General features: G+C 43.3%; 2 protein-coding genes across 2 annotated transcripts in view; one reads left to right on the top strand and one right to left on the bottom strand.

Annotated features, from left to right (window-relative positions):
* The window catches only part of Il6st (interleukin 6 signal transducer), a 39,286-nt gene extending 36,582 nt beyond the window's left edge, over positions 1-2,704 (top strand). Inside the window, exon 17 of the mRNA XM_028783172.1 lies at positions 1-2,704. This exon is cut by the window's left edge and continues 390 nt beyond it. Coding sequence (XP_028639005.1) covers positions 1-351 — 351 coding nt within the window. The 3' untranslated portion in view covers positions 352-2,704.
* A 15,706-nt stretch (positions 2,705-18,410) lies between these two features.
* On the bottom strand, positions 18,411-58,888 carry Il31ra (interleukin 31 receptor A). The gene is made up of 14 exons (XM_028783824.1): positions 58,801-58,888; positions 52,823-52,940; positions 49,708-49,877; positions 46,432-46,574; positions 45,255-45,408; positions 42,895-42,974; positions 39,741-39,957; positions 32,562-32,747; positions 31,071-31,172; positions 28,297-28,443; positions 26,772-26,912; positions 24,590-24,683; positions 23,041-23,122; positions 18,411-21,787 (listed from the first exon to the last, which is right to left on the bottom strand). Exons 1-14 carry the CDS (start codon positions 58,853-58,855, stop codon positions 21,320-21,322), a joined length of 2,157 nt encoding a protein of 718 aa, XP_028639657.1. The 5' UTR covers positions 58,856-58,888; the 3' UTR covers positions 18,411-21,319.
* Between the last annotated feature and the right edge of the window lie 13,201 nt (positions 58,889-72,089).

Genomic DNA, 72,089 nt, shown 5'->3' with positions numbered 1-72,089 from the left:
AGCGGGGATGAGATCTTGCCCAGGCAACAGTATTTCAAACAGAACTGCAGTCAGCCTGAAGCCAGTCCAGATATTTCACATTTTGAAAGGTCAAACCAGGTTTCATCGGGCAGCGAGGAGGATTTTGTCAGACTGAAACAGCAGCAGGTTTCAGATCACACTTTGCAGCCCTATGGGTCTGAGCAGCGGAGGCTGTTTCAGGAAGGCTCTGCGGCAGATGCTCTTGGCACAGGGACTGATGGACAGATGGAGAGGTTTGAGTCTGTCGGAATGGAGACAGCGATCGATGAAGAAATTCCCAAGAGTTACTTGCCGCAGACTGTAAGACAAGGCGGCTACATGCCGCAGTGAAGGACGGGCTCCTGTACGGCTTCCGCAGGACCGGCAAAGTAAAGCTAAAACACATGTGACTTCAGATGAGAACTAGTCTTCACTCCCTGAAGATAATCATTGCCTTTAAGGACAGAGTCACAACTGGGCCATCTCTGTTTCCAGAGTGACCGGGATTCTCCTTCAAGCACTACATGAACTGACTTTTTCCTCTGAGTAGCTGGAGGACTCGGCTGTTTCAGGATGTATGCACTGCCGAAAACAAAGTGTGTCTGAGTTTATAAAACTTCTGTTTTGCTACACAGAAAACAGGGGATTTCAATGAGCCATGGCGTCGGTCAGCTGTGCTGGTTTCGGTGAGACTGGTCAGCCAGATGCCAGGAGCAAAGGTCTAAACCCTCCTCAGCCCACAGCATCATTTAAAAGGGCCACGGGGCAGACTCCAGATTGTGTCATCTAGCAAAAGAAAGGGTGGAGTGTGGTCCATTTCTGGTTCCATCAGTTAGAGAATATTGGCCTGCTCCTTGCTGTTGGTATCGATGCTGCCAGTTTTTACTGAAGAAAAGGATGAACTTTAAAGATAAGTAACATAGAAGTACCCATTTTCTTATATTCACCTAAAACCTCACCAAAATCTGCTTATTAGTGACAATGTCTTTCAGAGTCAATTTCATCAACCTTATAGTGGACCGGGCTGGCCTCAAACTCATGGAGGTCTGTCTGCCTCTGCCTCCGGAGTACTGGGATTAAAGGCAATCCACAACTGCTCAACTTAAAAAATTTCTGTTTTTAAAGACTTAAGTTGTTGACATGTTTCTGAACACATATAAACACACTAGGGACAGATGATTCCAGATGTTGGTTGAGGAAGCACTTTATTCAGAATGTCTTCAACTTTAAATTACTTTAATTGACTCCACCTTGTTTTTATTTACAAGAATAGCAAGGTGTTTGCTGAAGGGTGGCATTCCCCAGAGCCTCAGGCAGAGTCCCAGAACATACACACCGATGTCAGCAACCACCACAGTGACAGAAGTCCTCCTACAGGGCTGGCAAAGCCATAAGGGTTTTGTTAGTTTGCTGGGCGGGGATTGAACCCACAGCCTTGTACATGCTAGACACTTACTCTACCACTGAGCTGATCATTTACACATCTCATTATGTTGTCTAGGCTCAAGTGATCCTCCTGTCCCAGCTTCCTGAGTGTCTGGGATTTCGGGTGTGTGCTGCCACACACCCAACCAGGTATTTTTAATATCTGCCATTTATGAGGTAGAGTTTTACACACGATTTAGGACTATCTTAAACCTGTTCCATCCAGTTGCTTTATTAAGGAGTAGTCCAGGCATCCAGTGTTTAACACTAAAGCCATTAATGTATTTGTGCCTAACTTTCCAGTGTGACATGGAGGCAAGGACTAAAGGTAGACACTGGGTGGACAGGAATTGGCTGAGTGCCATTAGTGGCTGATTACCTCCAAGTGTGCCCACAGGAAAAGGATTAAAGTTTCAGAACATGGGCACTTAAATCATTTATAACGGTTTCCACACAGTGGCTGAGGAGGAGTTGCTATGCACTTCGTTGGATGCAGTTTTACCTTTTACTCTCAGAAGGCTGTTTATGTTCTACTTGCTGATGTGTTATCATTTATATTTTTATACTGGGTAATCCTTTCTGAGTTCTGTCACGTGTATGCCCCCCCCCCCCCCCATGAGACAGTACATGCTTCGCTCTGGTATATTCAGTTGCCTTCTTGGCAAAGCCAGCCTGGAATTGCTAAAATGGCGGAAGTGAAGGTAGATTGAAGGACAGGTCCGGGTCAGAGAGACCAGAATTCACACTACAGGGCTGGCACCGTCACCATTCAAGTTGGACGTCAAAGCCTGGTCCCAGTCAGGACTGAGTTTCCTATGTATATGTCTGCCAGGAAATTAACCCTCGCTAAATTTCTCATTTTCTCACAGTAAGCAGTCTAGTTATGTGACTGTATTCATGTTTAGCTGTAACTTTCCTTATATCAAATAGTGGTGCTGTGAACATTGTAGTGTGAAGTCTGTACTGGGCTGGGATAGTAACCCAGTGTGAGTTCAGGAGTGAACATCAAGATCACTGAAGGAAGAACCCCATGGGGGCAAGTCTGCATGTTCAATCCCATACAGGAAGTGTTCCAGTGAGCCAGGACCTCTGCCAGCAGAGAGCGTGTGTGCTCACAGCATGAACACTCATTCAGGAGATGTATAATGGAGCACCTTTCTTTGCTCTGAGAGAGAAAAGCAGTTGTTTTGTTTTTGTTTTTTGTTTTTTGTTCTTCGAGACAGGGTTTCTCTGTGTAGCCCTGGCTGTCCTGGAACTCACTCTGTAGACCAGGCTGGCCTCGAACTCAGAAATCCGCCTGCCTCTGCCTCCCAAGTGCTGGGATTAAAGGCATGCACCACCACTGCCCGGCCTGAAAAACAATTTTAAAATCCATCTTGAATACAGACTTTGCTACAGCATGTTTGAGAATAATCTGGATGCATGTAACTTGTATTTTAGGTAGGCAGAGGAACTAATCCAGCTTCTTTATGTAAAACCAGTCTAATAAAGCTAGTTCTGTACTTGTGCTTTTAGTCTTTCATGTGTAAAAATGTAGTTTAAGGCACATCAGAAAACAGCCTGGCTTGTGGCCAAAACCAGTTCACTGCTTCTAATGCAGTTGCCTCTTTAGGATTCAAAGAAAAAGGAAGGCTTCATGCTGAGTCGCTGTTACAAAGCAAGAGTTTGGATCTTTTACTCACTCAGACATAAAATCTTAGTCCTTTGAAAAGCATGAGTACTCGGGGACACAGAGAAGCAGAAGTAGGAAAAGTGCAACTCCCACCCCCAACCCCCTGCCCCCCCCCCCCCCCTCCCCCCCGGTTCTCCTGTCTTCAGCTCTTTCTGTTTCTGCACAGTTCCTGAGCTGTGTTCATCAGCTCATCCAAGATGTAAGGGTTTTGCTTTTTGTTTTTTTGGTGTTTTGATTTTTCAAGACAGTGTTTCCTCTGTGTGGCCTTTTCTGTCCTGGATCTGCCTGCCTAGTGTGCCATCACTTGTCTGCTGAGACCATAGTTCTTATTGGGAACTTAAAGGGATAAAAAGGTAGAAGGGCTTGTGGGACTGTAGCTTTTGATTTTTTTTTTCTCAACCCTAATTTTAATAATAGTTCTTAAATGCTTTAACCTCCCTTCTAGCCCATCACCCACCAGAGGTAGTAGAAAGGAAAGGTTATTAGGATACAGGGACATGGACCTGTTTAGAAATTGTTCTTTGGAGCAAATCCTGTCTGCATTGTCAGGAAATCAGCAGTTCAGTTCTCAGGTCAGTAATGGCAGCTCTATCCACCCGCAAACACTTCAAGGATACACCAGCAGTCTGGTTCGGTAGTGTTGGGGCAACAGTAGCATGGCCTAGCAGGAATGGCCAGGCCTCAGCCTCAGCACAAGTCAGCAGGAAGAACCAGGAGAAGTTCTCAGCTGAGCCTCTCTCAGCAAAAACGAAGATATGCAAGCAGGCCAAGCTGTCCATTGAATCCTAGAGATACTCCCTCCAAATATCACGAGTCCACAGGTCAGGTCTGGTCTCACCACGTGTCTTGCCTCAGTATGTGAGTCTGTATCAGCTGACATCACTCTGCCAATCAGCCCAAGTGCAAGAAGCAGCCAAAACACCACCACAAGTTTTTTGGTGTGTTTCTCTCTATGGAGTCCCAACAAATGGAGCTCAACGACACATGTGAGGCAAACCAATACAGGTGTGTCAGTAACAAAGAAACTATCACGTGTCCTTTCACATACTTGCTTTAGCAAAACAGCCTTTCACCCGAGTCCACTTCAGCAAAACGTTCCTTCAAGTGTCTGGTTTAACAAAACACTGTCCGACACAAACTGACTTTCCAAAGAACCCTTAAGCTTCCACTTCTTGGGACACTATCAAAGCTGTTAAAAGCAGGACTGCTAACGTACCATTAGACATCACATACTATTTTTAAAGCTGTCTTTTTTTTCTACCCACATAATTAGTTAACTATGGCATAAATTTAGACCTAATAATCAGGCTTCCTCAGTGTTATAGACCTATATTAACCAAGTAGAAAAGCCAGGAGACTATAGCCTATTAAGTTGGTTCTACTGTTTCATGTTACTGAGTTTCTTGTAAAAGCAAGTTCTGAACACAACTTCTGTCTAGTAAAGTTTTTAATGAAATGAGTAGAATCAATAAGCTGCAAAAACAAGTGCAAAGGTCAGTTATTAAAAATAACCTTGGGCTAGCTTTCAGCTCTAGATACTACTGCTAGGTTACTATCCTAGGTAAGATTACATTTTTAAAACGTGCCTTTCTCTGAGTTAGAAAACACACAGCCATCAAACGACAAACTGTATAAATAATTTATAGACAAAACTTTCTCAAGCCAGATGTACTATCTCTCAGGTTCACGGTTTGCTTTCCTGTCACATGCAGATTAGCACATACTCACTCCGTTAAAGATAAAAAGGTGACAGCTAGCTCCAGGTGTTACTCATTCTATACTTTTCTAGGGCTTTTTTGCCGCCTGTAAACTCCCACAAACTGGTCAGTTGGTGTTTTGTTTTGTTTTGTTTTGTTTTGTTTTGTTTTGTTTTAATTAACCAGTTGCCAACACTGGTGAGGGGTTGGGATGAAAATGCACCAGGCTGGTTGGGTAGAGATTCTTAGTCCTGTGTTCACCAGCTTAGCCTGGTAACTACAGTCTGCAAATGCTGTTATATAAATAGAACAATGTGATGTGTCAGAAGTAAAGGGATGTTACAGAGGGGTTTGGAAACTCTGTAGCCTTAATGTTTCTGTGTGATATACTCTAAAACAAGTGCACTTTGCTAGCCTGGTGTGGCAGTAGGCATTAGCTATGGCTCCTTCTTAGGTCTTTGCTCTTAGCTGTGCTCCACGTGAGCACAGCTCTCTCTACGTAGCCTACTGTTTTTGCGCCCCCACCGCCGCCACCCTTGCAGCTTCACATGGGAAGCTTGTGTGTGCGTTACCTCTGTAGTAAGTTGCATGTGCTGGGTATATTAACCACAGCTATCGATCATTTTTATGTTGACCCTGCCGTAAATGTCTTACTGTTATCAACTCTAATCTTTTCAATAAATTTGAGAAAGAAACTGTTGTCTTTTCTGTCTGCAGTCACCGCCATCTGAGTGTCACTGTGTGTGGTGTTTTGTCATTTATCAGTCCTGGTGTTGGTTAACAAGGATCTTAGTCTAGATGATATTTTGTGAGGGTTTTATGACTTGTTAAATGCTCTTTTAGCATAATGCAATAGGAGTTAGAATAAATTGTGACACAGTGTTGGCCTCAATAACAGAAGACATGACAGTAGTTTATAGTTTGCAGATTTACCTCATAAATTCTGGAATTCCAGCTTCTTCTCTCCTAGTGGATTGTCCTCTATGTATTTGCTCAGGGACCAAATATAGAGGCGCTGCACCACCTTGTGGCTGGTCTGTGCCTGTGCTGCTGTAGAATCCATGTTTGCCTCGCCATGAAGCTAAGTCTGCTGGGGTAAGTAAAGGTCTCAGCTACTAAGGGCTTATCTAAACATGGTGGGTCATACCTACAAACTGGTCAAGGAGTGAATCTCACCCCTTCAAATCCATAGTGAGGTTTATACAAAACCTTCACTTTGGAATATTTGGTTAAGTCTCATGTCCACTACAGGCTGTAGAAGCCCAGCTTGCCTTCTAGTGTACAGTCCCCAGCTGATTGCACTGTGTCCCCAGCTGATCGCACTGTGTACATGGATAAAAGTCCTTCCTGCTTTCAGAAGGATTATCATCCTGTTTCCCTAGAGGGAAATGGTTATCCTACTGAGAATTGTACAGCTTCCTACTGCTTGTTTTTTTCTTAAAGGAATATATAAAAATTCTTCCACAAACTACATATGTGCTGTCATACACACACACACACACACGCTATATATATGTTCAGTGTGGGTGTTTGGGTGAGGCTACCACCACAGGAGAATGGGAGGTGTTCTCGGTTCTCCAACATTTTGACTCTGAGAAGGATATTCCAGCATTTGAGGGATGAGTAGACCAAAGGAAATGAGGGACCATTTGGGAATGTTTCTTTGGTCTGGAAAAAGTCTGAAGGGGCTGAGAGCAACAGAAAAATGGACAGCCATGAGGCATGACTGGCCAGTCAGACCAAGACTCCCAAGAAACAAAAGGCAGCCAGCTTGGGGTGAGGGGGCAAACGAGTTGTGAGGCTGTGGATACCTCTAAACAGCTTTCACCACTGGCCCTGTCTCCCGGTCCAGGAAACCCAGCCTCCTCCTCCCTAGGGCAGCACCCAGGAAGGTCTTGGTGTCAGGACCCATGCCGAAGCCAACAAGGCCATCTATAAGAGCTCAAGAGGGTAGAGCTAGCTGTAGGGACCACAGCATGCACCTTAGCCAGAGTGTCTTCACTCACCACTGATGGCAAGGAACTGAGAAATAATAGTCTGCTTCCTCTTTCAGGGAAATTATAATCATGTAGACACACATCTCTCAATTACAGCCATATGGTACACTACACACACACACACACGCACACACGCACACACACACACACACACACCTCCCAAAACTGTAGGCCCCCTCCAAGGTCCTTAGTCCCTTTATCCTGAACAGCCCTATCTCCACTTACAGATGCTGTCAGGGAAAGTGGCATCGCCAGGGTCTGGGATCAAGTAAAATGTGTTCTCAGTGACAACTGGTCCACACCTTCCTGCGTTCAACCCTTTTTAGTCGAAGTCCCACCCCGAAGCTAAAAACAGTGCAAAGCCATACTTAGAGTTGGGGCGTTTGGAAGGTCAGCCAACTTGGTACAACCTTTCAGACACTCACCCGACTTGAGATGGCAAAAACAGAAAACTGCTATTGTTGTTCACAGAGCACTTGCTGTATGTTGAACCCAGCCCAGCACCATCAACACCGGCTTTCATCTCTCAGTCACAGGGGCTCGATTTCCCCACTTTACAGATTCAAAGAAACAAAGTTTGGGGAACAATTACGCCATAGGTGAGGAGGCAGCAAGTCTGAGGCTCATAGATGGGTTAAATCTCAACGCTCCTGCATCAAGCAACTATGGTCTGCCTTAAAACCTGTAGAATGGGCCATTCCGGAACCCAGGGCAAGCATTAGTAAACTAATCTGAAAAAGCTCTGCGTGAACGAACGCGCTCAGTTGAATCTGGCGGCCCGCCCAGGTGTTCTTGTTCCCTACAGCAGAGTTGAAGAGCTGACTGGAGCTTACATACCCTGTGGGCGTGGTCTCAGCAATCGCTGGGCAATCTGCCCCTTGCCTAGGGTGGACATGCTCCAAGGAGCAGTTTCAGAGTCTTCTTTCATGAATCAAGCAGGAGCTGCCCTGCTCAGGACTCTTCCCATCCTACCTTGCTTCTCCCTTTTCCCGTTCCCTAACCCGTTCCATCTGGAGCAGGCCCTTCAGTCACTGAACCTGTATTTGTCTCCTGATTTGTTTCTAGGGAAATTAAGAGACCATCCCCGACATCACTTCTAAAAAAAAAAAAAGCAGCCTTCCAAATTGTGACAGTAGGTAGAGTCTCTACTTTCGATGACAGTGGCCAGATGAACAAAGGAGGGGCCCAGGTGATGATTGTTTGTTTGATGTCACTTGGAATCATCCAAAGTGAAACTCACTGAACCTCAGTTCACCAAACTTCCAGGGCTCATGGAATGCCTGTCCAGGTGCCACATTTAACACCCAGTGGGCCACCGGCTCCATTTGGAAAACTGTCCAGATCCTGTCAGTCTAGCAGCTAACTTCCTGCTTCTATACCTGATACAGCTGAACCCTGACCCATGCCTTCCACCTAAAACCACCTGCCCCTAACAGAATAATAGACACACACACACACACACACACACACACACACACACCCCACTTTGCTTCATAGACTGTGTCTAAGTGATGCTCGCCCCAGAAGGGACTTCTGACTAACCGTTAGTTGGGTGTGTCTGTTTTTAACACTCAGCTCTCATCTGTACATCTGGCACGAGAGGCCATTTCCAAAGCTGTCATGTTTTTCAGGGACCTTTAAAAATATACTTAATGTGAATCAAACAGCTACTGCCTGCAAGCCAAGAAAAAAAAATTACGAAATTGAATGTGTAATAAAACGTAATGTCAGCATCATTCTCTTGGAATTTATAGAAATGCTATTCATTTATGAAGCATTTACAGATGTAATTAGAATTGGTGGCTATTTTGTTCAATTAATAGGAGTCCTAAGCCAGTTTGGTGGTACATACCTGTAATCACAGCATGTTGGACACAAATGTCAGAGGCTAGCAAGTTCACGGTAAGTTCAACACATGAACTGTCTCCAGAAAAAATGTTTTAACACTGATTCCTAAGAACTCATAAACAGTTTCAACTTTCCCTAGTTAGAGTCTCACCCAATACTTAAAAAAAAAAGTAAAACCTTTTAAAAATCTGCCTGTATTTCTTAATTAGAACTTGGGTGGTCCTTGTTATGACATTGGGAGATGTAATACATTTCTAAATTTTTTTCCAACACACACTAAAGTGCTTCTGAAAATGTTACAAGTCAGAATGATTTCTTACAAGTAGTTCAGTCATCACCATCACTTTTGATCAATTTTATTTACATTAAAAATCATAGCTCATAAGAAAACTAGGGTATGGTAAATAATGTGGAGTATTTGCTCAGATATGAAGGAAGAAATTACACAGTATCTCACAGAAACCAAAAGCAAAGTGGAAAATTTATCTCAGTATCTCTTTTATGAGAAGATCCTGATTTTAAAATATGATATATGTATATATTTTCTCTTTTTAATAGTAAATCTTGTTCTTGTTCATTGACAAGTTAAAAATAAGAGTTGTAGCCAAAAGATACATCGTTTAGAGGCTCTACAGAGACCTGGCTGTCCTGTAACTCTGTGTAGATCAGGCGGGCCTCAAACTCACAGAGATCCACCTGCCTCTGTCTGCTAAGTGCTAATATCAAAGTTCTGCACCATCAAGCTCAGTAAACTCTGTTTTTGATAATATGTGGGCTCCCGAGGCACAGGACAGCTCTCAGAGAAACCACCTTTAAAACATGCTACACCAACCTCCACAATGAAAGGAGAGAAAAGTAGCTGGCCATGGAAGTAGGAGTAGGGGCTACAAAGGAAGTCTTTGTTACTTGTGTTACATAGAGCGTTGCAGGCAGAGTATGCATCTTGGTTTGTCATTGAGACCATAATTTAATAATGATGTAGCCTGGGATCGTGATGACCAAGGTATGTAAATGTCCCCAAACCTTTAGTATCCCTTACTTCCTCCCCTCTGTCCCTTTCCTTGTCTGGTCCCAAACTTACATAATTACTATGAATAAGCATGCGAGACCCACTGGACTCCACAAACCTGCCTTTTTTCCCATTCATCAAATTAGCCAAGTGTTGGGAATTGGTTCTGATGCTTTGAATTAATTTGGAATCAGCATGTCCAAACCCTAAGGGTCATTATCCCCAATTGGTTTTTGATCGATCAATAAAGAACCACTGGAGAGGGGTGGAACCTTTAGATTTGCACGGGAAAGGAACTGGGAGAAAGGATGACAGGATCACCATGACTCCGGGGAGAAGGATCACACGTAAGAGCTGCAGGAGAGAAAGCCAACCAGTCATGTGAGAATTCAGGTAAGGAGCCACTGGCTACTTCCCCATTGGGCATGAGGTGGCAGGGGAAGGTTTAGGAGTCTCAGAAGTACCGGAGGGGAGCGTTTGCTAGCAGGGGAAGGTGTAGGAGTCCCAGCTTTTGAGCTAGTCATGGCATGTCAAAAATTAACCAGCACGTGTGCGTGCGTGCTTGCGTGCGTCTTTCATACTTGAATCCAGATTGCTCCTGGGTAGATGTGCGCGCGCAACCCACCGGGAGCCGGAGAGGCTTAGCCCATTACCACTACAGCCAAATCTTGCCTCTGACATACTGTTCGGCTTTTATGGGGACAGTGGTCATCTGTAACCTTAAGTATCCATACTGCTCTGTAGCAGTGAGCCTCAGGTACCAGAGAGCTTGCTCAAGGGACTGTCCTAGGTTCATCCTCTTGGCTTTCCCAGCCATGGACTTCAGGGAGGTTTCAAAGAGCACTCAGGAGGCAAGAATCCTTTGTTCCTCTAGTTTATATAGCCGTTTTTTGTATTAGGTTTTGTTGTTCTTGCTTTTAGTTTTAATTTGGGGTTGGGGAGGACTAATGAGGCACTCTCTTCTAGAAAATGAGAAGGAAATACTGTTCTAAGTATGAGGGCAATTGCCTTTGGGTGGAGCATGCCCATCCCTCCCTCCCTCCTCCCCTCCCCCATGAAGAGATAAAAGGATGTCCCGTGGAGCTAGTCCAGGAGATGTCCCTACTTGTCAGTTAGGAGGCTGTTGCCAAGCTTGTGTAGAAATCAACAGTCAGCCAGTCTGTCATTTTTCCTGGAACTCCTTTTAATTTCCTGGAGGACAAGGCAGCCTGGTGGATAAACATATCTGGGAAGGGGCTGGATACATAGAGATACATGCTGATGCATACAGAAATGTGCAGCCTCGTGGCTAAGTAAACTGTTGGTTTTGAAAGGCCAGCTATATTACTGTGGGTGTGCTCCTTTGAGCTGTTTCCTACAAAAGCAGTTTTGAAGCACAGAAACTAGAGAGGTCCATGTGTCCAGCCATGGTTGTGTGGTTGGTTGGTTGGATGGATGGATGGATGGATGGATGGATGGATGGATGGATGGATGTGTGGGTGGGTGGATGGAATAATTATCGGTTAGTTGATTTTTCTTGTTTCCAGACAGGGACCACTGCATACCCTAGGTTGGCTTCAAACTGTCTGACTGTTGATTTCTACACAAGCTTGGCAACAGCCTCCTAACTGACGAGTAGGGACATCTCCTGGACTAGCTCTACGGGACATCCTTTTATCTTCCTGTCTCCCATGTGCTTTGCTGGGATTACCAGTGTACACCACCACATCTAGCCCATTTCTGGCTTCAGCTCTCCTAGTGCTCTGAATATTTCATTAACTGGGATGTGAGACTGTGTGTCCTATGGGTCATTTGGAATTTTGAATTGAAATCAAAGTACTTAGCCCTGCCCTTGGAGCCGGCATCTCTAGCTCCCTCCCTCATTCCTTTGGTCTTGGAGCCTGCCTAGTAGATGATGTGCAGTCATGCACCCCAGATAAGATTGAAGGCCTATCTCTGCAAAACAAAACTACAGACGTCCTGCTGGGCCTCTGACCTGGTGTGAGCTAAGGAATTTTAGTGGCCTTATTCTAGGTGTGGGTTTTCCAGGTAGGGTGCCAACGATAAGATGAACTCTAGGCTTCAAGCTACATTTAGGCCCAACAGGCTGAGCAAGATGCAACTTTGGGAAAGCAGAGGGACATAGCCCTGATGACATGGTAGAGAGAGGAAGAGGCCACAGCCATGGAAGGAGGACACACTCTAGGAGCTAGGAAAGGCCAGGATGCTTCTCCAGAATGGAACACAGCTTGAACTTTGGCCCAGAGAGACCCAGCTGGGCTTCCAACCTGCACAACTCTAAAAGAGTTAGTTTATGTTGTTTAATTAAATTTATGAAAATGCACTGCAGTAATGAAATAGCTCAGCAGATAAAGGGTTTGCCCTGCAAGCCTGCCATCCTGAGTTCAATCCTTTGAGCCCCCGTGAAGATGAAAGAACAGAAAAGATTCCACAAAGCTGCCTGCTGAAGTCCACACATGTGCTGCAACCCCCACACCCACTACACAGATACATAATAACAGTAGGCTTTGTTCCCTCAAAGGATACTCTCGGACTTAATTATCTGGAGGCACATTGCTTGAGTCAGTAAGTTAGAAGACACTTCACTCCCTTCTACGTTCAGTCATTCATTCTTCATCAGTAAATCTAAAGGGAGTGAGAGGCTGCAGCATGCGGACCCAGAGCTCACAGGAAAGCACCCCTCCTTCGGGAGCCATTTGGGAAGGAAGCAGTTCTGAACTCAGGAAAAGCAATGAGGAGGCTCTGTGAAGTCTCTGCAGGCTGTCCCTGTCACAGGATCAGTAAGGGGGAACCTAAGTACCGCTGAGACAGGTTTGTTCAGAAAAAAATTTTTTTCCAAAAAATGGCAAACATTAGGCATTGTGGAGGGGAAGAGAATAAGAGGTTCCAAGACTCCAAAAATCCAAGTCAGGCGAAAGGAAAAACAGGGAGAGAAAACTCAAGAGAAGAGTTGAGGGGTGTACACATTAAGAGTTTGTACTGGACATATTCATTCTTAGGACAGAAGTCTAGGGAGCAGCTACAAATGTGGGTGCTGGGCTCAGTGGGGAAGAGAGTGAATCTGGAGATTGGGGTGGGGGTGGGGGGCTAGGGACACAGCTACTGCCAAAGCCCAGATGTGGAAGATGGAGAGCCTGGTCCCTGAGCTGTCCATCAGGGCTGAGATCACAGGAGAGCAAGGACAGGTTAGCCAAGGAAGACAGAAATAGAGAGCTGAAGAGTGATTAGGAACACTGGAGAAACTTAAGGAGAGGTGAAGGGGGTGGGGGTTGGGAAGGAGTAGAAAGTGGAACAGAAGAGGAATGGAAGTTGTGTGTGGAACTTGGTTCAACCTTGATGCAAAAGGTCCGTCCTTCTACCAGACTTCCTCTGTCTTACCCAAGTCAGATGCTCATAAAATTGACCTTGCCACAGGACTTCTTGCTGCAGCCATCCTGAGCCCTTCTTAAAGCCTGGATCTTCTCTCACCATCCTTGTGCTGTGAACACCGATGTGGTCCTTCTGCTTCATCGCCTGTCCTGAGGAAGCGTTGCTCTGAGTCAGCTGCCTATGAAAACAGCTCCAGCATCCTGGGAGGCACCGAGGGGAGGGAGGTCTACATCCCCATCAAAAGGAGACCTTCTAGAGCAGTTGTTCTCAACCTGCGGGTCACGACCTTTCACAAACGACCCTTTCACAGGGGTCACATATCAGACATCCTGCATATTAGATATTTACACTATGATTCATTAGAGGTTGCAAAATTACAGTTATGAGGTAGCAACGAATATAATTTAATGGTTGGGGTCACCACAACCTGAGGAGCTGTATTAAAGGGCCGTAGCATTAGGAAGGTTGAGAATCATTGGTTTAAAGGACCCACCCCATCAGTCTCTTCCTCCCCCCCATCAAGCTGTTTCTTCTTCTTTCCCTCCTTCCTCTTTCTTTCTAATAGACTTTCTTAGAAATTGTACAGAAGCACATTTCTATGGATACAATCTGAGATGATCAGACAGTATAACCAGCCTTATCATCACCCCAGACATTTAATGCTTTTGTATTTTAGGAACACCTAAAACTCCTCCTACTATACAAAAGCAGTCAGTCAGAGGCCTGTAGTCAACTCACCACTTCCAAGTCACACAACCCAGGCCACACCCCTTAACCTCTCAGGGCTGCTTGGCATCTCTAACAATGATGCTTTGTTTTCTCACAACAAGGGGTTGAGCAGATTCCCAGAGAGGTGCACAAAACCCCAGCACAGAGTCTGGCAAAAGTAATAGCTGTAACATTAGCCTTTATCACAAAGCAATGAAAGAATGTAGCCAGAGTTTACAGTGGGATTGCTGTGTGTGGTATATGAGGTATTACACCTTGGAAAATGGCTGGCTATTTACCCGATATTTGAGTTTTGCTTTCTATCCCTCTAGAAAGTTCCAGCAAAGTGATTCTTTCTCTACAAAAAACAGCTACCGTGAAAACTGGCCAGACACCCGAAGAACCTGTTATATGGGACAGGGTGTGTGTTAAGCCTCAGCCTGGCCTCTGAGGAGGGTGGTCAGGTGGCTGGATGGGACAGGGTGTGTGTTAAGCCTCAGCCTGGCCTCTGAGGAGGGTGGTAAGGTGGCTGGAAGCCATGAAGACCCAAGAGCTAGATCTTCTCTTTAAGTTGTCATAGGCCTGAGCAAGCCTGTTTAGAGGCAGAGGGAAGGAGTTGACAAGAGACTGGAGGAGGGTCCTGAGCCTGAGGACGATGCAGACTGAATTGTCACCCAGAGACTTCCCCAGGAACCTGATCTAAACATAAAGAGACTGGCTGTTGGCTCAAAGTCAGCGATATGGGTGCAGTGTCATCAGCTAGGACCAGAAAAAGTGAGAACTACAGGGGAACCAGGGAGCTAGAAGTTTAAAGATTTCGGTGGGATCAGAGTGGACAGGAGAGGCAGGAGCGAGGGAGGGAAGGAGGGGGAGGGAAGGGGGAGGGAGGGAGGGAGGGAGGGAGGGAGGGAGGGAGGGAGGGAGGAAGGGAAATAAGGAGAGGGGAGGATGGAGGGAGGAGGGAAGGAAAGAAGGAGGGAGGAGAGAGAGCAGAAGAAAAAGAAAAGGAAAAGAAAAAAGAAAAAGAGACTCTGGAGTAGATGGATTTTGGGCAGGAGGAACAAAGAAAATGGTGACCTAGAGAGTCCTGGTCATCAAGCATTCTTTCCCTTGACCACCACAGGCCCCAATCACTATTCATTCTGTGTGTCCACGCTCGGGAATCATAGCTGTCTTTCTGTGTAGACCAGGCTGGCTTCAGACTTGCAACCCTCCTGCCTCTGCCTCCCAGTACTGGAATTAATGACATGCACCATCATACCTGGCCAGATTTACAGATTAAAGAATAAAAAAGTAGGTGGAGAAAACCCAGGTGGCTGCAGCCGCGCTCCAAGGAGACTGAGAGACCCATGGGGGCTCTGAAGGGTGACGCAGCTGCGGTTAAGGGGTCTACTGAACCCACAACAGTGTCAGGACAACTGATGTAGAGTGAAAAATTATAGATACTGGGTATATAGAATCCTTTTTAGACATATAAAATATTCTTTAGGCTTTCTTTATAAGGACATGGAAAATTTTCTGAGAAACCGAGCCATGAAGCAAGTTAGGAATGTGGAAAGACCAGTCACCATTACTGGAACTGGCCAACCGCAAAGAGAAAGGAAAGAATACAGGTGAGCTAGGTGGAACCAAGCTGAGAACCAAGCTGGTAACCGCAGTGACAGGGCAAGGCCACAGTGACAGGGCAGGACCACATTCTTGAGAAAGATTAGCATACAGAGAGTTTTCACATGACCCTGACTCACGAAGGTTGGGTTCCTTTGGAATGTTCCTCTATTTTTATGTTATGCCACCTTAGCAACCCCTCATCCCCCTCCCCATTCCTTGGTTTGTGGTTTTTCCCTTTAAAAACCCCTCTCAAACTGGCTGTCAGGGTCAATTCAGCTCCTGCATGGGCATACGAATTGACCGGCAGCTAGCTGTCACATGCCCGAATAAACCTCGCTTTTGCTCCGGTTCACGGTGTCTCGAGCATATTACTGGGTGGTCATATTACTGGGTGGTCTTGACTTTCTGAGACTTGAGTGAGGGTCTCCCCTCTGCGGGGGTCTTCACTAAGAAAAGTAAAATGGAGGTCTTATGGAGAGAGGCTTTTCAGAAGTGGATCCAGAAAATGGAACAGGAAGATGGCAGAAGAGAACTGCGTGCAGCAGAGAATGATGAATCTCTTCGCTTGACCACCTCGTCTCAGCCAGCAGGCTGCAAGCACAAAAGTCGTGCCTGGTGGCCGGCACTGACAACAGGGAGATAGTCAAGGCCTGTGCAGGCCAGGTGGACGGCTGTAGCCTGTGCTACTGCAGGAGTCCATGTTAGTGTCTGTGGGCCGGGCTGCTGCAGGGGCCATGTTAATGTGAATGACCTGTGCTGCCACCTTAGGCCGTGTTACCACTGAAGGCCAGGCAGACTCCCATAGTCTGTGCTGCCACCTGAAGCTATGTGTTGATGTCCCTGGTCTGTGCTGCCGCAGAGGGCCATGCTGCAGCAGAGGGCAGTGCTGATGTCCGTGGTCTGAACTGCCACCAGAGATCATGCTGAGGTCGGTGGCTCGTGCATGATGCTGGAGACCATGTGGGCACCTGTGATCTGTGCTGTCCCTAGAAACCATGTGAGAGTCCACGATTCATTCTCACACTGACTGTAGAGGGCAAGAAAGCTACATTTGATTTTGAAGTCATATTGATGACTGCAGACCCAGAGCTGAGAAAGAGGGACATAGAAGGCTTCTGTGACAACCCCTCCCCCACCCGGAACTATCAACCTAGACAAGAAAGCCATGGAAGGGAACTTTTAAAGACTGTGATACAGATGCTGAAGTGTAGCTCACCACAATGGATGGCTTCTGGTGGGGGTGCGGGTGGGGAAGGACTCAGTTTTCTTTAAGGGGCAGGCCACCGGGAGTTTGACCACGCTCCAGCGAGTACATAGACAACACAAACTGGACTTATTTTATTTGGGGGGCAGGGCGGTCACAAGGGTGGGGAGGCAGACCTGGATGTACTGGGAAGTGAAATGGGGTGCATGCTGTGAGATTCCCAAGTAATAAAGATATTATGTTGGGGGAAAATGAAGTAGGTGAAACGGGAGAAGTACAGAATATTATAAAGGTGCTTTTATAACTTTCCATGGATGGTCAAAGTACAAATGTGTTGACAACAAAGACCCTGGGAAGCTCTTCCCATTGCAATAGTGACATTTTTCATCCCCACCCTGCACCACACAGCTCCCATTCATGTCGTAATTACCCAGACACATAATAAATCTGTGGAGCAGTGAGCATGCCCAGCCTCAGGGGACACAGGCCTGTTGTTTTGTGTCGCTGCAGTCATTTGGAACTCTGTGCTGGTTTTGGCTTGCAGATTTTTATTTCTATTTCAAGCCTAGGCTTCAGGACAGTTCTCTCCCATCTTACTCCCATCCACACACTGACTGAACTTGGGAAAGACAAAAGATCCCATGTCTAAAATTGGTAGCATATGCATCCAACCTCCTCTGAAGGACCCTGGGAGGCCCTGCTCAAGCAGCTTTGTCCTTGCCTTCGTTTTTCCTCTACATCCTTCTCAGTATCTCAGGGCAGGTGCCTTGGCCAGGACTGTGCACACAGACCTCAATACAGAGGGGCAGTTGTGGCCTCTGGGCGGTTCCAACATGGACTGGTGCTGTCTGCGCTTCGGCCAAACTGACCCCACTGCAGCGGGAGTGAGGATCTCTAATATTCTCTGCTAGGCTCCATTCCCTCAGATCCGCACACTAAGAGTGCAAAACATCATCACTTCCGAATGACTGGGTATGGATAGGCATCATGACAGTTAACATCCACGTCAAAGAATTAAGAGGAACAAAATCAAGCACGCAGCAGGGAATAGGCGATTGTCAGTGGAAAAGGACAAACTCTCCCTCAGGCATTCCTTGCTAACACCGAAAGTCACTGTAGCCTTTTGAGGTTGTATCAGGCAAGATGTGATCACAAAATCCACAGCAAATCCAATTTTGTAAGCATCCCCAAGTAGATAGGACAAAGGTAAGAAAAATATTTTGAACAAAGATGTCTATTATAGTCGTTCTTTATGCCAAAAAGATGTTCAGCACAACCCTGTTGACTAAAGCAGTGTCTTACACTGCTCAGCATGCAAGCATGTGGAGACCTGCAGTCCTTAGCTGGGAGGCTGGCTGTGCATAGTAGGCAGAGTTTAGCATTGCTGGCTGCTGCCCACTAGATGCCAGTAGCACCCTTCCCAGCCATGACAGTCAAAGCATCTCCAGGCGTTGCTCATCTGTGTGATGTTGGAGGTGGGAGGGAAAATGAACACTGGTTGAGAACAGCCAGTACAGGTGGCAAACAGCCACCAACTCTCCACAGGGTTGGGCAGGGACAGGAAAGGGTAAGGGCTGGGGAACATTGAGTGTGTGCTCTTTTACAGGAGGAAGGCACTCAACAAGAAACCCAGAAAGTGTGTGTATGTATGTATGTATGTATGTATGTATGTATGTATGTGCTTAGAAGTCAGAGGGGGAGGCTTAGTGTCCTTCTTTATGTTATTTCCTTGAGCAATCCTCCTGTCTCCAGCCCCTACATCCCGAGGTTACAAGGTCACCTGCTGATGCCCAGCTTTTTATGTGGATGCCGGGGATTTGAGCTCAGGTTCTCATATTTGCTCAGCAAACACTCTTACTTACTAAGCCACCTCTCAGTTTCTTGGTTTTTATTTTATTAATTTAGAAGCTGATTCAGAGTTAAGACAATGTCGTTTGAGGCTCACACAGGAGCAGATGTCCACAAACCTTCTGCACAGGGCCAGATCTCCAGTCCTAAGTCTTTACCACAGGTACTGAAGTTGTTTTTGGGTAGGTGGGGATGGACTGGCCACAGATAATATGTAAGTGAGGTATGGTCAACCCCGACACTGGCATTAAGCTTTATTTGCAAGCATTGAAATTTTGTACACTTTTCACATCACAAAATGGTATGTGTCCTTTGAATTTTGTTTTTAACCATTTAAAAATGCCAATAATGTTATTTGCTCATAGACCTATACAAACAGCACCTAGGTTGGTCTGAGGAGAGGTGCTGTCTGAGACCTCTGGGCTACAGGGTACCTAGCATCTGCTATACTTACAAATTTAATAAGGAGATAGGTTGGAGACAGTGCTCTGGCTTGGGCTGCAAGGCATTGAGAGGGGTCCTCACTACAGTTCCTTTCTTGCAGTTTCCCTCCCCCCAGCCTCCAGCCCCACTGAACCCCTGTGGGGTCCATACTGCAGGGTTCCTTGTGACACTGCCTCCTGGGATGCCAGAAGGAAAACATTGCTTTTTGGTCTCTGTTCTCTGCTAAGAACAGATCGGGTTCTCCACCATCCTTTAATGTTGTATTCTCTTTTTAGATTTATTTAGTTTATGTATATGGGTGCTTTGCCTGAATGCATGCCTGAACACCGGGAGAGGGCATCAGACCCCATTATAGACAGTTATGAGCTGCCATGGGTGTGCTGGGAATTGAACTCAGGACCTCTGGAAGAACAGCCATTGCTCTAAACCTCTAAGCCATCTCCCCAGCCCCTATTTTTTGCTATTATTGAAAATAAAAGACCATTGATGGCATTAATCTAGATGTTTGTGTGGTTTCCAAGGCCCCACAAAGCTCTTTACCATGAATTTCATAATTTCTTACTGACTTTGCCACTTAATGACTTCTCTGAGTCCTCCCAATGTCCCTTTTCTTTTACAGTAAAGAGAGAAAATGCCAATGGCCTTCTTTACCCACAGAGGCAACGCCTGGTGCAGAGACTAGTTGATCCAGGAGGGGAAGCCATCATGGCCTCTGAGCCTGCATCCTGTGAGTCCACCTGCAGTACTCAGTGTGAAAGGAAAACCCAGCCCTCCTTAGAGTGCTCTGATGGGACCACCACAAAGCCCACCTGGGACAGCACAGGGCCTTCGACCATCCTACTCATCAACGGCAGCAAAGGTAAATTTGGGGCATGCCACAAGAAGGCTGAGAAAGGGAGAAAGAAGTGAAAAGGAGACGTGGAGAGATAGACCTGAGGAGAAGGGAAGTCAGGAGCCTAAAAGGAAAGGGGAAGGGGCAGGGCAGCAGGTGCAAAAGGCAGCCAAGATGCCTCTGGCATCCGTAATCTAGCAGGGCAGGCAGAGGGCATCAGTATCAGCTCTGGGAGCCGTGTGTGTGTGTGTGTGTGTGTGTGTGTGTGTGTGTGTGTGTGTGTGTGTGTGTGTGTGTTGGGAGGTTGTTTCTGTTCTCTCCCCACCCAGACCCCCACTGTTCAAGGATTTTTAGATTCCAAAGCCTTATCATGTCTTCTGAGGCTCTGCCCGCTCCTCTAACCAACCTGGAGTCTGAGATTCCCCTAGCTGGAGGTGTGAGAGTGTCCTTGGCTGTCTCTCCTCAGGCCAAGAGAGAAGGCTGGGCCAGAGCCTCCCCAGTCAGAAATTCTAGGGAGAGCTCAGAGGCGCAGCGGACCCTGGGATCAAATTGCCCGTGTTTTGTTTTGTTTTAAAGTCACTTCCCAAGATTGAAAGCAAGATAAAGGGACCAGAGGTTGGCCCACTGTGTGTGGCCACACAGTTCCCCAGGCCTAAGCATATAAATCCTATGTTCGGCACTTCTGCCAAAGGCTCCTTCTTGTCACAAGCTCTGTGCTTGGCTATAGCAATGGAGCAGAGGTCCTCATAAGACAGCCATAAAGTTGCCAAGTGCTACATCTTACCAGGCCTTGCTCAAGGAAGCCTGGAAGAGGCCCTTTTAGGGTTTGCTCAGTAAGCACTCCTGGTCTCTAAGCCAGTGTGAGTCAGTGTCTCTGAACGAAAGCCACCGAGCACCTTGCTTGGTGTCTTCTCCTACCAGGTATAGCACAAGACAAAGGACGCTGACCTGCTACCTAGCCCACAGTCCATGCCAGTGTCTTACTGGAGGTTTCTGGAATGTCTTGATTTAGCAGCAGTCAATGTACAATAAACTTGGGGAGAGAGGGATGGATAGAACACTTGCCTAGCATAAACAACAAGTCCCTGGGTTCAAGCCCCAACGTTGTAAAAATAAATGTAAGTGGGTGATGAAGAGTCCCAGAAAGGGCATTGTTGAAGACCCTGAGACGGAGCAAAGACTGAGGAGCCTGGCATCCCGTTAGAAATCCACTCTACTCCTGGCCTCTGTGAAGGAGAGGAAGTGTGCAGAGACAGGGAGAGGAAGAGTAGAGATCAGGTTCCTGCCAGAGTCAAGCACCAACGAAACAGCTGTCCTGGGCTCTGAGGGTAGCTTCAGCAATGGCCAGGACATCTTGGTTCCAGGGGATAAGATCTGACGTGTCCACCTGGGGGTCCTTTAAGTTCTGAAGCTGAGCCCTTCTCTCAAGGCCATCATTTCAAGGGGCCTCTGTGAGAGTGCACAGAAGAAAGTAACTTCCTTTTCCCTATAAAGCATTCCATTCTTCCTGGCATAAATCGACATCTGTGTCACCAACTTCTGGGCAGCTAAGCAGCAAACTCAACAGGGAGGGGTCAAAGGAGGCTTCAAGAAGTCTCAGTGTCTTTTCTAGGGAAGAGATCCATTCAGTCTCTGAGGGTTTCTCACCACGGCAGCACTTAGATTTCTCTCTTGCTGTGCTCTGGAATGCTTTCATGTACAAGAAACTCCCTGGTTGTCACTGAATTTTTCAGATACGGATTCTGAGTTTGCTGTTCACAGGGTGGCTCTAGTCCTGGACTCTGACAGGAAGACGGAGGTTGCTTGTCAAATTCTGAGTATGCCTCTTCTGCCATTCCCAAACACTGGCTATGAGAGTCTTCAGAAGCAACCTCACTTAAAACTGAGGGCTTCTTAAAACTTTTCCCTGGGGGACAGTCAGGCCTAGATGGGGAGGTCACATACTCATTCGCCTCTCCTCCCAAAATGCTCTCCTGACCCTTTCCAGCTTCCTCTGTTGAAACTATTTCCAGAAAATTCCCAAAGTTTACTACCAGCTTGTCAATGAGGTCAGCGGGGACAGGACATGGTTTTACGACCCTGTCTTCTGTGTTCCCAGAGTTTTCAGTCTCCTTCATGTTTGACTTCTACAAAAGAGAAAAGGGGACACCCCAGGGGTCGTGTAAGGAGTGCAAATGACTGAGACGAAACATTAGATTTGGGACATAGAAACCCTACCCTTCACATAGCCCCCGCATTGCTCCCTGGTCCAGACAGTGACCAGCTACTTCCTCTGGAGCTTGGCACCGGTGCTCCAGTTCCCGAGGAACAGCTGCCAAAGGCCCACAATCCTTTAAGAGAGCTCAAGGCTATTTTCCTGACCATATTTACAAAACTCCAGGGGAGACGTCTCAGAAGCTTTAGGAAAAGCTGTAAAGGCAAAAGACACCACCAAAAAAAAAATCTAATTTGGCCTCACGACAGGGAAAGGTCTCTGTCATCTTTGTCTCCTGCCAACCTGGTCCAGTGTTTGGTGTACAGTTTGCAATTAAACAGAACATGCTATAGAGGACTGTCCTGCAGACTATTGAAAGCATGTCTTTTCAGCTTAATAAATAGGAGAGCAAAAAGGCCAATATAACAGAAGTGAAGAGAAGGAGGGAACAAAACCAGAGCTCATTATTACAAAAATGCCCATTTTTTTTTTTAAAAAAAAATGCTAAGTTGAAGAAAAAATCTAATGTTTTAAATTCTTGCATTGAGGCCAACCTGAAGAAGGACCTTTAATACTAAGCGGTCTCAGAGCTACATTTGTCTGGGCTGATTTCCACTTAAGGGGGAAGTCATAAGTTAGACACTTTTCAAGTTTCCTATTTAAAAAATATTCTTAAATAGAGGATTTCTACTTGAGAAAAAAATACACCAGGAAACCCTACTGCTAATTAAACAATAACACCTGCCATTGGAGAAATACGTTCAAAGTTGCCTTCGGCTTGCCATTTCCCCCAGTACTGCCATGTCTCTGAGCAGCCCCCCAGATTAATTTGCTCTTGGCTGCTTTTTAAATGACCTCAGAGGTGGCAATCAGGCCCTCTTCCTCCCCATCAGAAAACCAATCTGTGAAATCATTCTTCTTCCATGGTATCCTTACAGGATCACTTCTATGGGAGTAGGGATATATCAGACCCTTGTGAGGGTCTTCCCTTCAATCCAGAGTACAAGGTGGAAGTCACAGTAGGAAGGCTGATTCCATCTGTCCATTCAGCTGTGCCCTGGGACTTTTAGATTTTCAGTTCTTTCTCTGTGAACGTTGGGTAAAGCCTCTCTCGTTCCCATCCATCTGGGCCTCCTCCCCAAGTCAGTCTGTACAATTTCCTGGACAAAACCCAGTAATGTGTACCTTGAAGTCGTCTCCCAGCCATGTGGCTAAACTACTTTCAGCAGGGTTGGGAACGTCAGGACAGCACAGGCGAGTCAATCGGCTGTTAAAAGGAGATTTTAAGAGAGGAGGTGAGTTCAGGACATGATCCATGCATAGTGCATAGCTAACCTAAGGGGAAGGTTTACTACTACTCAAGAAGGGTCTTGTTGGTTTGAATGAGAACAGCCCCCACAGGCTCATGTTAGAATTCTTAGTTCCCAGTTGGTAGAACTGTTTGGGAAGGATTAGGAGGTGTGGCCTTGTAGGAGGAGGTGTGTCCCTGGGAACAAGCCTGGGAGTTTCAAAAGCCCACTCATTCCCAGTTATCTCTGTCTGTCTCATGGTTGTGCCTCAAAGTATGAGCTCTCAGCTACTGCTCCAGAGCCAAACCAGCCTTTTTGCTGCCATTCTCTCTACTGTAATGGTCATGGATGGACTCTAACTCTCTGAAACTGTAAATCTCAAATAAAACTTTATAAGTTGTCTTGTTCATGATGTCTTATCACAGCAATGGAAAATAAACAAGACAGAAGGTAACTGCCCAGCTTTCAATTCAATAAGAGTAAACATCCACACTGGCAGGAAATAGGAAGCAGTTGTCTGTGGGACATATTATATCCTTACCTCCCTTTCTCTATCACCCCCGTATCTCTACCCTGGTCTTGATGTTGGAAACTGCATTACAGTCACTCTTGGCAACTATATTCTCAGGAGCAGTTGATGCACTAACTACCCACACTTCTGCATAGTGTTCCCAAAGTAAGTTCCCAACTTCAGCACCATCACCACCTACTAATCAAAGTACACATTCCTAGTCTTTATCCCAGAACTCTGAGTCAGAAACCCTTGGGGTGTGATCTACTTCTGACATGTGTCTAGATTGAAGACGATTACTGAAGAATACGATGTACAAAAACTCGTGCTGTGACTTGGCTCCAGTATATTGATGGTGATTGATCTTGACATTAGCTTAGTCAACAAATGAAGCCCAGCTGCTGGGCAGAGAAGGGTCACAAGGGCCAGTGTAGAGCACCTTACCAAGAAGGAACACTGAGGCAGACAAAGGTTCACTGAAGGAAGAAATACAAGATGCCCAAGACAAGTGTCCCCACACTGACAAGAGCAGGGAGGACAAACATGCCTGAGGCCAGCCCCCCTAACTCTGAATCATAAAGAACAGATCTGTGCCCTCATCCAGGTAGCTAAGACCCAGGGCTCAGTTTCCTTTCTGCTCCAGCCTCACAGGACGGACATTGGCAGACAGAGCTTATAGGGCAGGTAGCACTCCCTTGGCCTCGGAAGAATCTGGACTTGGTGTACAGACCTGCACACATGTCTTCTCGTTTGTGGGATTCCTCATGAGTCTGAGGGTGTGGCCTTTAATCATTCTCATACATATGGAGCAAATGAATGAATGAATGTGCAGCCCTCCCTGGTGGGGGGGGGGCAGGGTTCCCGCTCACCCCAGGCGCCATGATGGCACCCTACTGCTGATTTTTAAGACATTCGTTGTCAATTATGAACTCACTTTGGCTTTCTAAGACCCCAAGTCACCATTCTGATGCTAAGTAGAAGAAGGCCTCCTCCAACCAGAGATATTAGAAGGACAACTTCAAAGACACCTTTGTGACAAAGAGAAAAAAATACTGTTGTCAGTAAAGTTCTGTGACTCTTTGACAAAAATCAAATATTAACTTTTTTTTTTTAGCTTTTCTTTCTCTTTTTTCTTTAGCAGCATTTCTCATTAATTTCTTATATAAATACAATTTGTTTCTATTGAAACCACTGGGAGTTTGGTTTCCTATCTAGCTGTCCTCTCCCTATACAACATGACAGATATTGATATATTTTCTTTTGTATTATATTTTACTTATACAGAATAATGGGTTGCACTGACATCTTCAAATATTACAAATTATGAACTGATAGATACTGGGTTTGCCAGGGACATCTTCCAACTTCATCCCTTTAATCAGTACGTATTAGCATAACTATTAGCTAGCCATTATTCTGAGAGATAAAACAAATAAGCAAAATATCAGATCATTACTCACATGGTTCATATGTCCTGGGGTAGAAAAACTCACACAATAAACTTTGACAGGTAATCTTTGACTTGTCGATTTGCCTGGACTAAGAGATACCTACAGAATGGTAAATACGTGCTATCGTGTGTCTTTCAGGGTGAATCCAGAGGACTGATATGGGAGAACACTTAGGGGAGGGTCCACCCTGAATGTAGGCAATACCATCTGATAGGCTGGCAATACCATCTGATAGGCTGGCAATACCATCTGATAGGCTGGCAATACCATCTGATAGGCTGGCAGTACCATCTGATAGGCTAGCAATACCATCTGATAGGCTGGCAATACCATCTGATAGGCTGGCAGTACCATCTGATAGGCTGGCAATACCATCTGATAGGCTGGCAATACCACCAGATGGGCTAAAAGTCAAAAAAGAGAAAGAGGGTCAGTGAACCCAAGCTCCTTTCTTCCTGAGCACGAACATTGCTGTGGCCATTTCCCACAGATTTCCCACTTCAGCTTAGCCAGCCTTTGGACACAGACTCACCCTAGCAACTCTGCAGAGAGCATCCAGGCTCCAGCTTTAGATGGGGACTGAATCGTTAACCCCTACTCCTGTTCTAAAGATTCAGATTTCTAAGACTCAGCAGCTACCAGAGTCTCTGCTTTGGCAGCACGGTGAATGCCACGGCTGGAAAACCTAGCTTCCAATCGTGTATACCTTACCAGTTCTGTTCTCCTAGAGAATCCTAAGTAATAGAATTTTAGAAGTAGTATCAAAAAGAATTCCAAGAAGGCAGTGTTAGGCTGCAGAGCAGAACATGTTTTCTGTGTAAAGCCCCATGTCCTGCTCATGGTTTTCAGAGCCATGGTCTACTTTACTCTTCAGGAATATAAATAACAAGAGGCTTTTGAGATGCATCAAGAAGACATTTTTTTGGCTTATAGTAGTTATTGCAAAACTTGTCAGTGTTGCTTTGAATTTTGATTGGTTGGTTGGTTGGCTGATTGATTGAGACAGGGTTTCTCTGTATAGCCCTGGCTGTCCTGGAACTCACTCTGTAGACCAGGCTAGCTTTCTTCTTCCTTTTTCTTTGTCTATTACCCATCTTCAGCTCTCCCATTAAATATCTTCCTGAACCAACCACCATATGAAACTATTATATTTCACATTTTTTGTTATATCTAGCAAATTTGTCTTGCTTTTCATGTTTTCAATGTAAAAGCTGATAAGTTGAAGACACACATCTTTTTTTTTGCAAACAAACAAAACAAAATCCCAGCCACAGATGGTAACATTAAGTCTCTTGTTAGTGACCTTTGATCAACCAGTGTTTTCCTTCCAAGGTTCTATTGCACAAGTCTTGACATTTAGGAACTGGTGTAAGCTCAGGCAACAGCCTTGGACGTGGCTGAGGCTGAAGTTGATGTTATTTGCTTCATTTTAAGATTATTTGAGGCTGCCTATGAGGAAGAATCAAAATGACCACCAGTCTGTCTAACTCGGCCTTCCCTTTGCCAGCTCCTCAGTAACTCCTCATTGCTTATCTTCTGGGAGGGAGAGAGCCAGAGAGAGCAGAAGTCACACTCTGCTGCCCTCTGCTGGCTTTCCTTGCTCCTGACAAATGGCATTTCCAACCCAAGGTAAACTGCAGAATGAGGCCTGAAGCTGGTACTCACTGATTGACTGTGTCTTGAAGTTTATTTTCTTCCCGTTGGCACCTCCAGCTCTGGTGCTGGCCATGACCCAAACAGAATAATAAGTCCTTCGTGTCAGAGACTCCAGGTCATACTGAAGGGCATGGGAGTTAACAGTCTTGGCTGAAAGGAAAAATAGAAGCCGAATAGTACAGCAAGTCAAACTGAAAATGAGCATTAGCGTTGACCCAGGATGCCCTGATCTGTGATTCTAGCTTCTCAACTTCAGTTTAAAACAAGTCCATCAGGATGGATCAATGACCCAAACATAAGAGATAAAAGTATAAAACTCTTCAAAAGCCCAAATAACTAAACCACAACTTTGAATTGTGAGTGTTTTTTTTTTAAAAAATGATACCCAAAATACAAGCAACTACCTAAAATAATATTAAACTGAACTTCATTAAAGTTAAGAAGCTTTTGTTCATCAAAAGACAGTATCAGGACTGAAATAATTGTCTATAAAATTGAAGAAAATATTTGTAAGTCATATATTAGATAAGGAGCTTATACTTACAATACAAGGAACTCATAACCCAAAACTATGAAGACAAACTAATGTTAAAATTGGTGAAGAGGTTATAAGACATTTCTCTGAGGAAGATATGCAAGAGGTCAACAACTACATAAAAGAATGCTTGATATCATTAGTGACTAGGGGAAAAGGCTGTCTAAATGAGATACCCCTTGGAAAACACATGCTGTAAGATTATCCTATTTTAATTTGCAGTGAACCCAAAGCCTTGTGCATGCTAGGTACATGCTGGGGCTCTGAGCTGCCTCCTCAGCCATGATTACTTCTTTGAAATAATCTAAATAGGCAATTTATAGACAGAGTCTGGTAGTTACCGGAAGCTGTAGGAGGAGGGGCTGGGTAGCAACTGATTAAAAGAACACAGAGCTTCCACATGGAGGGGAGAAGAGAGGGGTGGTGATTACACAATTTAGTAAATGTTCTTAAGACCACTGAACGATACACCTTCAAATATTTAGTACCAAGTTTTACATTATGTGTAACAAAATCAAATTTAGCTTAAATGGGAATCAAAGCATAAGCCAGAGCTTAGGATGTCAGAAGATACTGTGGACTCAAAAATAAAGGACCCTGGGCAATGAGCAGTAGAACTCATGCTTTAAAAAGCTCTGCACTAAGACAAGTACCACCAAACAAGGCCTGAACCCACTCTTTAAGATGGGCAGATCCCATCCAAAACAATGGTGGGAAAAGTTCAAGGGGACCCACCCATTCTCTTTGACTAAGCAGGAGAGAGATCACATCAACTCCTCCCAGTCCTCCTCCTTGGGACTCCTTTACACTTTTTCAACTCATGAGGTGGTGCCCTTGGAGCTCTATTTTCAGAGAGGTACAAAGAAGCTAAGTATTTGGATAAGTGTGCAGGTCACCGTCCTGGGAGCCACCTCTGTGTCAACTCTATTCACATCATCTGGGGATGGGGGAGCAAAGGGGTGGCTTGAGTTTGCTCAGCTTGGCCATGTGCACACTTACAGAATTCTTTTCCACCTTCAGCTTGGTAAAATATAGTGTAATTGTTGATAAATCCATTTCTAATATCCTTGGGAATCTCTTTCCATGTGATCGTGGCTGTCTTCAGACCGATGTTCTCCACCCCAGTAACAGGACCTTTTGATGGAGCTTCAGAGGACAGCGAAATTAAAAAAAAAAAAAAATTACCGATTGGACTTCTGGTCTGGGCCCGATCACAAAGCAGATCCCAGGTGGCAGCTTTGTACCCAACCTCACAAAACCCAGAGGAAGCGGGCCTCCCAGGAGCTCTAACCCGGGAAGTATCTCAGGTAAAAATGAATCACCCGTGATGTCTGCTGTTAGAAATTCTAATCCTGATGCTGGCCTCTGGACTTATACTACTCAGACTTTCGATGGGCCATTGACAAGGATATCAAACAGCTAGAGATTGACATCACTAATCTGAAGAAATCCCTCGTTTTGCTGTCTGAAGTGATTTCCAAAAATTGCAATGGACTTTATTGGACTTGATTTACTCTTTTACAATAGAAAAGACTGTGTACAGCTCTTGACTGTGTACAGCCCTTAAAGAAGAACGTTGCTTTTATATAGACAAGACAGGGATGGTTAAAGAGAACATGAAAAAAATCAGAAAAGGCCCTGAGAAAAGACAGAGAGAGAAAGAGAAAGATGAGAGCTGGCACAAGAATTGGTTTTCAACCTCTCCATGGGTGTCAACCCTACTTCCTCCCATCTTGGGACCATTAATTGGGTTATTTTTGCTTATTTCTTTTGGTCCCTGGGCCTTAAATAGGCTAACTTCATGAAACAACAGATAAATAATTTGGTAGCAAAACCTATTCAGATATATTATCATAAGTTAGCTATGGAGGACCACGAGTCTCAAGATGAGGTTGTTACTCTATCCAGGGTGTTCCCAAAACCCATCTCCACCCAACCTAAAAGACGGGACTTCTGCCCCTAGACCAAGCACCCAGAACCCCCTCTGACTGGCGATCTGGATTCTTGCTTAGGCTGCGAGGCTAAGCACTGCAAGGGAATATAAATAAAAGTTAAAAATATCTCTCTGGGTTCCCTGAGGGACAAGTCTGACTGAATAGGGGTTGATGTCAAAAGTATCCCTTCTCCAGGAAAAAGACATTGGGATGGGTATGGCTCTCATGCCTCACTGGACAACAACAGGGGGACTGGAGCCATTACAAGGTCCTCTTCAATTACTGGAGGACAGGCTTCTATCCCTACCTTAGCAAGATTAGAATCACCATGGCCCTTCTATACTTAGAGAAGGGAGGAGATGTCAAGGGCAGCTCTGCTTATACACTGAAGGCCTGAAATCAGCCATAGGCCTAAAATCAGCAATAGGCCTGTCATATATGCAAAGTCTTGGGTCTCTGTGGATAAACACTGAAACAGATGGCTATAAGCTGTTGTAAACAGGCAGCTTTCATGGAAATTTACCACCTGAATAGTCATAGACCTTGTAAATAGGTAGCCTTGGCAGACAATACCAACTTAGATAAGGACAAGTGAATCACAGGCAGAATCATAGTTACCTGTCCCCTGAACCTTCACCCAGCCGATACCATGTTCTGAAAGATATCTATACTCCCCCTGAACACCTACGCTCTGGTGTAATCCCCTTCCCCACATCCTGCCTTTTTGTGTTTATAACTCCTGTGTGAATAAGTAAAAATTACAATTTGATTAAAAAAATAAATATAATAAAAAAATTACCAAGGTTGAATCACACCCCAGAAGATCAACCCCTGCCCTAGAGTTGCTACCATTGTTCAGACAAAAACCACAATGCTGGGGTTGGGATAAGGAGGTTGAAAGGGGGACTGAAGAGTAAACTTGTTCGTAGAGATTGCTTTTCTTCCCCAGTCAGACAAGGAATTTCAAAGCCCCAAGAAAATGTACTTTCCTGTAGCCCCCTCATTCTTAGCACCCAGCTTTCATTCCTGTCTGTAAAGTGTAGCTATGAGCAGTTGAAGACTAACTTCCCTGGCCTATCTTTATACAGCAGGAGACACTTTCCAGTATAGAATCTAGAAGATGCTCATTTCCAAAAGGATAAAGCATGAGTAATATATCTTGCTTATTGTCTCATAAAAGTCACCTGAAAGGATGCAAGATAGCCCAGTGGGGAAGGGACTTGCCGTGAAAGCATGAGGTCATGCAAAAAGCTGGCATGGTGGTCTCTGTTATAAGATCAGAGCTGAAGAGGTGGAGACAGGCGGATCTCTGGGGATTACTGGCCAGCCAATGGGCAGCTAGACTAATGGGCAAGCCCCAGGTCACAGAGAGAAATCTCAAAACATAAACAAGGTAAATAGCTTCTGAGAAATGACAAGTGAGGTTCACTTCTAGCCTTCATACATGTGTACCAAAACACCCATGATCAACATGCACACACACATGTATGCACTCCCAGAGAGTCATTTTTAACATGTGTATGCTTCGTAAATTAATCCTAATTAATGTTAAATTTGGTGACAGCCTCAGTTGCTGTTTTGTTGTGATATTGGGCAAGGGGTTTCAATTCCCCTGTGAGCTTCAATTCCCCATTGTAAAGTGGGAAGTGACTGGATCTGTTGAACTCTTTATATTTACCCACCATTGAAATTAAGTGACTCTATACCCTGGGCCCAAGTGTGTCAAACACACACAGCTGAAGATGAACATTAAGTTGTGGTAGAAATGAGCCTTGAAACAGCCCTGCATCTGAACTTGCAAGACCCGATTGCCTTCCCCCAAAGTTGGTCCACACATACCTTTTTCTTTGGCATAAGCTTGGATTGAATATGGCTCTCCGACTCGGTGTCCTAACACTGGATAAACTGATATATTATAACACGTGAAAGGTTTTAATTTATCTTGAGGAGAGATGGGGAGAGAGAGCTGAGTAAGTACACAGAATAACAGTAGCAAAAAAATGGAGGACTGAGTTGTGACCTAAGACTTACAGAAGCCATTCTGTTTCTCTCTAATGCCTGCTCTTGTTCTGAGATGTTCTAACTCCCAGAACTAAACTGAGACAATTTTAAGGAAATTACAGCTCCATCATGAATGGGGGGAGGGCGTCCTTCCTCCATCAATGATTTTTATCATGTGACTTGGAGACATACTGAATAAAATTTAGCCCTTCTGACAATAGCATATATTCAAGTACCTTGAATTCTAGTTCTCTACCTGTCCACATTCCTTCATAAGGCTTTGTGTTTTGTTTGGGGAGACAACATATCATGATATAGCCCAGGCTAGCCTTAAACTCAGGATCTTCCACTTGCCTCAACCTCCTCCAGAGGGCTGGGATTATAGATATATACCACCACGCAGGGCTCGTGTGTTTCTTAATATAGATGCCACTAAGTACTGGACAACAGTAGAAATGATGAGACTTAAAGGAAAACTCAGCTTATGTCTTATATGGGAAACAGATTTACTGAGGATAGGGGCTAGCTCTTAAGCAGGCCACTAGAATAGAAGGAAATTCCTGAAGTAGGACAAGTGGACCCCAAACTCTGGTGTTACCCTGGACAATCAGGCTCTCCTCTGATGGGTATTAAGATTGTTGGTTTTTGGACAGGATAGGACCACTGCACTCATGAATTCACAGCAGCCGTGCTTGCCTGTACAGATCAAACTGGTCAACATTCCAGCATGAAGTGGGAGGAGCATATGAGAATGAGATCCACCTCTAGCTGAGGCGCTATTATAGGCAGTTGATGGGTGATGGGGTGGGAGAGTCAATTTTCTTCAAGAATGTCCCCCACTCCCCAGTAGGCCAACCACTATCAGTGAGTGGCTCTACATCTATGCCTATATGGACAGCACTAATTCCACTCAGTAGGTTATTTAAAAAAACAAAAATAAAGGGAGGGACAGAAGGTTGGGAGGGGTGGGAAGTAGATCTGGGAGAAGTTAGTTAGATATGGGCAAAATCCATTGTATGTTCATATGAGATTATCAATTTCAAATAACATATTATTTTTAAACCCTTACTTTTTTCTATTAAACTATGATTAGCACTGGCAGGGTAGCTGGTGAACATTGTTATTTCCTGTGTCTCCACTAACATGAGTACATAAGATTATGTTTATTTCCCATCTGGGAACAGGCTTTCTGTGCCAGCTTCGCCTGGGAAATGCTGAGAGCCGAGACAGTTACTAACCGTCTCCAGGGCTGTCCACACAGCCTTCAAAGCTGATCTAAATGAAATCAAACCCCACACCAAGGGAACCTGCAGGCTCTGAGCCAGCTACCTTGCTCAATGGTCCAGTTGGTGACCTGAGACACGGATTCCCAGGAAAGAGCAGGCAACTTTGACCCGGCAGTCTCTGGGAGCCACTCCACTACCCAAGTGTCCACCTCAGGAATGGAGCTCTGCCAGTCCACCACCAGGAGGGGCTCAGCTATGTGGGCCTGCATGCCCTCGATGCACTGGAAGCCTGAGGAGAGGGGAAAAGCACTGGTTCACAAATCAGCCCAAATGTACCAGCCCCACTGGTATCCAGTCATTGCCAAATAGTAAAGGGTCAAAGTTCAAGATCTCCTCTGTAGCTCTGAAAGCTTCCCTTTTGTCCTTGTCTTTTTCCCTTATCCAATATCTCTGATGATTAAATGCCTTTTAAATCTGCTTTAACCTCCCCCAAACTAACAAGATTCCAAAAACAGATCTCACTAGCAGCTAGTATCTGGAGGGACTAGCACCCTACGAGTCCTCTGTAAGTCAAAGTCTCCAAGCAGGAGAGGAAACCTAGCCTCCTCCCTAAATGCTGCAGCTCATGGGTTCCTTTCTCAAACTGGCTCTGCATTTGAGATCCCCATTGCTACTCCCAGAAGCTCAGCCAGGTAATTTGTCAACCTGAAAAGGCAGCTGGGTTGGAGAGGATGAAGGCGAGGCAAGGGCAGAGCCAGGGCAAGAAGCACAGAGCTTGGACATTGGCACTTCTTCCCCAGGGCTCCTGCTGCTTCTCCCCTGCCTTCCCCTGCCCACAGCTGTTATGTGTTGATGAATATTCTCCCAAATGATGCCCCTGCGCTACAGAGAATGACTTTATGTGGAAATGAGACCACAGTAGATGTAGGGTGGATGGCAGGCCCTGCAGTCAGTGTAACTTATGTTCTTATAAGAGACGGAAATTAGGGGAGGGCAAGGCTGGGAAAATGGCTCAGTCAGTAAGGTGCTTAAGACCCAAGCACTAGGAGCTGAGTTTGATCCTCAACATCCACATAAACTTCTGAGTTCAGGGGACTTAGAGGCAGAGACAGGAAGACCCTTGAACCTGCCTCCTTACCGTTCAGTAAAGAGTAAAGAGGACATGCCTCTTGCAGAAGACTGGAGTTGGGTTCCCAGCACCCATGTTGGATGTTCATAAGTGCCTGTAACTTAAGCTTCAGGGAGAGCCATTGCCTCTGGCCTCCATGGACAATTACACTCACAAGCACATACAGACACACATAATTTAAAATAAGAAAAATAAATCTAGAAGGGTGTGGCGATACATGTCTTTAACCCCAGCATTTGGAAATTCCAACACAGCAGGGTAACAAAGAGGATATCTCAACATACACACACACACACATGCGCACACACACACATGCACACACACACACATGCATACACACATGCACACACACATGCACACACACATGCATATACACATGCACATACACATGCACACACACATGCACACACACACATGCATACACACATGCACACACACATGCATATACACATTCACATACACATGCACACACACATGCATGCACACACAGACTAGCATGCATGCAAGCATGTACGTACGCAGAAACATACATGAGTGTGCATACACACACACACCTACTTAAAAATTAAGGTGGAGAACAATTGAAGAAGACAGCTGATGTCTGCCTCTGGCCTCCATACATGTGCACAAATTAATATGTGCACAGAAACCACACACAAAAGAAAAAGAACGATAAGAAAGGAAACAAGCAATCGGAGAGGGAGAGAGGAAGAAGTTGGAGATATTCGAGCTGCCCCAAGCCAGGGTCTAGGGCCACAAGAAGTATGAAAAGGTTGAAGAGGATCCTCCTGTAGAGACTCTGGTGGGGGGAGCATGGTCCAGTCCACAACTTGCTTTCCTGTACTTCTAACCTCCAGAACCACGGGACAGTGTGTTTCTGTTGTTTGAGACCACCCAGCTGCTGGTGGTTCACAGCAGTAGCCTTAGGACAGGAAGATAGTACTTTTGCTTAATTAGCCTCTGGCCTGTGTCCTCCATTTCCTCCTCTGGTCTCCTGGAGGTACTTTATTAGCAAGTGACCTGGCAAGGACTCGTGCCCTGAAGATGATGAGCACACCTCCAGTCCTCACAGTCCTCCAGCTCACCAATCCTGGAGCTCTGAGAGTGGAAGAGCCAGGTCTAACATGCCAGGTGTGCTGCAGGGTCTGGGAAGAAGATCATGAGGAGGTCGGAAAGGAGCCCAGAAACTATGAATCAGCCATACAAGAGGGAACCCTCATTAAGGAAGCGCTAAGAGAAAAGCTTCTAAATCATCCTACTGAATAAAGACTAATCACCACTCTTCATCAAGAACACCTTGGGCACTTGCTCCTAAAAGACTCTGGAGAGGAAGAGGATACATGATCAGCCCTGGAGGCAGGGAAGAAGTCTGACTGTGAACATCTGTTATGCCTTGTGATGGTCATGAAGACCACCACCCTAGATCTGCCCAATACTGTTCTCAGGGCCAGTTCAGTCTGACCTTCAACTCTCTCCCTGATGCAGTCCCCACTGTTCCTCAGGCCAACTCACCGTACAAGTGGCTTTGGTTCTCCACATCCTGTACCAGACTAGTCCTACCTGTGACTGAAGACACATAAATTTCAAGAAGTTCAACAGTAGAGAGACCCTGAAGGGTTACTTTACTTTAAAGATGATGCCCACAGAGGCAAATAACGATCTTGGCTTGCACAGCATCTATGATCAGAATTCCAAGTCACATATTGTGGTGAGAATTTTGGTTTCTTTAAAAACCCAGTTATGTTATGTGACTATGGCTCTGTTTTAATCCCAGGCATGGGGAATGGGACTGCTTCAGAATATCCATGCCACTGTGATTGTCTCATGCTCTAGGAGAGGCTCTAGATTTTTGCCAGCTGCAGATAGTTTATGTTTAGAATTCTGGGGACTCAAGAGGTCATAAATTCAAGAGCCCAGGAAGGGCCTGTGGCAGCTACTGCTCCCTCTGCTGCTGGTGACTCCTGCTGCTGCTTTTGCTATTGCTGGATTGCTAGCTGGTGGTTGGAGATGTTCTGATGACAACGACTGGACTTGCTCTAGAGTACTCAATGCCCCTAATCAGCAGGAAGTAGTCTAAAGAGGTCTATGCCCCCTTTCTCCTCCAACCTTCTTTCTCTCTGATCCAGTGTTAGGGAGTTGGAAAAGGTTGGGGTGGAATAAGGGTCAGAAAGGTGGTAGAGATAAGAACCCAATAAAGTAATCAAAAGCCTAGCTACACATTATGAACACTAATTCTAAGATAAATATATTATACCAGTTTAGTTCATGCAGATCTGGGTTGAGATTGCACTGGAAATATCTTATACAAATCACGTCCATCATGTAGAAGACAGACCTAACAGGATCTGCTTCTTGGGTCATTTCAAGGATGAGACAAGCCATACCTTGTCACAATGCCTAACAATGCCTAATGTACAACACAACATGTGACGGTCATATTGACTCAGTGAGAGTTAAGTTAATGGCACTATTATTACTTAACTCTTTCCTACCTGGTTTTACTTTATTAAACAAAATTCTGTAGAGTCTCACAGTTCTCTGGTAAATTATGATAAACACTGAACAAGTAGCCAGAGGTATAATGGACATTATGTTTCCCTGTGTCTCCATTAACATGTGTGGATGTTGGCGACCCTGGACCACCATCCCAGCTAACAAAGTTGCTTAATGAATTGCCTTAATGAGAAACTGTCTCTTTTGGGAGAATCTGACCTTCAGCTAAGAAAGAATTTCCTGTTCTTAGAGAACTGTTGCCCCGGGACATTCCGGAAAAAACCACAGAATGCTTTGCTGGATGACTGACCTTATCTATCTATAGTTGATAGAGTCCCCATCCTGTTCTTTGTCCCCCTTCCTCCTTTGCCTAGAGTATATCTTGTAAGCCGCTTCCACATTAAAGTAGACCTTGACAAGTAGCCATTTGCTTGGTCTTGTTCTCTCTCTCGCCCATGTTCCTTTCAGGTGAGGTCCCCCTCGACCCCCACGAAAAACTGGGCCTGCGGATCGGGTCATGTAGATAATGCCTTTCGACACACATAGGTACTGTATCAAATATCTGCTGTCGTCAGTGGTCACTGATACTGAAAAAGGATGACCTAAGCTCTTCTAAGGCAATCTTCTGCAAGCTTCCTCTATAAAGAGCTAGACTGTAAGCATTGTAATGTTCAGAGCTGACACAGTCTCTATCACAATCACTCATTACATGACTGTTGTGCAAAGAAGCCACAGAGCACATGAAAAGATGTACATGACAATATTTTAAAAGTTCACTTGCAAAACAAAAATGCATTGGGCCCGATTTAGCCCAGACCTTGTCTAGGACCATTATAGGTAATAGTTTCAATACAAAATTAAAAGAAAAATCCTAAGTGAATTTAGCATCATTTTAAAGTATATTTTATAGTATTTTTAAGTTGACAAGTCATACCTAGTAGAAATATAATTAACCGGAACTCTATTAAGAATGACAGTAAGCTACTGTAACCTAGTATCTAAGTGGTAGAGAGCTTGGCTGTACAACAAGTATAAGGTTCTCAGTTTAATCCCCAGCATGAGAGGGGCTCAGAGGACCGAGACACACAGAGAGACCGAACAATGAAAATAGAACTAGGGCTGTGACTCAATCAGTGGAGAGCTTCCCTAGCACAGTGAAGCCCTGGGTTCAATCTGTAGCACAGCATAACTCTGAAATGCTTGTACACTTGGGCAACAGACACGAGGATCAGAAACCCAAGGTCATCCTTCGACTCATGGTGAGTTTGAGGCCAGCCCAGTTACATGAGACCCTGTCTCAAAACAAACAAAAGGAACGGTGATCAACACCAGACAAAACATTTCCACAGAGAATCTCGTTTATCATGCACAACAGTTTTGTGAGATAGATGTATTACATAAGAGGTTCGGTTTACAAGCATCTTACGGGGTTAGCTAGCTCGCCCAATGGGAGTGGTATCTTGTGGGAGAGCAAAGATTTGAACCCAGGGCTGCTGGACTCCAAGGACCACACTTCCACTCTCTGTTGTCTCTTGCTTCCCATTACAGGGCAATAGTGGGAACTGAGATTAATTGCTTTCGGCAGTACCTCTATTTAACAAAGAATATCTATTCCAACCGCATGTCATTTGTTTCAACGTCACTAGACTCTTAGACCCAGGAACTAGGATGTTAGGGACACTGACTCTAAACACAAAATTATGAGCCTCCCAGAATTCTAAAATAAAGGCAGAAGAGGGTTAGGTTTAAGAGAGGAGAAGGGGAGAAGGACAGACAGCGAAGTATAGAGCTGGTTGTACAGATGCCTGAACCAGGCCGGGCTAAGCAAATAGAGATATTAGTCAGAGAGAAGAGCGCCTTGATGTCTGTGCCAGCTGCTATGTTATTTGACATTCAGAAAATTATAATTAAAAAAAAAAGAAAAGAAAGCCCGGCAAACAAACAAACCCTGCCCTCTGGGCCCACAACCAAGTGCAGTTGGACAATATACCTCAGGGGAGGGCAGAAGAAGAAGGAAACTCTAATTTCGGCAAGTAAGGGGGTGAGGATGGAGAGGGTGGATCTGGGAGGAGTTAGGAGAAGATGATATGCTCAAAATGCATTGTGTGAAATTCTTAAGTATTAATAATGGAAGTACTGTTTTTTAAAAAGTACTGTTTTCATGGGGTATGTATCCTCTTGAGAAAAGTTGAGGGGGAGGGAGGGAAAAAGAAGAAGAGGAGGAGGAAGAAGAAGAAAGGAAAAAAATTAAGTTCAATTGACAAAGTAGAAACCCAAGGATGAAAAGCTCTGTGCAGACAGCGGAGTCCCATTTATTGCTTGCAAGTATTAAACACAAACCCAGAGGTGAAGGGGCTGAGGACAACGCTCCTCGGGGGGTAAAGTGCTGCTGCACAAGCATGCACAGCCAGGTTTAGGTCCTAGTGACCACATAAAACTCCAAACATGGCGGCACACGCCTGTAATCACTGCAGGGAGGGAGACAGGAGGGCCCCAGCAAGCTTCCTGCCAGGCCGTTTAGTCAATCGGTGAAGCGTGTTCAATGAGAGACCCTAGCCTAAAAATAAGGTGGAGAGTGTTAGAGGAGACATCCAATATCAAGCTCTGGGCTCCACAGTGGTGACACACAGACACACAGACACAAACACACGCACAAACATGGCACAGCATTCATACACATACATATACACACAACATAGCACTCTCACACACAAAACACAGCACATGTATATATACACACAAGACATACATGACACAGCACTGACACACACAACATAGCATACACACACATACACATATACAGCACAGCACACACATATGTACAACACACACATGACACAGCACTCACACACATACACATGACACAGCACTCACACACATACACACATATGACACAGTTACGCACAGCACACACACACACACACACACACACACACACACACACACCCCACAGCATTCTCACACAATCCAAGAAGGCTTTTTAGTCCAAAACAAACAGTAAGGTTTGCCACTTTGCCTGGGTTCAGTAATGTCCAATGTGCGGACTCAGTAGATGCCAGGCATGGTGGCTGATGTCAGCAGTACCATCACTTGTGAGTCTGAAGCCGAACTGGCTGTAAGTTAGAGGGCAGCTCTGGGTGGGATCTCTTCTCAAAAAAAAAAAAAACCTTAACAGCAATTTATTGGCAAATCTATACATATACAAGGGGTTTTCCTAGCCGGGCAGTCAGACAGAAAGGAGGAAAGACAGAAACCAGGACAAGGAACACTAAACCATAGCTGGGACACAGGGACATCTGGGAAGGACAGAGTTCAGGAGAGGACACGGTTTTGATAACACTGGTCTTGAATATGACTATTTTTTGTGGCTCAACCCAGCATTCAAGCATTTGGTCCAGAGCCAACAGAAGCAGCAAGCAGAGCCTCAAGGCTGACTGCACTGTGTGACTGGTTTTTAACTCTTAGCACTGGCTCTATTCCATAGGAACTGTAATTTTGAGTGGAAGGGCTTGTTAAGCAGATCTGTATCCCCCCACAACAACCTAAAGAGCACCATGTTCCTCCCTCTTCAATCCAATTAAAGACAAACAGCTACCCTGAGGACAGAGACCACTCTTTCTTTAACCAGATGGGACTACATATTGAGCAAGAGGTACCTACTCTCCTCACGAACATCTGGGATCCTCAGCACGGCCTCTTGGGACTTGCCAAGAGAATTAAAAGAAGTCACAGAAACATGGTGTGTCTGGTTCATCAGAAGCAGTTCATACTGCTGGGTAGTGATATTGTTTATCTCTGTGAGGATAGTGCTGTTCTCTGCAGAGTACTGTATGTTGTAGCCAAGCGTTCTCTCCAAGACTGGGGCTCCTCTTGCCTTCTGTATCCAAAGAAAACAGAAGTTATTGCCAATACCAGAAAGAGAAAAGCACGGAGACAATGATAAATGGAGAGATGTCACGTTAGCCATCAGACGCTAAGCTACAAGCAATTATCTTTCCAACACAAATGTTTGCTGGCGGGTGATGTTAACCCTTCAAGTGCCAGAAGAGATTATCTATACCAAACGGTAACTTGATATCTGCTCTTAATACGAGTCCAGTTTCATTGGGCCAAGCTGGTGTGGGCAAGCCACCTCTAATTCCATCTGTGTCTTTTCTTCTATCATGTATGGGCAGGGGTGTAAAATCTAGAGTCAAGGCATTTATTTCTGGGCCAAAGCCAAGTTCAAAGTCATCAAAGGTTGGTGAGTAGCTGTGCCTTTATCTTTAATTTCTATAGTTTCCTTCTAAAGGGAGATTGTTGTGTCCTGGGCATGATGTCCAGCTAGGTAATCCAGCTAAAGGGACTAAAATACTCAGGGTTTCCATGCCAATCCTCTTAGCAGGGAAACCCAAAGTGAAACCCCAGAAACCCTGACCCAGATTCTTATTTCTAGTCTTGACCTTAGACCCACTGACCAGATGTTTTGTCTAGGAGTAAGCATGCTGAGTATTTCTTGGGAATTATGGGGACTCCCAGTTTTTCGATATCTATTACTCATTGCAAACGTACGAGGAACAGGATGAGTGGGTGTGTGGTCAGATAGAGCTTTCATTCACTGTGACCCAGTGCCATCCTAGTCCAGGAATTTCCCTTTCAATGGCCAGAGGAATAAAAGACCAGCTGGAACCTGTCTAATGTCTAGACTAGAGGTGCGCACAACAATTCCTTATCTCTCCTCTTTTGTCTTTTGCTGATATGTAGTTCATATTTTTTTTAAAAATTGCTGGATGTTATTATTTATTCATTTTCAGTGCTGGAAATCATGCCCACAGCCTTACCAATGCTAGGCAAGCACTCTACCACTGAGCCTATCAAATTCAGTACTTAAATGTGTACAAGTCAGTGGTTCTCAAGTCAGTCACAAACTCTCACATCCTTAACCACCATCGAACTTTTGAGTCTTTTAGTGACTGCTTTGCTAAATAACTTGAATTCTTAGGAAATGTATAAGGATGGTGGCAGTTCATGCCTTTAATCCCAGCCCTCTGGAGGCAGAGGCAAATGATCTCTGAGTTCAAGGACAGCCTAGTCTACAGAGTGGCTTCCAGGACAGCTAGGGATATGCAGAGAACCCCTATCTCAAAAAGCAAAAACAAAACAAACCCCCCCCAAACAAAATAAAACAAGCAGAAAATCACTGTCTCCTGGGGCACAGAGGCGGAGGCAGGTGGTGAAGTCTGGTCACTTACTTCTCAGGCTGGCCTGCTGGACTCTTCCCACAGCACAGCAAGATTAATATTCTCAATGTCCCTGGCTGTGCTTTCCTATGTCCCTGCCTCTGTCCAAGGAGACAGACAAACCAAAGCTAACCCTGAGATAACTGGTTTTGGGGATGTCACTTAGCAAGTCAGGGTGATGTCTCCACTCAAAAGGACTTAAGTTGCCAAACTTGAGCAAACAGATTATTTCTTGATAGCTCTGGAGATATACAATTGAGTCCAAATAGCTGTTGCTGCTTTTGCTTTTTCTCTTTTCTTCTTTCTTCTTCCTTCTTTCTTCTTCCTTCTTCTTCTCCTTCTTCTTCTCCTTCTCCTCTTCCTCCTCCTCCTCCTTCTTCTTCTTTTCTTGTTCCCTTTAACTTCTCATTTTTCTCTTCTGTTTCCTATAAGTTTTCCTCTAATTACCCCCTTTCCTTTCCTTTTTTCCTTTCTTTTTTCCTTTTTCCTTTCCTTTCCTTCCTTCTTTTCTTTCCTTTTCTTTTTCCTTGCCTTTCCTTTCCTCTCCTTTCTTCTCCTTTCTCCTCTTCTTTCTCCTCTCCTCTCCTCCCCCTCATCTCCCTCCTCCCCTTCTCCTCCTCCTTCCCCTCCTCCCCTCCTCCTCTCCCCTTCCCTTCCCTTTTCTGTTTACCTCTTTGCTCTCCCTTTCTTCCCTCTTTCTTTCTTCCCTCTTTTTCTTTCTTCCCTCTTTTTCTTTCTTCCCCCTTTTTCTTTCTTCCTTCCTTCCTTTCTCTCTCTCTCTCTCTCTCTCTCTCCCTCTCTTTCTTTCTTTCTTTCTTTCTTTTTTTTTTTTTTTTGGTTTTTCGAGACAGGGTTTCTCTGTATAGCCCTGGCTGTCCTGGAACTCACTCTGTAGACCAGGCTGGCCTCGAACTCAGAAATCCGCCTGCCTCTGCCTCCCAAGTGCTGGGATTAAAGGCGTGCGCCACCACTGCCCGGCTCTTTCTTTCTTTCTTTCTTTCTTTCTTTCTTTCTTTCTTTCTTTCTTTCTTTCTTTCTTTCTTATTAGTTCTTCCTTCTCCCCTTCCCTGTATCACCTACCATCTTCTCTTTTTCCCTCAGGCCCATAATTTCACCCTAGAAAGGGTCATGGGAACACCTCTCCTGCCATGTACACAATACTATCCTACTACTTAAAGGAACATACATGTCAAATATATTGGTAATGGCAGATGACTTGACTCCCGGGGATGTCGATGACCCCAAACAGTGCTCCTTGTAGGTTTAAGAATGAAGCTGAAAAAATTCACAATGGACTCTAGGGTATGGCAGCTTCTTTTGGAAGGCCACAAAGCATCCTGTGGTTGTACTTTGCTACTGCTCCAAGTATTAATAAGTCAGATCAAAGAAAGCAGCTGGTGTGTAATGTGTACTTCAGCGGTCTACAGGGTAACCTATGGGGGAGTTTCTGACCTATACAACAACTGAAAGCTTTGAGACTACCACAAAGCCCTATAGAAAGGGAAAGCTAGGAGATAAAACATCAAGGATTACAGAGTGAAAGAGATCAAAGGTCTTACCAGGGGGTCAGGTTAAGTAAGACAAAGGGAGCTCACCTTCCACAGCAATAACACTTTCCTGTCTCCATTCACATCTGCCGGTTCCAGAATTCTCCACAGGTCCAGGACTTGTGGAACTGAAAAGAACAAAAGGAAGTCCATGACTGACAGAAGAGGGTTACAGCAGTAGATGGATATGCACCAAGTCATGGGATACCCTGCCTTGGAAAGGAGATGCTTGATGGGACCAGTAAGGCAGAGAGGAGGAAGTTATTATTTCTTCTAGTTCAGCGAGCTGCCATCTGCTGACTAACACAGACCAGCTCCTAAATCTTGAATCTTGAAATGCCCAACAAGGTCTTCATTTTGTAGTTGAGTGACTGGAACCAACCATATTTCAAAATAAAAGTATATTGGTCTGATAACTTAATAATAATATAAGGGGGTAAAGTATATTCTACTGGAATACACCTGGTCTCCTAAAGTTGGATGGATATGCACCATACTATGCCCTCTGAGATTTGACACCTGTATACATTAGTACAGTAGCCCTTCCATCTGTAACCAGACACATACTAGAAGTACTACTGATGACCAATAGTGGCTATAGCTAACTTCTAGCAAGGACCACTGCACTAAGTGTTTTACCTAGATGAGCTCATTTAATCCCTACAACCCTATCACTGTGGGGATTTGACATTACTATCCTCATAGAGAAAGTATATTATCCAGTTATACAAGCTTTTAAGTAATTCAGCCAGGATTTAAATCTAAGCACATTAGTACCATATGGATAGATAATTAAATCCTTAAATACAGGTAGCTAGTTCTAATCATCAATAGGTTGAAAGAAAAAAAAAGATATTTCAATTTGGCTTAGAATTTTTCAAATAATTTTAAGGTTTGAGATTGTGTGAATTAGATAACTAGCATTCCATTATGAAATAGGAACTAGTTGGTTTGTGAGCTGGAAAACAAGACCTTAGGACTTCCTGGGGTTTAGGTCATCCACCCATCCATCCACTGCCCCCTTCTCAGATCCCAAAAAAGAATGAAGACAAACAAGAGCAGAAGGAATGTCCCACTCAGAGCCAGAGTTCTCGGGGTGATTCATTAGGAGCTGGTCTGTGTTAGTCAGCAGATGGCGGCTCACTGAACTAGAAGAAATAATAACTTATAGTGCTGACAGCAAAGACTGCTGAGGACAGTGACACGAGGACATCCTGGACTGAGAAGCATGTGCATCTGGAGACTGAGCCATGTTAGCGCCATAAAAAAAAATATGAGAGCCACAGCAAGATCTGGACAAGCTACAACCACACTCCAAATATCATTTCATCACTAAATTGCCTGGTGAAAGGTGTCATTGAGGAAGAGGACAGTTTGGGTAAGGATGTGAGGTTCATTCTGGTATTTTTACAGAGAGAGCTCAACTCAATCACAGTGCTGACTATCCCAGTACCATTTGGTCATTTCTTATTGTACACTTTATATGCAGTTTTATACCTATAGATATTCATATCACTTAAGCAGCTAGAGAGGGTGTTTGTAGAATGTATTCCCAATGCATATAATTTTAATCAAAATTTTTATTTTGTTTGTATTGCCATCACCATGTGTTAGGTTTGGTCCTAACACTTTAGCATGTGATTTTGGGTTTTCTGTGGTCTCTTCCCCACATTACCAGACCATGGCATGTGAGAATCTCAGATGAGAAGGATACCCAATTCCATAACTGATGCATAAAGCTACATCCATGAAGAGAAAGTTACAGGCTAAGTTGGAATACCTCCAATGGGGAATACAAATTCAGAAGGTATCAGACAGGTTCCTGAATCTAACAAAAAGGTTGAATGTGACAAATATTTAATATTTCCAAGTTGGTCTTCTGGAAACTCAGTCAGGAACAGGAAGAAATAAATTCCTGGACCAGGAGTATGGAAGTTGATTCCGGAGACCAGCTATGGGAGTTGGTTTGTGCACCCCATTTCTTTCCTTCCTTTGCTGTCATTAAAAATCGGACCTATTTTCTTGTATTATCTCTACCTTACCATACTTAGGAGCCATTCTTAAGGTTTAAGATGTATAGCTTTGACTTATCATAGGATGCCTTCCAAGGAAATGATGCCATTTCTTCTAGAGTCTAAGAATCTCCCAAGAGTATGAGAGATGAGGTCTTATATCTCTGGGTACATAAAACTGCTACAGTAACTTAGGCATCTGAGGAGAATAGCTCATTCCCAGGGGCTTAGCAGAGACCACTAATGTTTATGGTGAGCGGGGTCCTCCAGATACTTTAGGACCTGGTTTCCCAAGAATTCACAAATCCTAATCCCATGTGTCAAAACCACTAAGGTAGACCCAGGAAGCCCTCCACCAGAATTAGCAGATGAAGAATAGTAGGGAGGGGGGCTTGCCTTCCTCCATAGTCATTCTGGTTGCTTCTTTGCTCCACTTGCTCCAATATCTTGACTCACTGAACCTGAATCGTAGAGCCAGGACATATTCTGTGAAAGCCTGAAGCCCTGTGAGGTTGTAGACCCGTCCATGATCCTTGAAATTGACTTCCATCTGTAAGACAGAATGGATTCAAGCAGAAATGGAGACAGCATGTGCTTCTTTTCTGCTTCTCGGCTTCAGCTGCAGTGCTTTCTTGCTGAGACAGGTCATATCCATGGTAAGTATGACTCACACCCTGAATCCTCCTCCTCCTCCCCACTTGCTAGTTGGAAGTTTGTGTATCAGAGACTTAGTGTCCACTACTCTGAGGGGTACAATGCAGAGCCCAAAGACACGGGGGCTACCCAGTCTTTGGCTTAAACTCCAAGGTGATTCTGATACCCAGAAATCCAGCAAAATAAAGCAAAACAAACAAGCATGAAAAGCAGAAAGATGATTGTCATGAAGAAGTAGCTAACCCTAAAACAGTAGTTTTCAACCTTCCTAATACTATGACCCTTTAACTCAGTTCCTCATGTTGTTGTGGTGACCCCCAACCATAAAATTATTTTATGGTACTTTATAACGTAGTTTTGCTACTGTTATGAATTTTAATGTAAATATCTGATATGCAGGGTATCTGATATGTAACCCCCAAAGAGGTTGCTAACCAGGTTCTAAGTACAGGCAGCAATCAGGAATGGGTAAGGAGAAAGCTCTGACAGACTATTGGATGTTCTGTTCCTGATTTGGGTGGGTTCTTACATGAATGCTGAGTTAGTAACAATTCATTAGATGCAATGTATATTTTGTTCTCTTAAAATATGCTATTTGTTTCGTAAAAGATTTTTTAAAATGTTTACAATGGCCAAATAATAGTTTCTGGTGGCCGATACTGCAATATACAAAACAGGGTATAATACAAAACCAAATTTCTAACTCTGCAGGGTGTCATTGTGTTTGGAATACAAAATGTATATGGTAGGATGTACTCTCCAGCTAAAAGGCACAAATGGAAAATGGGGAAATAGAATAGTCACTAGTAATATTTTTTTTCCATGTAAAAAGTGAAAGATGCAATTCTGGATGACAAAAAGTTATCAATAAGGGCCTTCTTTGCGTCTCTAGTGGAAATACCACACTGGGATAACTTACCCAGTGGCTACTGTTGACAGTCCTGAACCGAAGTGTGCACATTAAATCAAATACATAAATATCTTCATGGGGTTTCCATTGTATCTGGAACATTTTATTTGAAATTGGATTCACGCTTAAAATTATAGGTGGTTCAGTTTTCACTGAAAAACAAAAACCATACAATCTTTATATTTATAGACAGATGAGAAGATACTAATAGTGTCTTCCCAGAGTTAGAACACAGTAAGCCTAGAAAGCCAAAGACAGTCTGTATTCTGTGGTCCACTACTACATGCAGATGCATTAGCAAGGCAGTAGAAAGAGACTGCCACTCTCCCAAGGCCTGGACCAATGGAAACAGCATACCCAGCAACAAGAGAATTGCTATGATTTCTTTGCAAATCAGTCCTTTACTTAATGCCAACCACCATGATGGCAAAACATAAGAATACATTTAATAATGAGGATGATGTAATCATAAGCAAAACTAGGCTTACAGAATAAACTAAAACGGAACTGTTTATGAAGAGACTGCACAACCATCTAGCAGGCCACTTCTTTGGCCCCCTGTGATGAAGAATGACCACCAGAAAATGTTGTTCATTTCTTTGCATGCTGTGAACATGGAGTCCCAAATTTTTTTCTGAAGATATGTATTTTAGCCAACATGATGGCTCACATTTATAAACAGAGAACTTAAGAGTCTGAGACAAGAAGTCTTAAACAACTTCTGGATAATACAGAGCAAGAAAAATATATAATTAAAAAAAAAGTCACCCAGTGTCTCCTTAGATCTCCATATAGAAAGTTTGGTTCTCGCCAATTGGTTACTAGAAGGTTGTGGAACTTTTAGGGGAAGAGCTTAGGGGGCGGTCTAGAGGTCATTGGGCATTTAACACTGAAGAGAACAATAGACCCCGATTCCTTCTCTCTTATTTTGTTCTTCAGCTATGAGATAAACCGCTTTGAAGCAATGGGACCAGTTGGCATAGGCTGAAACCTGTAAAACCATGAGTGAAAACAAATCTTTTATTTTTATAAACTGTCTAGACATGTGTAGAGAGAATATCTTATAAGCATTGCCTGTCAATAAAAAAGTCCATGGCCAATGAGCTGAGGCAGAAAATAGAAGGCGGGACATTGTCAGGAAGAGAGAGGATTCTGGGAAATAGAGTTAAAAGAGAAGAGAAGCATGGGGGTCGAAATGAGAGAGGAAACAGGGAGATGGACCGAGGAGATGGATGTAAATTAGCAGCAAGAGTAATTCAGAGACGCTGAGGAGATGCTGAGGAGACGCTGAGGAGATAAGGAAGAGGCAGGCAGGGACTGAAGAAGAGATAACTAAGCAAGTGGGAAACATAGAATAGATTAAATAGTTAAGTAAGTTAAGAGCTAGTCAGATGCCAAGAAGCGCTTGCTGATGGGAGCCTGGAATGGCTGTTCCCTGTGAGGTTCTACCAGCACCTGACCAATACAGATGCAGATACTCACAGCCAACCATTGGACTGAGCCCGAGGACACCAACAGAAGAGCTAGGGAGAGGACTGAAGGAGCTGAAGGGGATTGCAACCACATACGAAGAACATTATCAGCTATCTGGACCACCTAGAGTTCCCAGGAACTAAACCACCATCCAAAGAGTATACATGGAGGGAGCCAGAGCTCCAGATACATATGTAGCAGAGGATGGCCTTGTCTGACATCAATGGGAGGGGAGGTCCTTGGTCCTGTGGAGGCTTGATGCCCAGCATAGGGGGATGCTAGAGTGGTGAGGCGGGAGTGGGTGAGTGGGTGGAGGAGCACCCTCATAGAGACAGAGGGGAGGGGGAAGAGGGAATGGGATGGGGGAAGTTTGTGGAGGGGTAACCAGGAAGGGGGATATCATTTGAAATGTAATGAATAAAATTATTAATAAAAAAAAGAGTAAATCAGAGAATGAGCCAAAGTTTATGGTCTAGGTATTTCATAATAACTAATTAAATTCAGTCATTGCTGTTGGGAACTACATGGCCAGGAAGAAAAATCAGATTTATTATTTTTTTTACAGATACGTGTTACAGTAACATAAAGATTGACTGACACAGTTAACACCATATGAAAAAACTAACCCAGGAAGCTAGAGAGATGGCTCAGTGGTTGAGAGTGCATAGTGCTACTGTAGAGGACCTAAGTTCAGTTCCTAGCACCCATATCAGGCAGCTCACAATCACCTTTAGCTCCAGTTCCAAGAGCATTCAACACCTCTGGCCTCCACAGTCACCCGTACTCATGTGCACATACCCACACATGTAATTAAAATTAATAAAATTAATAAAATGACACCTTTTAAAAAGTGAGCTCAATAGGACAGGCATGGCATACATGCTTATAATCCTGCTATTTGAGAGGTAGAAGACATTAAAATCAGGGGTTCAAATTTAGTCTTGCCTATGTGTGAGGCCAACCTGTCCCAAAACACTAAAATCAAACAAACAAAACAATTACTTACAATGTACCAACTATCAAAATGTAACAATTTATAAACCTTAGAAGAAAACACCGCAATAAATTAGGGTTTAGATGTAATACCTGAAGCACAAGCAATAAGAGAGAAACAGAGGCATTGATTTCATCAAACTTATTTTGTTGTCTGAAGAGTCACCATCAAGAAATTTTAAAGATCATTCAAACAAAGGGTGTTAGGAGAATCTTAATCTCAGGGTTGTGGGTTCATGCCCTACGTTAGGCGCCAATTTTTAGTGCAAATTTAAAAGTGGCACTTTTTTTCTCTAACCTGGCTAAATCCCAAATAATTGAGACAGAGACTATCAGATTTATTCAACAAGCTTTAAGACACAATAATGAGCAGATATTAATCCATTCTAACCTTCTAAACTAATCTGACTACTTCTTAACCAAGATCCCTGAGATACTTTCATTTTAGTGTTGATCTGGTCCTCTCTGCTCTATGTGTGTTCTCAGGGTGGCTCCTGGGCCCTCACCTAATCCTTTCTTCCTCTCTTTCTTCTTCTCCCCTGGCTTTATTCAACCAACAGTTTTAAATTAAGGAGCAAGGTTTGCACAACAAAAGCCGGCATCCATGAGAATTCTTTTGTCTGGAGGCAACCAGGCCTTGTGATACAGAATTTCGCATTACAATACAATAGACCAAACCTCGGAAGGCCCACAGTATATATCTATTATTCCCTCAAACTCTGAGTTTGCATTTGAACTTAAAGATTCCTTTATTAGGGGAAGGAAGTTGGAAGAGCAATCACTCCAAATGTCCCTACACAGATACCGTCAACCACTTACCTATGGAGGTTAATTCCCAATATGTGATGTCAGATTTAACTTTCCCATCTCTGTTTTGAGCTTCCACTTCAACAGTGCAATCATCTGGGGGTGTCACATAGGCAGAGGGAGAGCGAAACCAAATCGAAGCCTCTGTAGCCTTAGCAGTGCAGCTTTTTTTACTATAGTAGCTTTAAAAGGAAAAGGAGTTCAACATGTGTTTGAAAACAACATCACACTTAGATGAGCTAAGCAGCATTTGTGACTTCTGCTCTGGATTTCTCAGGAGAGCTAGCTGTGTGGGGATTTGGTGCCTCTGCCAAGGGTACCTGCTTCCTGCCTGCCTGAGATGCTGTGAGCCACATAGACCCTCAGGAGACCCCAAAGAGCACATGATGGTGCCTTCCTACTGTAAGAGAGAACAGATTGCCCAAAGTCCAGGTCATAATCAACCCTGTAGACTATATGGCAATACATTCCTACTTTAAGAAATAATCAACAGATTGTTCTAATTCCATATCAGAGTCAAATTACTGTAGCTAGAGCCTTAACAATTTATCCTTTCAAGGCTGTCAGTGGTGGTACCTGCCTTTAATCTCAGCACTCCGTTGGCAGAGGCAGGAGGATTTCTATGAGTTCAAAGCTAGCCTGCTCTACAGTGAGTTCCAGGACAGAGTTACACAGAGACACCCTGTCTCCTCCCTCTCCCCAAATTTAAAACATCAGAGAATTTGCTTAATAAATTATTGTAAATATAACTAATATTTAAAATTCAGGATACAGTCATGTACAGAATAATCACCATTTTATAAAAGCATTTATTTATGTGATTTGTCAGAGATGCTTGAAAAGCTCTTTATAAAAATGTTTAAATAATTGTCTTCTGACAATGCAATTAAAAATTCATGTTTCGCTGGGCAGTGGTGTCGCACGCCTTTCATCCCAGCACTTGGGAGGCAGAGGCAGGTGGATTTCTGAGTTTGAGGCCAGCCTGGCCTACAGAGTGAGTTCTAGGACAGCCAGGGCTACACAGAGAAACCTTGTCTCAAAAAACTCAAAAAAAAAAAAAAAACCAAAAAACAAAAAACAAAGAGTTGCCTTGGTCAAGGTGTCTCTTCATAGCAAAAGAATAGTAAGGCATAAGGCATGAGGTAATAGACAGGTAATATATAACACATAATGATCGGTGACTGATGGTGGATTGACAGACCTGCTTGAGCTGTCATTCTCACACCATTAACAGGAATCAGGTGGAAGAGTGTTAGAACATGGTCCTCACGGATGCATGCGAGGAGAGTATTGAACACTTATGAGACACTCCAGGAAACAAAGCCAGGGTCTTGTAATCTCGGTTTCTTCCAAACATAGACTTGTTCTTTGAACGAGTTTTCATCTCCTCCCAGGTATGGCAGATAGGACTGGCTTTACTTCAAATTACTCATTATTGCTTACTGTTATTATTCAATTAAATATTTAAACTATCCTTTATATGCCTGTACGGAACAACATGTTTTTGCCACAGGTGGCTTGCCCTTGTGATTGTATAAAGCTTGAACTCACGAGACTTTTCCTCGTGTGACCTTTCTTAACCCTTAGAGAATGAATACTCTGATACATTTGTCTGATACTCTGAATAAAGTCGGCTGCTGCAGGAGACTCTAGTCCACCTCACTAATCGGCTCCACTCTCCCAGGTGCCTGTAGAGCAGTGTCAGGAGGCCACAGCCATAGCCTATGTGGCTCTCAGGTTGTGAACCTCGAGCAGAATTAAACAGGAGGCTCGGCTTGCAAATTGAGCTAGGGAGGGATGGAGCTTAGACAAATGGAATCTGAGGATCAGAAAGGACCTTGAAGGTTTCTGATAAAAAAAAAATGGCTCCTGGGGTAGTGTTGTGTCATGATCATAAGCATGGGCACAGATCTGTATAGGGTGAAATATGTCACACAAGTAAAGTTTAGTGTGGACTGTGACCATTGCTAGTGCTATGGCTAATGTTTGCAGGTATTTATTCACGTCACAGCCCTGGGACTGCATTCTTTCTCTTCTTTCCCACACTTACTTCCAGATGTCTTTGAAGTCTCAACTTTAAAACTACCCACATTGGGAGCTGGAGAGATGGCTCAGAGGTTGAGAGCACTGACACCTCTTCCAGAGGTCCTGAGTTCAATTCCCAGCAACCACATGGTAGCTCACAACCATCTGTAATGAGATCTGGCGCCCTCTTCTGGCATGCAGGCATGTATGCAGGGAGAACACTGTACATAATAAATAATAAATCTTAAAAAAAAAAACTACCCACATCTTCTTCTCTCTTCCTCAGGACAAGGATTTGTTCTTTTCTTTTCTTCTTTTGTAAATATAAAGTAGACTTCCCTTTGAGTGCACACATGTGTGAATGCACAAAGACAGACAGACAGACAGACAGACAGATGCAAATACACACACACACACACATATACCACCACCAACACCCTTGTAATAATTGACTCTCTACTTGAAATAGAAAAAAAAAAGTCCATCTCAAAATAAACTCCAGCCTGAATAATTTTGTTTGTAGGAGAACACAAATGAACAGTTTCATTAGCTTTCTTAGAAAACCTGGCTTATGGCTAGAATTGTACATTTTAAATGATAAAAAATTGTATTCTAATGGAAATGCAATCAAAAGGGATGCTTGAGACGGTGAAGAAAAGTCAGTGAGCCCTGAACTGACAAACAGTCACACAGAAACCAGTGGCAGGCTGAGGCTCTAAGCCACAGCCACACTGTATCTGGATCCATGAAAACAAAACAGAGGTATAGCTCTTTCTAGAAAGAAGAAGAGTTAGACTAAATGAAGACTTTCCCAGCATGCTCCTAACTGGAGACCACTCTTAGCCACTCTGGCATCTCTAATGGCAGATCACCACATGACCTATAGTCCTCCCTCTTCAGGTTCAATCCTGCCAGCATGTCTACAAGAAACTGGGATGCCACCCAGCCACTTGACAGATGTAGCTGTCACCCACAAGATATTGAGAAATGTCATCCTTCCTAGGGAACTTGACTCAGGTGAATCAGAAGCCTCAACTCCTGCTGAGGGCACACACACACACACACACACACACACACACACACGCACAGTTCCCACACTTACCAAATCATCGTCACAGTGTAGCTGGTATCATTGGTTTCCTTCTCGGGTCTCCAAGTGCAAGTCATATTTTTATCAAAGTAAAGGATGCAGGAAATGTTTTCCGGCTTAGTTGGCAGAGCTAGGGAGAAGTCACAGAATCACAATTTTAGAACACAAGAACCATTGCTAGCACTCTACACTTTAATCAGTTTCCTTCCAAATCGCATTTGCTAGGTAGAGTAGATTCTCCTAACCCAGTAGTTCTCAACCTTCCTAACGCTATGACCCTTTAACACAGTTCCTCACGTTGTGGAAACCATAAAATTATTTTTGTAGGTACTTCATAACTGGAATTTTGCTATTGTTACGAATCTTAATGTAAATATCTTAATGTAAATGTATTATTTATGTAGGATATCTGAAGCTACCCTTGTGAAAGGAGTTGCAACCCACAGGTTGAAAACCATTGTCCTGACCATACTCAGGAAAAGTCTGTTACTTCAATTATTCCTTTTGAAGAGATGTCTACTTTTAAAAATACACTTTACAGTCCTAATAAAAATAAACAGGTTCAGCCAGGCAGTGGTGGTGCACACCTTTAATCCCAGCACTCGGGAGGCAGAGGCAGGTGGATCTCTGAATTTGAAGCCAGCCTGATTCCAGGACAGCTAGGGCTACTAAGAGAAACCCTGTCTCAGAAAACAAAACAGCAGTAACAGCCAGGCAGTGGTGGCACACACCTTTAATCCCAGCACCTGGGAGGCAGAGGCAGGCGGATTTCTGAGTTTGAGGCCAGCCTGGTCTACAGAGTGAGTTCCAGGATAGCCAGGGCTACACAGAGAAACCCTGTCTCGAAAAACCAAAATAAATAAATAAATAAAAATAAAAACAGCAGTAAGAACAACAAAAACTCACTTAAAGGCAAAAGTTATTTAAAGTAAATATTAGATGTGGGTAAACTACTAAGCAAGGCATCAGATAAGCTACTCAGAATAACTGGGTATGGATATGGACATAAGAAAAATTCAGAAATTCAATTTACACTACACCTTTGTGCACAGTGTTTGCACATCTGTAGCTGATGTTCCTGGTAGTTCCCTAAAGGACAGGAAAAGCACATACTGTCTCATCCAGAACAAAGCGCTTGTGCCCTAGACGGTCCCTAGGTAGTAGAATTTACATATTAATAAATAGTAGTGGGAATGAATTACATTGTCAGAATATGATCCAAGAATGGAAAATTCTGAGTGCCTGTGAAAAAAACTACAAGAAAACAAGAATCTCGTGACCTCGGTTTCTTCAAAGCATGGAATTGCTCTTGGAATTGTTTTCATGCTTGTCCCAGGTGTGGTAGACTGGGTTTATTCATTTGAACTGGTTATTGATTAATTTTTTTATGCCTCTATGGAAAAACATGTTTTGCCACATATGACTTGTCCTTGTGATTGGACACTTTACTCAGGTGACCCTTCTTAATCTTCAGAGTATAAATTGTCTGATGCTCTGAGTAAAGTTGGCCACTGTGTGAGGCCTCAGTCCATGGCCTCTAGAGAGCTGACAGTACATCTTAACTTCTCACTGACATATGTACAATTTGATTTAGTCATGAATGCAGTCAACAAACTGTGGAAATAGAATCATTACCTCTGACTTTTTAAAATTATAAATTTTTACATTTGATTTCAATTGTAGATAGCATGAAATATAAAATGCAAAGTCACAATTTCCAGATCAAGGTAGTGATTAGGTCTGCTTATTATTGGGCATAAATTAATCATTAGATTTTACTATTTAGAATAAGTGTCATAAATTTTTTTGAAAATTTGATTTCTAAAAGATATAGATTCCTTTGTAATCTTAGATTGTGTTATTTTGAGTGGGGTTTTCTGCATTATTATATTATTTTGAGAAGTGGACAATGTTTAGCAAATAAACTCCTACTAATGCCTTTTGAATGTTTGACTAGATAATAAATAGTCTTTAAGAGAAGGTATATTTCAGATGGAAAATCAACTTAAGTCACAATCACATATTAAATCAAAGTTTCCTAGAGAGGAAGTCCCTATCTGACAAGGAATAGAAAGGGTGGATTGGGGAGTTGGCTCTGTGGTAAGAGTGCTTTCTGCAGAAGCCTGAGAACCTGGTTCAGTTCCTCAGCTGACATAAGAAGCTATACAAGGCCCGTAAGCCAGCACTGGGCGGGAAGGAGGATTGCTGGCCACCAGCCTAGCCCAGGGTCTCACAATAAGAGACCTGAAGGGAACAAGACAGAGAGTGAAAAAACAGGACACTCAATATTCTCTTCTGGCCTTGGTCTGAGCAAATGTAGCTATATGAGCATAGACCACTCCCCCACCCCACCCCCACATACACACACACACACACACACACACACACACACACACACACACGTGCTCATAGGAGAGAAGGGAGGAGAAAAGGAGAAAGAGGTATTGGTGGTAGTAGCAACTTATCCCTGCCAGCAAGGACCAACTGAAGAGGAGATTGGAATAAAAAGAGGGCATAGAAAGATAAACATGCAAATGGGCCCTGACCAGCCATCTGGGTTAACATCCTGTTTTACAGGGCTCAGCATGAAAAGGTGGGGAAGTAGAAGTTTTTACCCCAGAAAGACTGAGGTAACCTGAAGTCTAGAAACGAGGAGAAAGTGAGACAGGGCTAAGGAACAGCCATTAAGGCGCTTCAACACCTCGTTTCTGTATTCCTACCTGACTTTACTTTCAGTCAACAGGGGACTTTGTTTGATTTAGCTTAATCATAGAAAATAGGGGTTTTCTACACCTCTGTAATACCTGAGCCATGCAAGCTGTATTTAACTCTTTCAGAGAGATATTACTGTTTACTAGGAAGGCAACAGTAAAGGGCTCCAGGATGAGTGACATTCATCCTTTTGTTTAGTTTTTAGCATTTATGGTTTTTAAAGGGCTCTAGATAGAAACATTTATATATGTACTTATTTATATATTTGTTCTATAATATGTACATTGTCCATATGCACAAAGGAGACCCCGAACAGTGACAAATAAGAACAAGGGAGAACTAGATGCCTCCATATTGGTCTTCCTCTGACTCTCTCCTGCAAGCCCTACATCCATACCCACCCCTCAGTAGTTCAGTAAGAATTTTATCTTCATGCCAAAAACCATGACAAAGATGGTGACTTGCAACTTTAGATGCATAACAAGACCAAAATGAACTGAACTAGACCTAAGTAGCAGTCCATGTTACATGGAGATTAGAAGGTGCAGAATTAACACATTCCACAAAGGGCCCACACAACTTAAGACATCCCTAGGGAGTCCTTGGGACAGCAAGCAGAATGTTAACAGCCTGAATATTTCACAAATGTCACAGGGAAAATCTCATAGAAGATGAACTAAGGGTCATCCAAATATTCCCAAAAGAAATGACTCATTTGCTGACTGATTCACTTCTTATCTTCAGGACTCAAAGAAAATAGCGATATATTTATATGTGTGTATGTGCGTTTGCTGCATGCAGTGTGTATGGTGTATAGTGTATGTGGTATACGGGGCTCGTGGGAGTGTATAGGATTCACATATGCTTTGAGTGTGGTATTTCTATATTGAGGCATGTTTACATTATGCTTGGTTGTATATAGGTGCATATATCTTTAGCCTACACAGTCTGGGGAGATGGCTCAGTCAACAATATATCTGCACAAGTATACACAAGTATGAAGACCTAAGTTTGGATCCCCAGAATCCACAAAAAAGGTCTGGGTATGGCAGTGTGCCTCTAACTCTAGCCATAGTATGGGTGGATGGACACAGAGAGGCAGACCTTGAAGTTCACTGCACAGCCAGCCTAGCCTAGTCATTGAGATCCAGATTCAGTGAAAAAACTTGTCTCAAAAAATAGAAAAGGAACTTCACATGAACCCTTGAGCCTCCACACACATGTAGATGCACCAACATGCTTATTAACAAGTACACATACTACACACAGGTATGAAATAATAACCACAGTAGTCTAGGCAGGAAGTTACTAACATAAAGACAGTAGGCTAATGAGACATTCATGACCTGGGAGATGGCTCAGTCAGTAAAATTCTCCTTCAATTTTTCTGATCTAGTTTTGAAAAACCCAAGCCTGGCATGGTGGCACATACCGCCACGTGGATGTGGATTCCCGGGTTTCATAGGCAAGCCAAGCCTAGCCTATGTGGTAAGTTCCAAGCTAGTGAGAAACCTTGTCTTTAAAAATCTCAAAAGTGAATGGTGACTGGTGACAAAGATTTCCTCTCATCTCTAGATTCACATGCACTCCACACAGACACACACACACACACACACACACACACAGAGCCAGACACACAATACACACACAGTGGAATAATAGAGGCAAAGAAAGATAAATTGTGTACTTCAAAAAAGTTAACCACATGGAAGAAGACACTAGAAGTGTGGGTTAAGGGGAGGAAGTATAGACTCATTAAAGGATATACAATTATATCTAAGTGCAAGTACTTCTTAAAGGTCAGAAACATGCAACCGTATAGGGCCAGACCAGAAAAGAGATTAGTAGTTGCCCAGGGGTGGTAGGGAGGGGAGATAGCTGAGAAAGGGGGAAAGAACTGGAGAATGACTGTTAATGGTTCTACTTTCTGCTTTGGATGAAGAAAATGTTCTAAAACTGACTATCAGATTGTCTGAAGATTTGTGTTTATGTGTACCTGTGTTGGGGCATGTATGTGTAAATGCCAGTACCTGTAGAGGGCAGAGCAGGACCTGGGTTCCCCTGGGGCTGGGGTTCCTGGTCATTGCAAGCTGCTGGAACTGAACTATGGTTCTCTGCAAGAGCACCAAACATTCTTGACAACTGAGCCATTACCACTCTAGCCCTAAAACTGGATATAGGTCACATTATATAGGTCACACTACTGAGAAAACCAAGAGCCTCTTGATCCTAATGTTTTTAACAGAACTGTGGCATATGTGAATGTTATCTCATGAAAGCCAGCTTTCAAAGACAAAGAGGCAGCTTTGGTTAACATGTATTAAAATCAGTAAGTGGAAGGAATCACATATGTAGTTTCCAGGATTAAAAATGTCACCAGGTGTCAGGAGAAAAGAAAATGGCTCCAAAAGTTATTTTCCACTCAGCCAGGGCTGTTTGCATGGTGCTACCTTTCTTTGTTCAGAGTGTGTTGCTTGCCACACACAGACGTTTAATACAGGTATTACAGAAAGGGAGAGTAAATGTTCTTTGGAACCAGTATCTCTTCTTCCTGAACCCACAGGCAGACTTCACTTCCTGGCCCTTTAAGATTGGGAAAGGCCATGGGGCATGCCTTGACCATTTGACATGCAAGAAACAGTTGCTGGTAAATTGCATCTCCCTGCTTTTCAATATTCAGCCCACAGAGATTTTTTTTTAATCTTAATTTTTAAACATAGGTTGTTTTAAATGAAGTTGCTCTTAGGTTGGCATGGTTTAGGTGTGATGAACCTTTTGACAATGGCACAAGAAACTGTCATGTAAAAAGTTCATTCTTGAGAACCATAATTAAGTTAAAAACAATTGGAAAACCTATCTCATAAAGCTAGTTTACAATTTTATGCCAGGCTGTGTTTATAGCTATCCTTGTGCTGTCTACCCCTTTGACACTGTGGCATGATGTCATGATCTGGAAATATGCTAGGTCTCTCATAGCTGTCCTGGGATGTATGCAGCCTGTGGCCCAGATGCTGGACATGTCTGAGTGCACTGGATCTTTATGAGGTCATCGCTTTCTTTAAGAATGAAAGATCATCTCTTCACATTTTCACATGCAAAAGTATTTCTATTGTCAGCACACACACGCAAGCCTGCGTCCAGACATGGGCCCACACATACATTAAAACTGGCCCGGATTCTATTGTTCATCTGTGGATATTCAGAGTCCCTTTGTTCCAAAGTTAAAAATTCTTCTCCAAAAATATATGAACTACACAATCCATGAAAGGCTAACCTACCTGCCAGGCTGAGTTTGCAGAGTAGAGGGAATACCCACAGTGCCAAGGTCCACATTGTTCCAGAATGCACAGTCAGAGGCTGGAGAGAGAGTTCAAAATGTCATCAGTCAAGTGAGAGGCTGCTTCCTGTCTCTCTTTAACAACACGACTCCATTGGCAGATTCTAGGTGTCTGGGCAGGAAGAAGCTTCATTTCTGTCCCCACGCCACCCCACCCCACCCCACCCCATCCTACTCCATCCCGTCCCACCCTACCTCACCCCAACCCACCCACCCTATCCCATCCCATCCTACTTCACCCCACTCACCCCACCCCACACCATCCTGATGGCTGTCTGTCACAACACTTAATAGATCTTTTCTGTTAAATCAACCCAGTCCCTATCTTAAAGATGTGTACTGACAAAGCATTCTTTTTTTTTTTTTGTCCACACTGCACACCACACAAAGCAAACTACCACAAAGAACAGGGCCGAGGCAGGCAGAAGGTAGTACGAATCTGTACAGAACTGAGGCTAGCTTCTAGCCATTGCCTCAGTCACTGAGCCCTGGGCCAAATGAAATAACCCAGGATTCCCAGAAACACTGCTCTATTTCATGTCTCCAAACTGTGTTTGCCTACCAGGGCCCCTTCCCATTATAAAATTATGATACGTGACATTTTGGTTTTGTACCCTAGTTCTTGGCTCATAACTCCTTCCCAAAGGCAGGCCATAGAAACTGTCATTTCTCTTTCTTGAGATGAGTCATAGAAACTCTATCAGAAATTCTAATTTTCCCTGCCTTTTTTCCTTTATTACCTCTTTTTTTCTCCCTCCTTCTTTCCCTCTCTTCCTTCCTTTCTTCTTTGCTTTCTTTGTTGAGACAGGCTTCCACACTGTAACTAAGGTTAGCTTTGCTAAGAGTTTTATGTGGCCAAGGCTGATGCTGAACTCATAGCAGCAATCCTCCTGTCTCAGCCACAGTAAGTACTAGAATTCCAGGTCTGAGTTACCACATCAGCTTCTCCTACCTTTCTATCTTGCTACTTGGCATGAACCCTCTGACCTACCTGTCCTTCTCCTGCAGCATCAACACTCATAAAACTCTTGTCATTGCAGAGAGAGCTCACTCCATTTCCTAGAGGAAGAAAGTCTTTACACACAGACTTGCTAGGTTTTCTCACACAACATTGTATAGGCAATTAAGCCTATACAATGAGAAAAAAACCAAAGGAATGGTCCCAGGGGCTCTCTGACAGATGAACAGGTAGAGACTTCCAGAGGGTTATGAAAGCCCACACTTCGACCCCATACCTTCTCCTAGGCATCTCTTCATCTGTAGGTTTTCTATTATATTTTAAATAAATAATCTGATAAGCCTGTTCCTCTGAGTTCAGGAGTTGTTGAAGGAAATTAGCCAAACTCAAAGAGGAAGCCGTACTAACAATGATTTACAGTCAGTTGGTCGAAAGCACAAATAAAATCACCCAGGACTTGGAACTAGCAGATGCATTTTCAGGAAACCAGTCTTGGAGTTTGGGCTGTGCTGTTATATCTGGGAATTCTGTATCAGAACGGAATTGGATTAGAGGACCTCTGTCTGGCATCTGGTCCTACAGAATCAATGGTTTGCTATGTGAGAAATCCCCACTCCACTGCTACCAGATGAGTGATGACTGTGGTGTAGCAGCAGAAGAAATCAAGGCATTTTTGTTTCGGCTACCACATCTTTATTCCCAGCAAATTAATCACTTTCCTAGACGCATTTTCAGACCAATCTATGCCAAGATGCCCTCCCTCCCAAGACACCCACAGAACTTTCCTTTGAGCCTCATCCACAGACTTGACTGAATGGCACTTAGTAACATACCTTCTGCCTTCCCCTCCTTCTGGTAGCTTTGTGAGAATGGAGCCTATTCAGTGGAGAGCCTGCTACACGGTAGGCATGTTTATATAGTACCGTTTATGTAGCATAGCCATTGATAAGGGATAAAATGAATGCTAGCTCTGGGCTAGGAGAATCTAAACATGAGGCAAATGTAAAAACGTGACTCATCTCAGGGAGAAATAAACGACACTGCATTTTCCTGTGACAGATCACTGGATGTACGACAGTGTCTTACTCATCAGCCAATTAAAGTGTCCGCTAGATGAAAATACCTAAGGTGATGAAGCAGCACAAGAACTGGGATCTACAGAAATAGAAATGGTCAGAAGTGGTGACCCATGCCTGTAATCCCAGCATTCAGGAGGCTGAAGCCCAAGTTCAATTGTGACTTCAACAACATCCTACCTACCATAGCAAGTTTGAGGACAGTTTAAGTGACAAACAAGCTCAATTCACAAAGCAGAGCAATGAAAACATCAGTGAAAGGCTGGACCACTGGTTGGAGAACGGCAACTGTCATGCCTAATGTTACTCTGGGGAACGTCTTCGCTCAGCATGTAGCCTCTTGGATATACGTGAGTATCAAACATCAAGGAGAATCTTTACTTTCTCAAAGGAAGAATAAATATGTCTTTTCAAATGTAGCATGTGGACCAGCAAGATGACTTTGTGGATAAAGACATCTGGTGCCAACATCTGCATGACAACTCAAGTTAAATCCCCGGGTTCTACATCATGGAAGAAGAGAATTAACTCCAGCAAGTTGTTCTCTGACTACCGCAGGTACACATACAGGCACGCGCACACACACACACACACACACACACACACACACTAAAATTAAAGTTCTTTATCAAGATAAAAATAAAAAACTCAAAAAGAGGCAAAAATGTCATTGTTGCATAACAATGCAATGTTTCTCATCTGTTTCTCATTGTTAGAAATTTATATTAATCTGTTTCTAGTTTTAGGAGAAAATATGTCTTTTAGTCTTCGCTCCCACTGACATGTTTAAAAGCATTGTTGGAATTGGAGGGAGGTCCAGATATCGAAGTTCTATAAAAACAGATGCCACCAGCCCAATAATTGGATCAATTAATATCTATATAATAAAGCTAAAACTGTTGGCGATAAGTTGTTTTTCATGTTTAAATCTATGGCTACTTCATGTTAAATAAAATATTTTTAAATTAGTACCAATCATCATTTCACTCCTTTGTTATGAGAACACTTACCTGTTATTCGTGAAAGTTTAAAAAGAAGGTTTAAACAGTTCACAGCACTATCCCACCAGGCGGCAAAGCTGGAGAAGCCACAGTTGGGGGGAGTGGCTTTCTAGAAACTTAGAGAGCAGCAGCTGGACTTCTTGGATTCGTTCAGCATTGTGCACTGAGTGCAGAAGAGCCCAGCTCTGACTTCCACGAGCTGGATCGTGGCTTAACAAAGGCCAAAGATAGAGAGGGCAGCCAGAGTAAGGCTTTTCTTTTTTCAAGCTACCAATGAGTGAGGCGCTATCACTGATGACTGTCATGCTGCAATTCCTCCGGGAGTTTGAGCACAAAATGAGTAAAAGTCTCCAGTCTCCTTGTAGATTCAGAGAGTGAACTGTGACCCTAAATATTCCATGGTGATCATAGTTGTGCAGGGAAGACACAGAGCAACTAAGAAGAGACATCAAGTAATGACTGTAGAAACCCAACCAACGCCCTCAGGACAGGGACCCTCCAGGGACTTTTCAGTGAAAAACCCTGTCTCAAGGGAGAGACAGAAAGTCCTAGAATAGGATGCCAAGGAACATGCTCTCATGGCAGGAATGCTTACACACACACACACACACACACACACACACACACACAGAGAGAGAGAGAGAGAGAGAGAGAGAGAGAGAGAGAGAGAGAGAGAGAGAGCAGGTTTTATCCAGTACTATTTATTAGGGAAAATTACAAAATGTTCTGTCACCAGAATAGATTCTAACAGGGCAGCCACAAGATCACACCACAGCCTTGGGAAGAATACCTCAAAACCAAGTCTCCTTTCAAGGTTGCTCGGAATCAGGTTGTTTTGTTTTTTCTGATTACAGATTTAACAGAAGGGGAAGCCCAGGGAAAGGGATGTGGGACTTCCTGTCTTTCTTTCTTTTTTTTTTTGGTTTTTCGAGACAGGGTTTCTCTGTGTAGCCCTGGCTGTCCTGGAATTCACTCTGTAGACCAGGCTGGCCTCTAACTCAGAAATCTGCCTGCCTCTGCCTCCCAAGTGCTGGGATTAAAGGCTTGCGCCACCACCGCCCGACTTCCTGCCTTAAACAGGCCATCCCTCCTGGGGCTCTTAGAGGCTTAAGTGAGGTGAATGTCATAGGAAAACGACAAAGATTCTGCTGTGCTCCCAGGAAGAACCATCAACAGTTCCTGGTCCTGGGTTAACAACCTTCACTTAGAAATGGAGCAGCTTGGTAGTAACTGCTCTTCGGAGAAAGACCCCTCCCAAAACTGTCATTCTCACCCACAGGAAACTCATTTGAACGGAGTATCCGGTAGAGGCCCAGTTTCCCAACAATACAATGAATATGTCATGGTGGACTCTTAGCGCCCTTGGTGATACCATGTCTCCACTTTAAGCTCGCTAATTACACCACCAAAGATATAACCCTGTGGCAGCTGCCATCAGGGATGAGGAAACAACCTAAACAATTACTGCTGGCTACAAGGAATGGCCAGGATGAAGTAAGAGAGGAAAAGCAGGAAGAGTCTCCTGCCTGTTGTCTCCGCCTTCCTACACCCTGTCATGTACCACAAAGTGAAGCTGTTCTCCTCCCTAGCAATCCTCCGCTCCACATGACACTTTTGGCATTTCAAATCTCAATCAAGGTTGGCTCCTAGATGTTGAACTTCCAAGATGTTGAACTTTTTCCAATTCCAATTTTATTTTCATTCAGTTAATTGCTCGCGATCCATTCAACTATTTGTCAGCTGACAATACTCTACACAGTAGACTAAAACTATCACCCAAGTCCTATTAGTCTCGAGAAATGCTGAGGGACTGAGCGAGGCTGGGAAGCCTGCTTGATGGCTTCCTCACTCCCAGTGTGAAGTCTGAACCTTCATGGTCACTCAATCTTGTTTTCTTAGTCTTTACAAAGCAAGGAGCTGCCCAGTCCAGTAGGGTTGACTACAGTACCGAGTACAGTACCTCAGAATTCCTCACAGGCTCTGGTGTATCATTTTTCTTCTTTGGCTTAAAGAAAAGGGTCCCCTGTTCTCATTCTCCTTTGTTGTTGTGTGGATAGGTTCACGTGTGCTTGTGTGAGCATGCGTGTAGAGGCCAACACTCAACAGACGAGTCTACCATGTGGGTGCTGGGAACTGGAACAAAACAATCACAACAACAAAAATCTGTCCTCTTGAAGAGTAGCCAATGCTAGACCATCTCTTCACCCCATCCATGTCTCTCACTGATCTAGTTCAGCTAGACTGCCTGGGCAGAGTCCCAGAGATCTTCCCATCCCTGCCTCCCTGGTGCTGGGATTATGGCTGTGTACTGTTGTGCCCAGCTTTCCTATATGGCCTCTAGGGAATTGAACTCAGGTCCTTATGCTTGTGTGGCAAGCAGTGTACCATCTAAGCTATCTCTCCAGCCCCGTTTTATTCTCTCAAATTCTGATTTTGATCCTGAAATAATAATACTAGTCTCATCTTATGCATGTATTTTCACTTAGGTCTTTGAAGTAAATAAGGTAGATACCTTTATATATATTTCATATTTCTTTAAATACTTAAAATTGTGTAAAGTACATTTTATATATTATATTTTAGGTTAAGTTATATGAAATTTCTACTAAGTCACCTCAGCCAAATATTGGCAATTTAAACTTAATAAATAATGGTCCCCTTACTTTTTTATATGGGGATACGGAACGTTTTCCAGGATAAAAGTAAGAGATGTCAGATATCTGACTTCAGTCTCAAAGTCAGTAAGCCCATTTGAGTTAGTGAGCTGCTTCCAAGGAAGAAGGTTCTAAATGGCCAGCAACTAGACTGGCAAGAACCCAACCGCAATGTAACAGTAAGAACCTACTGGGTGCTAATTACATTATATTAATTGTCCACTTGCCTCCGAATCCCTGTAGAGTTTGTCTTACCTCCACTTTATAGACAAGCAAACTGAACATCAGAGATGGTCCATAACCATTTCAAAAATAACAGTTTGTGAGGGACAAAACCAAATTCAAGTCCCCGCTCTATACAGACTCTCAACTACAGGGATAGGGTAGCTCTAACGAGAGCTATAAGGTAACTCTCAGTGACTGATCCTCCCTCATCTCTCCTGCTTCAGAACTCTACTACCCACAAGGATTTCACTCCAATTCACCCTGCTCTTGTTTTCTCTGGTCTATAGTGTGAGTCTCTTTTGTTCAGAATATTCTACCACCTTCTCACTCTCCATCCCAATGATTCCTTGCCATAAGATTTTTAAAACATGACTTTCCAAAAGAGCATACTACAACTATCAAAAGAATAGCCCACATGATGAGGTTCTGACCCATAATTTCAGCAAGCAACCACACATAGTAGGAAAAGAAGAATCTGATCATCAACAAATGAGTCCTCACACTCACCTTCATGACTACGTGGTACCCTGTAATGTCCAGCTGGTTCAAAGGATCCTCACGGAAACAGATGCTATGCACAAGACAGGATGTACCAGGTGACAGGTGCTTTATCTTCAGGGAGATGTGCGCTTCCTGTACTTATCTGAGGGCTCTCCCTTGACTTTTAAATCCAGCCCAACCCAGGGTGGCACTTACCCACTTATGCTGAGAAATTAGTTGCATTTACTGTAACAGCACAATTAAATAAATAATCATCTGCTTCTGTTACACCACTCAACTTTAAAGGAAGTGTCATCTGAGAGGCCATAAACAACTCAAGGAAATTGCTCAATTTTCAAGTTTATATTCGGGAAGTCCTGACAAATCTGACAATGGATATGAAGTGTTGGAAGTATCCTCAACACAAGAAAAAGAAATATACAGCCATGATGTTCTATATAATCCAGGAAGGAGCCAGGGGGAAGAGATACAGTTGCTAACTCTGAAAAGATGTTCCGAATTCTTATTTCTATTTAAGCTGAACAGTGCAGAAGCCCAGCTTAGTTACCAACATGAATGCTGAAAACTAGTAGTATATGAATCCCTTGCTATGCGTTGGGGTTAGTACTAGTAACTTTAATTTGCTCACTTGACCTTCATAATAATTCTGTGAAATTGACAGTATTCCTACTGCACAGGTGAAGAAACTGAATTCAAAACAGCTGAGAAAGTGTATAAATGTGGAACTGTTCTGGCTAGTTTAAATCAACTCGACACAAGCTCATCTAAGAAGAGGGAACTTCAATTGAGAAAATGCCTCTGTAAGATCCGGCTGCAGGTAAACCTGTAAGACAGTTTTTTAATTAGTGATTGATGGGGGAAGCCCCAGCCTGTTGTGGGTGGTGCCATCCCTCCAGCGGTGGTCCCAAATTCTATAAGAAAGCAGGCTAAGCAAGCCAAAAGGAGCAAACCAGTAGGCAGTACCCCTCTATGGCCTCTGTATCAGCTCCTGCCTCTAGGTTCCTGCCCTCTTTGCGTTCCTGCCCTGACTTCCCTCAATGGATTGTGACTCAAGATATGTAAAACAAACAAATGCTTTCCTCTATAAGTTGCTTTTGGTCATTGTATTTAATACAGCAGTAGAAAAGTAGCTAATATAGGTGCCTGGAACTAAACTAAGGCCATCTGATGTTTCTTTCCTATACACCAAGGTCAAATTAGATAATTTGGGGGATTCCTTTGCATATTACACCTTTGCAACCTTTTGTTATTGGCTGATGAAATCATCAACACAGAAAAATAATAAGACCAGAGAAGAGGATGTGGTACAACAGGAAAGAAACCCAGCCTAAGTTTTAAGACAAGATATGTTTGCTACACTGGTGTTTATATTTAAACATAAATATAAACTATTTAAAGTGTTGTTATAGTGCACTACATAGGAAAGCTAAATAGCAGAAAATACAAAGTACTTCTTTATACAATAACTACTTATCCATAAATATATGTATATATGCATATATGTGTATATATACATATATGTATGTATATGTATAACCCCTCTCTCCCCTCTATCCTTCTTTCTTTCCTATCTAGTGACTGGGGGGGTGATATGCCTAGAAGGATATATCAGAGGGTATTCTACTTCAGACATGGCTAATTGAAGGTACTTCCTTCATTCTTTCAGAAAACTACAAAACAAAAAACAATATAAATGAAGAAAGAGAAAACAGCAAATAAGAGATGATTTTTTGAAAGTGGGATTTAAGGGGAAGTCAATATAAATGAAGAGGAAAAGAGGAAGGACAAATAACACTAAGGATGTTTGACAAAGCTTCGAGGAATCATATTGTTTTATATTTACCTAAAATTATACATAACATATAAATATATACACATATACAGATATGTGTGTGTACACACATGTATAAATGAAATTATATCACTTGGGCTGACATTGCTCCTGCAATACACTAACAGCTCCCCAGCACCAGTTATGAGAAACCTCTATAGCTGGTGTTTGCTACTTTGTGGGCTCTTCTTTTTCCCACCCTCTATCTCTCTGGGCATCGCCCACTAATCACTAGATAGGAAAGAAAGAAGGATAGAGGGGAAAGAGATGGAAAAAGAGAGCCCTGAATCTAATTTCTTTCCTTTTGTTTCTTCTTTGAGCATGACTACCAAGAAACCACAGCTCCCCTTGAATGTCCAACAACTACCAACCCCTGCCTAGCAGGGCCCTAGAATTTATATACCCTCTGAAAAATTCCCACAATTCCAAATATCACACAAAGAAGAAACTATCTGCAGCTGGCAAAACCACACCTCTGTTAGAACAAGAGGCAAATCACTGTCAGCTGCTGCAGACAGCATGATGCAACCCCATATCCCTACACCTGGGATTAAAACAAAAACATACTCTTGCAATATTTCTGTGTGTGTTATTTTTTTTTTAAGGAATCACGGATTCCAAAAATCTCACTACAAACCCTCATTTGAATTGTTGGTTAGGGTAGTTCAAGTGACTCCCAAAACAATGCAGGGTTTGGCTGTTGCCCCTAGTTGTCTCTCAGAGGTTGAAGGTTAAGTTCTCATAGCTGAAGACAGTGCACACTTTGGATCCAAAACTCAAATTTTACCTGGCTCTCATCTGATGGCCTCCTTTCTGTGGTTGAGCTGTAATAATGGCAGAAAATGCAGCACTACGCCTGCTGCCAAGGGAGAGAAAGAATCAACAGTATGATTCCATTGAATTATAACAATGGCCAGTGGCAAGATATCCCTAAGAATTCAATAGCTTGACAGTAACTAGTAATAGCTATCTAATGGGACATTTAGCCCATTCAACAGGAGGGAAATCATACCTGGAAGTAGAAACCTACCCAGGATTCCTGAAGACATGAATCTTAGAAGAGAACCTACTACCACCACTTTAATAGACCAGCATAATTATACTCTAAAACTCACCCTTATATCCAAAACAAGTGAAGCTCATCAAAGACTGTTACAGAAAACCACAACAGGCTATAATGTTCAGATCAACAGATTATGTGGAGCCTGGTTACAACAGATGCATGTTGACCACAACCCCTCTATGTAAAGCTCAGGTAACATCCCAGAAGAGGTGGGAGAAAGAGCCAGAGGACCAGGAAGTCTGAGATTGTGTCTCATAGAAATAACAGGGAAGCTACACCCATGACACATCAACAGTATGTCTGATTAGACAAGACCTGAACAAAACCACCAATAGACATATTAACAAAGAAGGAAGAAATTCCACAGGGTATGGCCCCAGACCAAGAACTATACTGACTGCTGAGAGAGAGTCTCTCCCAGGGATGGGCACCCTCATTGATTGGAGTCAGCAGGCTGTACATATGTATTTATTTCATATGTAAAATAATAATCAAAACGAGGCCATCAGTTGAGGGAGCGGAAGGAGTTTCAGAGACAGGATTATGAGAAGGGTTGGAGGGAGGACAAGGAGGGGAAATGTGAAGCAATTATATTGTGATTAATTTTTTAAATATATTTTTCCAAAAAAGTGAGAAGTAAAAAAAATGGTATGAGAAAGCTGAGGCCTAAAAGTATCTAAAGAATGTTAATAGGAAATAAGCATAATTATGCAACAGAATCATACATAGTTCAGGAATTTGAGATACCATTTGGTCCAACTGGCCTTCATTTTTTTATTTCAAAACCTACTTACCTACTAAAATGTTTGTAAATTCTCAAATGCATATAGCATTTTGGTCATTTGTAGATGTGCATACGGTATCAGAAAAATAAATAACTTGATACACAAATTTTCAGCTAAGGCCAAACAGGGCAACCAGCTGCCTTTTCTGACCTGCCCTCCAAGTATACAAATATCCCTTTTTGTGGTCCATTTAGTGCCACCTTTCCCCCCTTTGCTTTCTGTACCAATTATTACTGACTATACTGTTTCAAATGGCCACGTGCAGTTTTGAGTGCTGCTACCATTCGAAAGTCTATGGGATGTGTCTTATGAAACAAATAAATGTTAGAAAAAGCTTCACCCAGCCATGAATTACAGTGTTTAGCCATGAGTTGAGTTCAATGTTGATAAATCAACAAGACACTACAAATACGGTATTTTAAAGGGAGACACACTCAAAACTAGGTTATGCATCATTTAAGTGATGCAAGAACTAATATAATTCCCAGAATTGAAGAACATTTGTTTGTAGATTGAAAGGTCCCACTGTCCCTAGCATAGTAAGTAAAAACAAATCCACCCTAAAGAACAAAACAGAGCAAAGGCCCAGAGGAACCCAGCCCTGTATTTCCCACAGGGAAAATGGTTCATTATCTGCAAATTCAGTGTAAATACACTAAAAATTGACTTTAGAGAACAAAACTGTCAGAAATAATAACAATTGATTTTGGAGAAATGAAGATATGAATTATTGGTTAAAAATCTGCAGAAAAAAATAGACTACTAGAATTTTCCCGAACTGCACAAAGCTAAATTGACTCAATTTCCCCCACTATACTTGCACAAATATAAGTGGAAAGAGATACATTATATAAAACAAAGTATTTTTGTTATGAAGGCATTACAGAAGCCCAGCATACCTAACATAACATAACAGTAATATGCATGGGAACGACCTCAATTCCCCAGAACTGAAGAATAGTGCTGACTGGATTGAAAGCGCCCACTGTTTCCAGTAAAACCCACAAAAACAAACACACTCTCAAGAAAAAAAAATGTATTTAGGTATCAAAGATACACAGAAAAAAAAGCAGGAAAAAACTCTTTTCTTCTTTTTTTATTGAATATTTTATTTATTTACATTTCAGATGTTATCCCCTCTCCCCATTTCCCCACCCAGAAACTCCCATCCCATCCCCCCTCCTCCTTTTTGCTTTTATACCATTTTGATTACATGCAAGTATTAAGGTCAGTTCTAGGTTGAGGAACTAGCATATAATAGATGGAAATAGTCAAGAAACAAGTAAAACAATAAACACAAATAGTCAAAGAACAAGCAAGGCAATAAACAAAAAACTCCCATGAACACTGTTTTTAAGGGCTTATCAGGATGACCAAAATATCTGAGCCTACTTCCCTGTCCTAGCCCAAAGTTATTTTCATGCTTGAAGCCTACTTCTTTGTTCTAGCCTAAGATTTAGATTTATGCCTGAAATTACTTCTTTGTTCTAGGCTAATGTCAGATTCCTGCCTGAAGCCCATTTCCTTGTCTTTGGCCAATGTCATATTCCTGCCAAGCAGTCCCAAAAGCTCTCCACATGTCCCCCTTTTATATTTCATAAATGAGACTGAGCCTGTCTTAGGTCATTCTGAGAAGAATGCCTTCCTTACCCATCATGGAATATGCATTATCAAAAGCAATGCATTCTTGTCTTAGGTTGGTAAGGTTCTGTGCAGAATCTTACCCATTCTTGGCTTGCCAGCCTCTTAAATTAATAACTCTATCTGGGAGTCCATTTTCAGTTTCAAGTCATGTACTTTGGCTGCCAACATGTTGATGGTGTTAAAGACAAGCTTTAACATGATGGGCAGGAATAAAAGTATTCCCAGGACAAAAAGGACTCAATCATGTACTAGTCTAGGAATCAATCCAATATTGGAAATAACAGTCTTCATTTGGAAGGCTGGATCTGGACATTTTCAAAGACATATTTGGAAGTTAGCTTTAGTTCTCTATGATGTTATGTTATCAAGTTGGGACAGAATCTGGATTTCAAACAAGTGTTAGTGCATGTGTTAAGGCTTTTTAAATTGTCAAGTTAAAATTACTTTTGTTTCTTCTACAGTATTTATTGAAAGTTGCATTGATTGTATGTTAGTGTGTTGAAACCTGGCATGTCTGTTACAGGGGTCTATCAACCAGCTTTTGTCTTATTGCCCTGAGTATTACAGAACCTTGGTTTTCTGAAAACAAGCTTGCAAGTACTGGAAGAGGTGAGTTAGGCTTTAAGCAGAAACAAGAGGGTAGTGGGCTTGATTATTGCTGGTATAATAGCTTTAATTACATTAATTGCTAGCACCACTGCTTCTGCAATTGCTTTGGTATAAGAAGTTAAGACAGCTACTTTTGTTAATCATTTAGCAAAAAAAAAAAAAGTTACTAATGTGCTGAGTATACAAGAGGATTTAGTTAGGCATTTGGAACAAGGGATTGCTGCTCTTTATCCTATTCAAATTATTGGAAAGAGGTTCAGAGTTTAAGAGTAAAGAGCCATCTTGAGTGTCATGCCAAATATCAATGGAGTTGTGTTACTTCTAAAATTTACAATGATAGTCATTATAATTAGGAAAAAGTTTAAAGGCACCTTCAGGGTATTTGGCATAATTCTAACACCTCTCTGGATGCTTAACTTTGCATAGTGAGATTATGAATTTAAAGAAAACTGCTCTGCTGATCTTTGATGCTGCAGATAATGCTGATAAAATTATCCATAGCTTGAGGTCAGTATTTCCATTTTGGTCAAGCTCAAGAATGGCATATATAGCTTGATCAGGCTAGCCCTTTTTGTTCTAGGAAAAAACTCTTAAGTTAGCCATGAGGATGACCTCAGACTTTTCAATGCCAGAGCAAGAAGCTAGAAAGCAATGGATCAATGCATTTTCTACACTTGGGGAAAATGAATTCTCATCTAGGGTATTTTACCCATCTCAAGGGTAAAGACATTTTCAAACATGAAAGGTTTAAAAAAATGTTTTACCAAGACAATTTTGTTAAAGATGTTACAGTTAAATATGCTGAAAGAAAAAGGATGGCTCTTGCTAGTAGGAGAGAAAATTCCAAGAATGGTGAGTAAGGGAAATCCCAATCAACATGTGA

The sequence above is a fragment of the Grammomys surdaster genome, unplaced genomic scaffold (assembly GCF_004785775.1).
Source record: "Grammomys surdaster isolate TR1022 unplaced genomic scaffold, NIH_TR_1.0 99, whole genome shotgun sequence".
Lineage (NCBI taxonomy): Eukaryota > Metazoa > Chordata > Mammalia > Rodentia > Muridae > Grammomys > Grammomys surdaster.
The sequence above is the reverse complement of the archived record's forward strand: the minus strand, read 5'-3'. Positions and strand labels throughout refer to the sequence as shown.

What these genes read in the sequence shown, in the direction of transcription:
- Il31ra (XM_028783824.1), bottom strand. Translation starts at nt 58,855, where the DNA reads ATGTGGACCTTGGCACTGTGGGTATTCCCTCTACTCTGCAAACTCAGC. An exon ending in CCCAGATGTTCGTGAGGAGA is followed by an intron (nt 32,748 to 39,740) that starts GTAGGTACCTCT and finishes CCCTCTCCTCAG; the next exon opens with GCTTCCAGTGCATCGAGGGC. An exon ending in GGCTGGGAGACGACTTCAAG is followed by an intron (nt 21,788 to 23,040) that starts GTACACATTACT and finishes TCTCTTTTGTAG; the next exon opens with AAGTCAAACATGAAGGAGAC.